Raw genomic sequence first — 72,089 nt, 5'->3', positions numbered from 1 at the left:
ATCTCATATACCCTCACAAGTGTGCAATAAGATGTCCTTGTCACCTCATTGCAAGTCTTCCTCCACCCTCACTCTAGCCATCTAACTTCCCTCTTCCTCTCCTGAACTCCTGGGGATACCAAGGAGCCTGTTCGAGGTGAGGGCAGAGAGGGTGACTAGGAGCAATCTTGTCAATGCTGGCTATCAGGCAGGGCTGTCAGTCTTCCATCAAGGCCACCAACAAAACTCCAGAGAGCATCTAGTCCCATAGAGCCTTCAAGAATCTCTCAGATTCCATAAGTCTCTGTGGGCAGACTAAAATGCTTCACCCAAGCGGGGAGGAGGTGGTATCCTTAGTCGAGCCTTCAGGGCATGGTGGTTCGACCATGGGAAAATCTTATTTGTCATTAGATCTACCTCTACCATGTTTAGCTTTTTCCTGGGGTGCTATACATGCAAAATTCACTGTGGAGCCCCCGACTGTACCACCTCATCATGGACATGTTTTCTGGGTCTTGTCCAGTGCCCACCTTTCTCTCCTTTGGCCCTGGGAAGTGGTCATCCATCCACCAAACTTCCCATGTCATAGTTTTATTTTGTTAGTTTGTTTTTCCCCAAAAGTTGTTCCTGTAACATTATTTTTGGGCAAAATTCTGCATCAAGCAAGGTTTCGTAAGGACCTAATGGATGATGACTGAAATGGGCATCAGGAGCCCCCATGGGGGCCAAGTGGTGCTCACACATATCACCATGAGGGTCCACAAGCTTGGAGGGGCCTGGGTGGAGTGTAGATCCCAAAATGCTCCCTTGGTCTGGGGTCAGGTGCTCTGACTTCTCACCTATCTACCTACCAACCTACCAACCTACAGTCCTAAAAATGATTCCTTGGGAATTAGCCCCACTAAATAACATCAACATTAGTGCCATATAGACTGCCATGTAGAGGATGGAGCATAGTTGTTCTCTCTTGGACCAGAACCAATGGGATAAAATTAATTCAAAAGAAATTCTGTCTCAACATCCGGAAGAAGTTCCTTAGAGATCAATTTCTTAGTGGAACAGGCTTCCTCGAAAGGTGGTGGGTTCTCCATTTTTGGAAATTTTTAAACAGAGGCTGGATAGCCATCTGACAGAAAGGCTGATTCTGTGAAGGCTCAAGGGGGTGGCAGGTTACAGTGGATGAGTGATAGGGATGTGAGTGTCCTGCATAGTGCAGAGGTCTGAATTAGATGACCCAGGTGGCACCTTCCAACTCTATGATTCTATGATTCTATGATTCTAGTTTAGTGCAGACCTATGTGGGCTTGCCAGCGTGGTGTGGTGGTTAAGAGTGGTAGATGCTAACCTGGAGAACTGGGTTTGATTCCCTACTCCTTCACATGCAACAGATATCAGACTTTTTATTACGGTCATAGACCAGCATAAGATGATGTGATACATCTATTAAAACCAGAATTTAAAACATCCTAAAACACAGTAATACAAAATAAAACATGCAGTAAGAATGTATACAAACACAGCTCCCCAGTTCACTTGGTACAGACCATTCTTTTGCTAATTTTCATTGCTGCTGCACAGAACCTGGCAGCACTAGAGGTTATGTCATTATTTGTATCCATAAGCAGCAAAGAAATGAAAGATTGCTCTGAATGCCCTGGAAATCTGCCTAACAGTGGGAGATTTATACTAGTTTGGAAGTCATTATAGTATTGACATTGAAGGAAAGCATGTTCCACGGTTTCTATACGTCCAGAGCCACAGGAGCATTTCCTTTCGAGACAGGGTATTTTTCTGTATCTTCCTTCTATTACAGCTGAAGGGAGGACATTACATCATGCTAAAGTGAAGGCCCTCCTATGACTAGGTACTTCAAGTTTGGCTAGGTATGTCATAGGGAAGGATGAGTATCTACTTGGTTCACCGACAATGAAAGATTGGTTATTAGCTAGATCTTGTTGGCATTCTATGTCAGTGAATCTCTGCTTAACGGCTTCTTTGGCCTGATCATATCCCGTATTCGGCAGGAGCTCAGGAGAGAACCCCAAGAGTGCAATTTTAGTTCTCTCATTTCATTGCCATAAAAATTGGTAACCTAGCTTCCATCTTCATATATCCTGTCTCAAGTCTCAGGGTAGTATTGGAGACACACTTTGGCATTTGAAGAACAGATCTTAAAATTTTAGATTGAACACTCTCCAAAGGTGCAAGATTAGAGAAGGGACCCATATAGTAGTTGTGACACTGACTTGGCTTCAAACAGTTTGAGTGCTGCAGGTATGTAGTGTCTACCTCTTCATCTTAAAAATGTAAGAATGGCATTTTCACTTTTCTGTGCACTACTGGCCACGTAGTCCCCATGGGCTTTCCAGCTAGCCGAAGTCTACTTGAGATGCATCAGATGGACCAATTCCAATGGGCTGCACTCACAGGCTGCAATCCTAATAATGCTTCCTTAGGAATTAGCCCCACTAAATAACATCAACATTAGTTTAAAGGTAAAGGTATCCCCTGCACAAGCACCGAGTCATGTCCAACCCTTGGGGTGACGCCCTCCACCGCTTTCTTGGCAGACTCAATACAAGGTGGCCTTACCAATGCCTCCCCCCAGCAAGCTGGGTACTCATTTTACCAACCTCGGAAGGATGGAAGGTTAAGTCAACCTTGAGCCGGCTGCTGGGATCGAACTCCCAACCTCATGGGCAGACAGCTTCAGACAGCATTTATGCCGCTTACCACTCTGCGCCACAAGAGGCTCTCAACATTAGTTTAGGGTAGGCCTATTTGGACTTGACAGCATGGTGTGGTGATTAAGAGTGGTGGACTCTAACCTGAAGAACTGGGTTTGATTCCCTACTCCTTTACATGCAGTCAGCTCACTCCCAGTTGGCCCACTCACAGTTCTCTTAGGGCCACTCTCACAGAGGAGTTTTCTGAGGGCTCTCCCAGCACCATCTGCCTTATAAGATTTATTCTGTGAGGAAAGGAATGGGAGGCAATTGTAAGCTGTTTTGGGGACACCTAGTGAAAAAAGAGCCTCTTGTCGTGCAGAGTGGTAAGCGGCAGAAATGCTGTCTGAAGCTGTCTGCCCATGAGGCTGGGAGTTCAATCCCAGCAGCCGGTTCAAGGTTGACTCAGCCTTCCATCCTTCCAAGGTTGGTAAAATGAGTACCCAACTTGCTGCTGGGGGGTAAACGGTAATGATTGGGGAAGGCACTGGCAAGGACACCCTGTATTAAGTCTGCCGTGAAAACGCTGGAGGGCGTCACCCCAAGTGTCAGACATGACTCGGTGCTTGCACAGGGGATACCTTTACCTTTTTAGTGAAAAGCAGGGTAGAAAATCCAACTCTTCTTCCTCTTGCCCCCACCAAGTCCTATAACTACCAGCTTGGCAAAAAGTAATTGAGGATCTGCTGCCTCAAGGATCACTTTCTCTAGTGGGGCTCCATTGAGGTCATCGACCTTCTTTGCCTCCCCTAATGCAGAAGGCATCCTTCTGCAGCAGCATCAAAATTTTTGCAAGCCCTCCTAAAGGTGGATTACCTTGCCTCATCCTTGCCATTCTGCCACATCGTGAAGATGGCTCTTTCACAAGGTTCTTCATTTGCCATGCTGCTGTCTCACTGGATGCTGGTTTTAAAAAGATTACTTGGATATACTTAGGCTGAATGAAACACATGGAAAGGGACTCTTCTCCAACTCTCAGGGCCTTTCTGCATGCCATCTAGAGGCACAGGTCAAAAAAGTAGCTTGCCAGGCGTTTTTCCATCCACGCCAGAGATGGCTACTAGCGCTCTCTATTAGCCTATCCTCTGAACACCTGGCCATGGTGATCCACATGACAGTCACCTCCAGAACAGATGTCTGTAACTCACTCTATGCAGGCCTGCCCTTGGCCTTGATCCAGACATTGCAGCTGGTCCAAAATGCAGCGGCTAGGGTTCTCACAGGGACATCTTGTAGGGCCCATATCCAGCCTGTGCTGAGGCAGCTGCATTGGTTGCTGGTTGCGCCGGGAGAGACCGAATGTTTCAGGCGTCAAAGTGCCCAACCCTAACACACACACACACACACACAACTGAGGCCAAAGTAGAATTCTTTAGCGATAGGAGACTTTCCCCCTACAGTCTGCATTGCCCTCTATAAATAGCATTCCTGCTCACCTAGCCCTCAAATTCTTCAGACCACACAGCACTAAATGTGGTTGCTTTACTTTCACCAGCCAACACATATACCATATTATTAAAGGTGAAGTGATTGCCTAGGTGCTCTACTTTTGCTAAAGTTGCACACTCTTTTCCGGTATCCACAACATTAATACTATTTCCCCTCCAGTTAGTTCCTAATTTACAAGAGTGATGTATTGCATTTAAACCAGTAATCACATGTTATTTTAAGTTCAAAATAACTTTTTATGTTCCGTTATAGAGCTCAACTTCTTGCTACTAATGCAGAATAATGGAAAATAATTAACTTGAAATTGTGTTGGGTTTTATTATGTTACAGTAGAGTTCTAATGTGAATTTCAAAAGATATTTTTAAGTGCATGCATAAATCAATTATATAAAAAGAATAAATTATAACTACTTCAGAAAGTAATATATTTATTGGATAAAAGGCTGGTTCAAAAAACTGAGCCCCCATTATGATCTAATATGTGCAATGACACTTTATGTTGAAATGAAGAGAATTTTCCTTCTTGTGATAAGGAATGGCTCAGTTCTGTCCAATATCTTTGAGTACATTTCTTTTAAAAAAATGAGTTGCCAATGATCCCAATGACATATGATTAAGAGTGAATTGTATAGGTATAAAATAGAAATGATTATAAATGTGTACATTCTGCAGCAAAAATAGCAGTTTAAACAAAAAGAATATGGAACAAAATAAAAAAATTACAGGTTTGATTTATACAAGGGTGAAGGGAAATCCCAGTGGGGATTTGGGGATGAAGCAGAAAATATGAGAACTACAAAAGTATTCCTATATGCAATAAATGAATTTGTCAGAAATAGATTTCTCTCATGAGTGTGTTCTGTGTCACTCCACTCCCGCTGAACTATATCTACAACTAGAGGCCAAGCCTGTTGTGTTCAGGAATACAACAGGTGCTAGATTATGGGGGGGGGGGAGTGGAAGAACTCTACAGATGGCCTCCTCCCCCCCAGGACCTCCCCCCCCCCACTACAGGCCTTAGGGAACTCACCAGCAGGGGCAACTCTCACACAGCAGGGATCTGTAGCCTCCAAGCCTCAGAGGGAAGTGGAAAGGGGTATGGTGGTCAGGGGTGGGGGATTGAAGGTTGCACACTCTTTGAAGGGGATGTATGGGCCACTGGACAGACAGGCAAGCTGGTTGAAGGAGGAGGCACTCAGGGGCAGGGCAGCTGCCCTGAGTGGGTGTTAAGCATTGAGTGGCACTAAAGCCATGAGACACGCTCCTCCTCCTCCAAGGCCTTACCAGAAACATATAGTAGAACAGATATTGTTTGTGAGAAGCAGGGTTAATAGGGTCGATACACTGAAAGACTGGCCAACAATCATGAATTAATCGGCAGTCCTGTCTTTCCTAGGAAACTCTCCAGAGGTCACTCAAGTCTCACCACTTCCTTTAGCTCCAGTTTAAAAGCTTCCATTTTAACAGGAAACAGCTCATATACATACATACATACATACACACACACACACAGAGAGAGAGAGAGAGAGAGAGAGAGAGAGAGAGAGAGAGAGAGAGAGAGAGAGAGAATATCTTCATCATAAGGCTGCCAGCACTGCTTTGACAAATGCTGGAAGATTTTAAGAGCAGTGTCTGGGAAGTGTGAATATTGGCGGGAATGTGACATCACTGCTGTGTTATACACTAAGCATTTCCACTAATACCTATGGTTTAGAGATAGAGAGATTTGAGGACATTCCCAAGAGTGTTACCACAGAGGTCATTTCTGGTCATTATATATCCCATTACTCAATTTCTAAAGAGTAAGGGATTTGGGCTAAACACATATCTTTCACTGTTAAAATATTTGAGCAAGACCCCTGGTGGGCGGAGACTGTCTGAACTTCATTTCTGGCCAGCGGGCCAATTGGGACACACACAAACAGATCATACCCACAAAAGATTCCTATATGCAATAAATGAATTTGTCAGAAATGGATTTCTCTCATGGCTATCTTCTGGAATTATCTTGAAAATAAACAAAGCCCCACCACCACCACCACCACCGCTAAGAAAAAATAGCTGAGACAGCACGGAGCAGTCTCCCTGCCAACTCAGTTTTGGAGTCTCTCGCACAGTCCCTACTGGATGAGCTGTTTACCAGGCTATCTTCTGCAGTCCCCTTGAATGCATCTGAAAAATGGGATTTCAGAAAAATCCTAGATCCGAAGGCTGATATAGGGATCTAGGATTTTTCAAGACTCCCAAATTGGGGGGGGGGGGGGGGGAGAGGCGGACCAATACACCCAAACTGAAAAATGTATATTTAAAAAATAATACTTCTAATAATACTTCTGGTTGATGAATTATTTTAATGGTACACATCAGTCTAACAGTCAGCTGTCTAAAATAAAAGATATATATATATATATAATTATACACTGTATGTAATTTGTGTGAATTCTCATGGACAAAAGCATGGGCTGTGGTGCCATTCTAATTGTCTCCTTAATTGTGGATATATTTGAATAGGAACTTGCCTTTAACAATAGGACAGGATTCCTAAACAATAGCTGAACACTGAGGTTACTGTTTCCGTGTATCTCTTTTCAAAAGCAAGCAGAACAAAACCCAGAGGTTGAATTTTCCGAACTTGAACTGCTGGCATGTCTGTTCATTCTTCCACTTTTCTTTCTCGCCCCTGTTGTGATTCTGGTGATGGAACATGAGGGGAAAGTCAACAAATAGCATGTTTACAAGCCTAGTCTGAAAAAGAGGAGGGAGGGAAACAAAACACATCAAGTCAGGGTTAGATGGTGCTAAGCATCGCATAGGCTTTAAAGCAGGAACTCCTATTAGGTTTCTCCTGCTAAATATGTCTTTATGAGCCTCCTCTCTAGCTGACAGAGGGTATTACATCCATTTTGGGACCAACGTAAAAAGGTAAAGGTAAAGGTATCCCCTGTGCAAGCACCGAGTCATGTCTGACCCTTGGGGTGACGCCCTCTAGCGTTTTCATGGCAGACTCAATACGGGGTGGTTTGCCAGTGCCTTCCCCAGTCATGACCGTTTACCCCCCAGCAGCAAGCTGGGTACTCATTTTACCAACCTCAGAAGGATGGAAGGCTGAGTCAACCTTGAGCCGGCTGCTGGGATCGAACTCCCAACCTCATGAGCAAAGCTTTCAGGCGGCTGCCTTACCACTCTGCGCCACAAGAGGCTCTTCCGGGACCAACGTATTCTGTTAATATTAAGAAAAACTGTGATAGAAACATGGGAGTGGCAGGTAAGACTACACGAAACCTCTGGTTCTGGCACCTGCTTAAGGAAGTCTGTGATTGATACTGGGAATGCATCTTGGTCCTTAGGTGTTCTGTCTCTACCAAATATTAGATCCTCAGGAACAGCAGGAAAGGCAATCCATGAAATTCATTTCAGAAAACAAATCCCTTTTTATATAGTATTACTAGCTTCAAAGCCTGTTCCTAAGAACGGGCCTAGAAAGGGTCCCCTCCCCTGGCCCTTGGCCAGGCAGCTTAAGGTGGCTTTGGGCTGCAGCTCTCAACCAGATCAAGTGGGGGTGGATGGGGGCTGGAAATCTCATTAGCAGGGCCAGGACAGAGCTCCTTAGCAGGCGGTCAGCAGGCCAGGAGGCCCTCATTAGCAGGCCTGCTAGCACGACCCTTTGCCCAGGGCCCTCTCCCCTTACCTGCTGCTGGCTCCAGGCACTGATGCGTATCTGAGAGCAAAGAAGCTAGAGTCCAGGGACGGAGGGTGGGAATTGCAGGAGCAGGGAGAATAAGGGTGAAGCTGGCTGCACCCTGATTGGCCCTATTCTAACTTGGATAGCCGGACACGTCCCACCCCCTAGGTTGTTTTACAAATATAGAGAGGAAAAAGAATGGATAAGGATTATTGAATATTATTGGAAATATAGTGATTTTTTTAAAGATTCAGACTAATCAACACAGTAGGTTTCAAAATGCATTCTTTGGGTTACCATAGTGAATATGTATGTGTCAACAGCACTGTTCAAATTTAACACTAAACCAGAACATCAGATACTTTAGAAATATTTGCATTTATAAGGAAAACAATCCCACATGTTTTGGCTAAAATATAGATGACTCTGGCTTATTCAGAGCAGCAGGCTTTACATTCCTTGGCATGATACATTTGAAGTATTCTCCAGGATAGCAGTCAGTGGTATTCTAGAGTGATTTCATTCAAAGCCATGTGAAAACAGAGAAAGCTCAAATTGTAATTGAGCTATGTAAACTTTGCTGTCCAAAAGGCATGGGCATGAAAAATATTACTAGTGGGCTTCTTTGGGAGATATGATTCTGTTAAAACTACTTTTAAGTACTATGAATACTCTTCTGTGAAACAGTCTCCTCTCTAAGGACCCATACCAGATATTAGGAGTACTGAGTATTCACCTTTTCCCACTAACCTGGATTATGCCCTCTGAGGGATTTTTTCAGAGATTCGGTGGCTGATTTTCAACCCAAGCATCTGCCTGTTGCAGGGCCCCTAGTGCTTCCTAACTACAGCCCTGTCTGGGGTGACGCCCTCTAGCGTTTTCATGGCAGACTCAATACGGGGTGGTTTGCCAGTGCCTTCCCCAGTCATTACCGTTTACCCCCCAGCAAACTGGTTACTCATTTTACTGACCTCGGAAGGATAGAAGGCTGAGTCAACCTTGAGCCGGCTGCTGTGATCGAACTCCCAGCCTCATGGGCAGAGCTTTCAGACTGCATGTCTGCTGCCTTACCACTCTGTGCCCCAAGAGGCTCTTCTGATGTGCACAGTGCCAGGCAATTTGTTAACTGCAGATTTCCCTCTTTTTTTGTGGTGCCACAGTTTGGAGGGGGAGAGGAATAAAAACATTTCTCCTGTGTCTGAAGTCCAACCTAGCCTTGGCATTTGAGCAGTGGTTAATACAACCTAAATAAGAACCTTGGACAGCACTCTTCGTTTCAGAGTTTGAAGTACAATTCCGTATCTGCGTCTGACCTTATAAGAGACCTATAACTAAATGAACTAGAGCTATAAAAATTCTTTGAAATAGCCATTTCTTTAGATTTCCTGGCTGAATCTCCATCCATCTTCTTTGCCGAAATGTTATGCTACTTTTGTGTGGCAAGGAATAAAGGCAATATAATCTCTTCCCTACAGCTAGGCTCGACGGATTATAATTCAATTAAATGGAGGCCATTTAACACGAGATGAAAAGACAAGATTCTTTTTTTTTTGTCGTCTGGCTCATACATGCATAGAGATCTCCTTGATATGTCTAGCCTTTGGCTACTCAAATGGCAATCAAAAGTTGTGGACAGAAACAACATGATGGAACAACTGAACTTTTCCGTCTAAACCATAGTATCACCTGTTAACTGAGTATGTTAGGGACTGAACCTGGGATTTTCTGCATGCAGAACAGGTGCCATAGCACTGCACCACATGGACCCTCCCCACTCTGCAGGGCTGCCATCGCCCCTCTTGGGATGTCTATGATAGAGTTTCTGCACAAACACCCGAGCATTCTGTGTTGCCACCAATAGGACGACTTCACTTCTGATGTGCATTTTGCCAGCAATGTTGTAGTGACACCAGCATAGATGTCCAGAAAGTCCCCTTCCTGCCAGTAAGTTTGCCTGTCCCTGCACTTGACAGGAGAGACTTGGCAACCCTATCAAGATGCTGGCTCACAAATAGGTGATTGCCTAACTCTCAGGCCATCCATAAGGATTGTCAGTGTTGATTTTAGAAGATATATTGGTCTCCTCCGGAATGCAAAGTTAGGCATGAACCGAATATGGAAGAGTAAGGCAATCACCTATTTGTGAACCGGTCTTCCCCATAACAACCTATGGATGTGAAAGCTGGACCCTGAAGAAGGAAGACAGGAGGAGAATAGATGCTTTTGAATTATGGTGTTGGAGATGAATGCTGCAAATACCATGGACAGCCAAAGTTATCAACAAGACAGTTTTAGAGAGGAGCAAATCAACTATGTTTTCCTTTGGAAAGGAAAATATTATGGCTAAGACTCACTTAGTTTGGACACATTATGCAATCAAACTCGCTAGAAAAATCATTAACGCTTGGCATGGTCAGCGGCAAAAGGGAACGTGGTGGCCAAAGGATCTGCTAGCTCAACACGATCAAAGCCAATACAGGTATGACCATGAACCAACTAAAAGAAGCAGTCAGAGACAGGAGCACATGGCAGAGATTTTCCTATAGAATCGCCGATGGTTGGACACAACTGAACGGATAACAACAACAATATTGGTCTCCTGTCTGTAAGGAGAGCAGCCAGCTAGAGGCTAGGTAGACCTTGGTGAATGAGGGCACTTCTAAAAGAGAATTCGGGTAGAGCATGAAACCAGGACAAAATATGGTGGAACCAGACTGACCATGATAATTGTTATGCCAGACTGCAGTTTTACTGATTGGAGTTGTACAAAACTAGCCGTGTTAGAGTCCAGTAGTACCTTAGCACAATACTGGCCATTTACCAAACTGAGTCCTTATTATCACTATGGGAAACACTCTGCTTTTATGAACGCTTCAAACATTGCTTTCATCAATAGCAATGATATTGTGGTCATTTGCCCCTTCCCACTTGGAGCAGAAGAGCTTATTCAGAGAAGTGGAACAGGATCTTGCTGTATCTCAAAGGTGCTCTTAATCTTACAGGTAGAAATTATGGGAATATGAAATCTGATGCTACCGCAATACAGGATAGAGAAATGGTTGTCAGCAGTTTTAAAACAACTGCATTATTGTTTAATCATTAAAGAGCATTTATTCCTTAATTGGTTTTTGAATGAGGAAATCAACATCATACTGAGAAGCTGCTAAATGGTAGGAGGAGCAGTTCTTGGTGTTATTTTCACTGAAGGCAGTATCAGCAGTTGTTATCCGTCTTCCCTAAATACAGGGTTGGCTGGATGACTGTGACCTTAGGCATCTGTTGGGAGAAGCAATTAGGCTGCAACAGTGGATGCATTTCCCCCCCCCCCTTCTGAATATTGTCAGGATTCAAGGCTGCAGTACATCTTAAAACTGTGATCTGATTATAATTCTCCACGAAGCAAACCAGGACCTTTACCATACAGGAGGATCTGTGCCAGGCAGCTGCCTGGTGTTTGAGCTGGGGGAGGTTGTCCTGCCTCTTCCTCCTCCCACACAGGGGTGCATTTGGCCTGCTGCACCTCATCCGCCCCGGAGAGCTAGTTTGGTGTACCGGTTAGGAATGCGGACTTCTAATCTGGCATGCCGGGTTCGATTCTGCACTCCCCCACATGCAGCCAGTTGGGTCACCTGGGGCTCACCACGGAACTGATTAAACTGTTCTAACCGAGCAGTGATATCAGGGCTCTCTCAGCCTCACCCACCCCACAGGGTGTCTGTTGTGGGGAGAGGAAAGGGAAGGCGATTGTAAGCTGCTTTGAGCCTCCTTCGGATAGAGAAAAGTGGCATATAAGAACCAACTCTTCTTCATTTGTGCTACTGCACGGCAGCTGGGCTGGTGAAATTAAGTGGGCCTTTTTGATTGTTTGTTTAAGCATACCAATGCAATGCCATGTTCTTAAACAGAAAGATGCCTGAGCCAGCTCTGCCATGCTGCACAGTGAGGCAGAGCCATCTGGAGCATTTTTTGCCCCTTCTGGGATGCCTTGCCCAGATGAGGGTGGGGAGGAGCCAGGCCAGGACATCTTGACTCTTCCCTTCCAAACATCCCTGGCCCAACGTAGGCCCCATTGATGCCCAGGGCAAAAAAGGAAATGCAGAATCATCCACTTTCCCTTGCTGTGGGACACAAGAGGGCTTGAGTCAGGCCAGTCCTGGGATGGCCCCAGGCCAGCACCAACATCACGCAGAACCAGGAATTTGGCCTTCAATCAGACAAGTGGTGAGTAAGGACAGATTCTGGATCCTGAAAAGGTCCAGATGATTCATATGACTTCAAGTAATGCAGTATCTCTGCAGTGTTGTGAGCCAGCAGAAGACCCATCACCTTCAAATTTTGTTCTGGATTTTCCAGTGTCTTTTGAATGGAACCTGTTCCCACTTTAGCTCAGAAGAGTCTTACTTTTGCTATGCTGTGCTCAAAACACCCTAGATCAATCAATCTGACCAGCAAGTCATCTTAGACTCTGCATTCAATTATGATAAACCCACCCAACTCCACCCCTCCATCATGATATGTGACTAATTTGAGAGAAACTGATAAAATTAGGAATCCTTTGATTTGGGTATAACAGTTGGCTTCTGAGGTGCCAACTTCAACTTGTATGGTAAATCTGGGCCAGGGTTAGTTTATTCCTCCCAACCCTTTCCCACCCACCCTAACATATATGATGTTGCAGTACTTTGACTAAACTTTGACTTTGATTTTGTGATAGAAGGAGATAGCTAAGAACATTCTTGCAGTGTTGTCCATCATTATTCATTCCCTCAGTTTCTCCCCCCAATTTCATTTACATCCCATGATGTTTGGAATTAACTGTCATAGGTTCCAGGAGCTACATTCCTAGAACACTGTCCAAGAACAAAGAGTGAGAGCACCCCGCTCCCAGCCTAACAGGGGCTGACAGAGCTTCTGGTCAAGCTGGGAGCTGCAGCAGTGGGAGGCCCAGATAGGGTGCACAATGGTGTTCCAAGGCAGCCAGGCAAGCCCTGTGGACCAGGCTCAGGGCACACTGGCAGAAGAGTGTGCAGACCACAATGGCAGAGGACCCAATAGTCACACCCTGTGCAGCCAAATCCCCCACCCAATATTTTCTGCAGATTCCTCAAATGCATTATGAGAATTGGTGGAATATTTAATGCCCAATCTTCTAGGATGTACACTTACTGGAATGCATTGAGGGGAATAAAATGAAATAATCAAGAAAACTAGAAATATGGGGGAATCACATTTAGTATAGCCTGCATTTGAGAAGGCCCCCTGTGAAGCCAGGATACTGGGGACCCAGACTCTAGGGATACCAGTCTCTAAGTGGGACTGGTGTTGCAGCTCATCTTCTGACTGCAGAAAGCAGTTCCCGTGTAGAAGATGGATGCTTCAGAAGGTAGACTTTACAGCATTGTAAAAAGAGCCTCTTGTGGCGCAGGGTGGTAAGGCAGCCAACATGCTGTCTGAAGCTTTGACCATGAGGCTGGGAGTTCAATCCCAGCAGCCGGCTCAAGGTTGACTCAGCCTTCCATTCTTCCGAGGTCGGTAAAATGAGGTCGGTAAAATGAGGTCGGTAAAATTCCGAGGTCGGTAAAATGCTGGGGGGTAAACGGTAATGACTGGGGAAGGCACTGGCAAACCACCCCGTATTGAATCTGCCATGAAAACGCTGGAGGGCGTAACCCCCATGGTCAGACATGACTCAGTGCTTGCATAGGGGATACCTTTACCTTTACCATTATGAGGTCTCTGACCTCCATCCCCAAATTTCCAGGAATTACCCAGCCAGGGAGATGGCAACCCTTCTCCCATACCCCACAGAGTCCAGGGGGCATCTAACAATCATATCAGACTCTCACTTGACAAATGATGTCACCACGACATTATTCATCCTCTGCTTTACCCTGACAGTCAAATCCACACTCCACAGAAGAACAATAATGTAAAAAGAGCCACTGCCAGGAAAATGGGCAGCACTGACCTTGACTAATCCAGGTTCTGACATTATAAAACAGTGTCGTATATTTAGGAGTGAAATTACCAGACATCATGCCCAATCCAGGAATGTGGGTAGATTTGCAGATACTGCCAACTCTGTTGCATTGCACTGACATAGAGCTTAAGGAGGACAATGCAATGCAAATGCCACAACCTTCCTTTGTGCTTGGTGTTAATTATGTTGTTGCCAAGTGATCTGGTCATGAAACAGAGCTGTCAAATGATCCTGGTATTTTTAAATCTCTTCTTCTCCCCCCTCCCCTTGAAGTCTTGAACTCCGTATACTAAAGACTGTGGTCTTTAATGTAAAAATGAAGGTGCTGGATGCCAGTTGTAATTTCCTTTATATAAGCGCCGAACATTCTTTCAGTCTCTTTGAATCCTGGGTAGACGGAAGCCCTCAAAGGAACAATAAAAAAGAGAATAGAATAAAATAATAACAATAAAACAGAAATCGCAGACCAGACACTCTGCTCGTGGATGAGTATGTAGTACTTGGCAGCAAATTAAATGCATGATCAGTTGTTAAGGCAAAAGGCACTAATGGCATTTGAAAAAGAAAGTGACTGAGCCCTCTTTCTTACTAGCTGGGCTTTGTTCTGTTTTCCAGGTCTGCACCATGTATTGTAATATCACCATCAGAGAAAGTCATTCGCTATTGCACAGATCTGACAATCTCTAACATGACAAAATGCCATTACAACTGCTGTACGCATGAAGGTGGGGGGGCTTTCTCTCTTTCTGAAACAAGGCTGCCCTCTACAGAATGGAACGCTATTCACTGGTAAAAAAAAAAAAGCGGAAGGTTATTCTTGCCTCACAGCCTTTGTAAACAAAACCCCTGTGGGTGCAATCTGGATTCTGAGCTTTTCACACACAGAGAATCTCTGCCTGTGAGAATCTACCCATGTAACAAAGCAGAGAATAAGAAAGGAAGGCAGGCGAGAGAGAGGATATGAACTGTGTTTTATACGGCACATTAACAGGATGGAGGAAGACAATGCAAGCAGTTGCAAATGTAAGCTATTCTAAGATACAATAAACATGGGGTACGGAACATAGCCATTATATTCCCCCTTCAACAATGGCATTGTAGCCTATGAAATCATCTTGTCTCCATAAGCTGCATAAGCAGGTACAACTTCAGTTAGGCATGAACTGAATATGGAAGAGTAAGCATGTCAGCCTTAATACAAAGTGCCGGCTAGTCAACGCCATTGTCTTCCCCATAACAACCTATGGATGTGAAAGTTGGACCCTGAAGAAGGAAGACAGGAGAAGAATAGATGCTTTCGAATTATGGTGTTGGGGATGAATGCTGCGAATACCATGGACAGCCAAAGTTACCAACAAGATAGTTTTAGAGAGGAGCAAACCAACTATGTCATTAGAAGGCAAGATATTATGGCTAAAACAGACTTACTTTGGACACATTGTGCGAGCAAACTAGAAAAATCATTAATGGTCAGCAGCAAAAGGAAACATGGTCTCCAAAGGATCCACTGGCTCAACATGATCAAAGCCGATATAGGGATGACCATGAACCAACAAAAAGAAGCAGTCAGAGACAGGGGTGCATGGCAAAGACTTTCCTCTAGAATCGCCGAGGCTCGGACATGACTGAATGGATGACATCATCATCATCATCATCATCATCATCATCATCATCATCATCATCATCATCATCAATACAAAGTCAACCCCATCCAAAAAAGGTGGCAAGAATCAAATTCTAACATGAGGATTGTGTGAAAACATCAAACATTCCCCCATGTCATGAGGGAGAGAGACAGCAGGGATTCGGCAGGGAGTCAAGCATGGCCCTTCCTCACCAAATTTCTCCACCTGGGGGTAGCTACCACAATAAACAACACAGCAAGGGAAAGTCAGAGACGGCTGCTGGTGTGTTGCTGGTGTGGCAAGGCGCTCCCTCCCCATCACCACCAGAAGCCTCTATGAAGAATGAATCTCCACATGTAGCAAGTGGACCACTCGTAAATAGGATGTGGGGAAATAGGCCCTGGTGACCTTGGGCTCCTCACAGTTCTGATAGATCTGTTCTGACCGAGCAGCAATATCAGGGTTCCCTCAGCCTCACCCACCTCACAGGGTGTCTGTTGTGGGGAGAGGAAAGGGAAGATGATTATAAGCTGCCTTGACACTCCTTCTGGTAGAGAAAAGTGGCATATAAAAACGAACTCTTCTTCTTAAGGTTTAGAGGGTGTTGAAGAATGTGAGCAATATTTTAGTTGGTGAACTGAGCTTTCAACAATATTCTCATTATATACTTGCTAAAGAAAGAAGAGCCTCTTGTGGTGCAGAGTGGTAAGGCAGCCGTCTGAAAGCTCTGCCCATGAGGCTGGGAGTTCAATCCCAGCAGCCGGCTCAAGGTTGACTCAGCCTTCCATCCTTCCGAGGTGGGTAAAATGAGTACCCAGCTTGCTGCGGGGTAAACGGTAATGACTGGGGAAGGCACTGGCAAACCACCCCGTATTGAGTCTGCCATGAAAACGCTAGAGGGCGTCACCCCAAGGGTCAGACATGACTCGGTGCTTGCACAGGGGATACCTTTACCTTTAATGAAATCAACGGGAATCAGGGGAGTTACTCCATAAAACACACATACACAATATTACCACAGAGTTTTGGCTAAGCTTGTTTCCCCAGGGCCTATTTGCAAGTGGTCCACTTGCATAGAGAATCTGAGCACGCATCAGGAAAGTGTGCCAGAGGTGAAGAGTTGCATTATTTACAAACCTGTATTACTCCTGATGAATAGCTTCAGCTCAAAACTGGGGAAAAAAGCAACTTTCATTTCACACAGAGTTCTAAGCAGAAACTTCAGAGCCTGGCTGTTTTGAAATGCTGTTATGCATCTTGACGAGTCCAGTTTACAGGAATTTAGAAAACAAATCAGCCTAGAGACAAAGCAAAGGATGGCAGGACAGGAATGCCCTGCTGACATTTCTCAACTGTCTTTGTGTATGGGCTTGATGCTATGAGCAGAGATAGAAGCCTTGCCAGGACAAGATTGGAAGAACAGAACGCTTCCATCAGGGATAACCTCTCCTACCACCAGCTGCTATCATGGGATTGTTCAGGACCCATCTTGCTATAAAGGAGAGGATAAATCAAAGGGTCTGGTGTTCTACCTGATATTCAGTTGCCAAGAGGTTGTCCACACATTAATTTATGTCCAACTTTTCCAAAGGAGTTTGCAGTACAGGAGAAATAGACAACAGATTTTGAATGTATTATTTTCATTTTGGATATTTCATTTATTTGCAAGCTGCTTTGTGTGTGCATGTGTTTAGTGCATTAAAAAAAAGATAGGATGTACATTTCCTAAATAATCAATAACAAAATTTCCCCATACCCTTGATGGCTGATGCTAGCCCAATCCAGTCACATCTCAGAAGCTAAGAAGGTTTGATCCTTGTTAGTATTTGGGTAGAAGACTACCAAGGAAATCCAGTCTGTGCAAAGGAAGGCAAACCACCTTAGTTCCTCTCTTACATTGAAAGCTCTATGGGTCACTATAAGTTGTTGTTGTTGTTGATTAAATTTAGATTTATATACTACCCTTCAAGCAAGCCAGCTCAGGGCAGTGTACATAGTATAAAATACAGGAGTTAAAACAATACATTGTAGGGTAAAATTAATCTTAAAATAGCACAGGTTATTTTCTGTAGAGCAGTGGTCTCCAACATTTTTATCACTTGCTTGACCATTTTACTGAGGCCTGGGAAGGGGATAGTCTTTTGCCGAGGAACGTTGCCGCCGCTTGAGCCCCTGCTCCACTTGCTTTCCCGACGGCGCCCCTGACTTCCCGCTGCCCACTGGGGGGTGTTGCCAGCAGCAGCTGCGCAGTGCCACACCTAGGGGGAGCCCCAGCCATGGCGGCCACTGGAGAACAATAAAGGTGAGCTGGGCAGGGCAGCCCCCGAGGCAGCAGCCAGGGAGGAGGATGAGGAGGACGAGGAGGACAATGAAGAGCTGCAGCCCGGTCCTGGTCTCCAGACCGGAGGTTGGGGACCACTGCTGTAAAGCATCAAACTGAGATTGTTAAAAACTCTCCCAAAGGTCAGGCTGAATTGGAAGATAGTGGAGGAATAATTTGATGGACATGTTCTATGATTCTGTGTAGATAGGGCAGCCGTGTTGGTCTGAGGTAGCAGAACAAAATGTGAGTCCAAAGGCACTTTTAAGACCGACAAAGTTTTATTCAAGGTGTAAGCTTTCATGTGCATACACACTTCCTCAGACAAGGGAACAAAAATCATAATCTGTACTCTTATGATTTTTGTTCCCTTGTCTGAGGAAGTGTGCATGCACACAAAAGCTCACCTCTTGAATAAAACTTTGTTGGTCTTAAAGGTGACACTGGAGTCACATTTTGATGGACAGATGGAATGCGTGGAACCAAAAATAGAAAGGTGGGTAGATGTTAGCTATGAACTGGTGCCACTTTACACTTGTACAATTCTACCAACAGAATGCAATCTTACAGCCTAGAAGAGATAATGGCTGGACAATTCCCAACCGTAGCTTGCTGCTATGGAGTAGGGTGCTACTGGAAAATTGGGTGTGCATGCAGTTGTTATTCATCAAGATGATGATCACATCAGGCAAGGAGTCCTGCTGCTCAGAGATTGTGGCAACGCTGGCGTCTAGATCTCTTCCAACTTCTGCAACAGAGATGAAGTATTCTGGGGGTTATAAGGAATCCGAATTTAGGATCCTAGGTTGGATCCTATCCACTTTTCTGCTTGCTCACCGGATTCCCCTCCTCTCAGCAGCTCCCACCCAAGTGTCTTTTATCCACATGGGCCCCACTGTTACTTTTCAGTGATCAAGCAAGAGTTCTTCTTCTGCTCTTAGGACCTAAGTCCTGCATGAATATGATTCTTGATAAACAGGTTGATGGAATGAAGGGTCATACTGAATTCAGCTATCACAAATGCAAAGTAAAATAGCCATTGGGATTAGACTGCTTGATTACTTTCTAAAGTTTCATTGTTTCCCTGTAAAAATCCAAAGGTTTTGCAAGCACAGCAGCATTCCTTCACAAAAAAAATAATAATAATGGAATTTCAATCCTTCCTAACTCCCCAAACACATAACTACTTTGTTTAATTTCCTCTCTGCCCTTTCGATTGTTCCTCTTCTGGCCCAAAGATTCTTCAAGCTGATGAAATGAATAATAAAAGGCTGTTTCTCCTGAAAAAGATTTAACAACAATGATAAGAATTTCCAATTTAATGTATTTCTATATTATATTGTTGTTTATAGTAGCCAGAATTATTCCCTTTTATCCTCGAGTGTGTTTTCATAAGAAGATACAGAAAAAATAAATGAATTTTCTTAAGCACCGACTGTCCTGTTCTTGTCCTGTAGGCATTTTCTTTTCAAGACCCAAACTGACAATGCGTCTTGTTCTCTAAGACTGGTTTCAGACTGGAAATGTTCAATGGGGTCATTCTAGAACTTAGTCCAAAGAAAACTGATGGAATATGCCTGCTCTGGCTTGCAGGCACTATCCCACCCTGACCACTCAAAGGCATTCCCTGCAGAGGCTTGTCCCTCTCTCAGGTAACTTGCCATCACCATCTGACCTTTATATACAATTGAAGGGTCAGAACACCTACCTTCCCTTCCAAGTTCTGAGGCCTTGCCTCTGTGTCTCCAACTACCCAGTGCCTGGTCACCATGGTGACAATTTTCTGCTTCATGTGTCCATGGAGAAATAGCTCTTCGACAATTGTTGGCTTTTCCCCTGGTACTTCTTTTACAGTAGCATGTCTGAGACAGTAGAAGTCTATGTGGTACAGAGAACAATTGCCAGTATCAAAAGTTATAACGTATTTATTAAAAAGGAAATGTTCACAGGCATACTTTTAACACAACATGAGATTGAGCAAGGGATCCAAAAGAAATGGGTAAAACACAATTCCTCTTTCCCTCTGTCTATTAGATTTTAAAATGTAGGGAAAGGTCTTTAGCTTAGGAAGACACAAATTTTTACAGAGTTTCCATTATCTTTAATCTTCCTTCATTTGTTCAGCTGAGCACTGGTGCATGGCTCCCTTTTCCAGACCTCAGCTTATTCTGTACACTTTGGTAGACACAGCACAAAAGAGACCTTCTTCCTTACTTTCAGGAGTTTTACTACTTCTCTTTCCCCATCCACTCATCAGGTCAAGTGAGGCCAGAAAAGCTTTTCCTGAAGTCTCCAGAAATTTCCTTCCTGAAATGTCCCTAGCATTTAGTTCCTCCAAATCTCTGATCATTGCTTGGAGAAGGGGGAGAACTTGACCCACCAATCGTGACCCATCTATAAGTATTTGTATGAAGGTGGGCTAAGGTGCCTCTGGAAAGCAATTGAACTACTCCTCTCCCTCCTGACTCCAGCAACACTCCCACAACATTCACTTTTCTATAGCGCTTCGGGGGGCATCATAAAAAGTGGATTCCCCCTTTAAAAAGTGTTTAACTTCTGAGAACAGCCTCAACACATCAGCAAAGGACATGTGCAGTCTCAAAATAGCCTTAGATAGAAGGTTCTTCCTCCACTCCCACATGAATGCCTCCCCCCCCCCTACGAACCACAAAGCAATGAACAAACGAGCATGCTTTTCATTCGGCCAAAGGTATTTAACTTTCAACCATCAAAATTTAAATACCTCCCCCCCCCCCAGTTTAACCTTGTGTAAAAAGCCATTTGGGGGGGGGGAATCACCATGAAATACAGTTCTGTGTGAAGCAAGGAAGAAATGAATTAACACATATTTGTTGCCATGTGTGTTTTTGGATTTAAAAAAAATTAAAGGGAAAGGGGCATTTTAGAGCTACAAAAGAGCCGTTTCATTGGCTCTTCAGATTGATTGATGAGCAGAGGCAGGGAGAAGCGTCACAAATTTAGAGTACCTTGTTTGCAATTCATGCAAGACTGGAAAGATGTGCATTGCCAACAAAGTGCTACGGGTGCATGAATATTGCACTACAAACTGCACTGTGCGAAATGTCAACATTCCTTCTGCTGGGGGGTAAACGGTAATGACTGGGGAAGGCACTAGCAAACCACCCCGTATTGAGTCTGCCATGAAAACGCTAGAGGGCATCACCCCAAGGGTCAGACATGACCCAGTGCTTGCACAGGGGATACCTTTACCTTTACATTTACCTTCATTTCTGCTACCAAATTGGATTTTTTTTGAAATCTTCAAGGATTCTTCTTTGGTTTGCAGAGCCCTCACTGGTTGTCATGGCTGGTCTCATTGTGGAGATTATTCAAGCCACACTGGAGCCGGACTGTTAGGACTAGAGTGATATATAGATACAATTTTCCATTTCTTAAATACTGAGTAATATTAAAACTTGGAGATGTGGCTGGCGGTGCATTTGTGGAACTTGCAGATTTTGGGGGGTTATATTTATTTCTGTAATGATTTAAACTCTACATGTCTTGGCCTAATGGACCATCTCCCTCCTCTTTCTGCAATTCCAGTGAATAAAGGCATTTGACACTGGAGTCACCTTTATTGCATGAAAAGAAAATGGGGGCAGTATTATCAGCATAAGGGTTTTAGACTGTGCTGTATATAGTGGCAATAATAGATTGTGGACTTTCAGATCATATTGGTCTCCAGGCTCTTTTGGCTGGATATCAGAAGAACCTATATTTAAGCTGAAGTGATTGTTTATGGAGTGTGGGATTTTGATGGCTAATATATATTACAGCTTGAATTGAGTTTAAATTGTTGTTTTATAGAAATCTTTCTCTTTAGATATTTGCTACTTTGGTATGCGTCTCTCCCCCGCCCCCTGTTCCCAGTTCTGCTGTGATTATCATCAGCTTAAAAGGGTACCCAGAAACTTCAGATGAATAGATTTTATGCAATGTACATCAGGAGTACAAAATAAAAACAAATGCATATATAAAGATGACATATTGTAGAGAAAAATATTCCATTTAGCCCCTAATAAATTCTTCTGCGGGGTAGAGTGCAAAAGAAATGCACTCTGATTAATGTGTTCAAAATATTTAAGTGGGCAGGAGCTGATACTGCTGGATAAACAAGTTTGAGCTGCTTCTAAACAATGTGGAAGATGCCAGACTGGGAAACTATGGGCAGCTCCATTGGTGGTCCCCTCCTTCCTTAACACAGAAGGCAAGAGCTAGAGCAGGGGTAGTCAAACTGCAGCCCTCCAAATATCCATGGACTACAATTCCCAGGAGCCCCTGCCAGCGAATGCTGGCAGGGGCTCCTGGGAATTGTAGTCCATGGACATCTGGAGGGCCGCAGTATGACTACCCCTGAGCTAGAGGATTAACTCTCCATCTAAATTTACTCCTCCAGCTGGACTTAACTTTTTAATGTTCAAAATATGCTCTCAAAGAAGCACTGAAAATGCATGCAATATATTATGTTTTCGTGATAATGCAAATCACTCTGTTATAGTAATTCAAAATCTTTATTAGATGAGCAATAACGTATCAACTATAGATGTGGATATGACTCAACAATCTGAGTAAGAGTATAGCTGTACTGAGATGACTGCTGAATGCAAGTGGCAGAGTCGAATCATGTGAACTGCAGTAGCCAATGAACTGCTTGAAGCAATAGTTCATCAAGGCCAAACCGGCTGCATCATCATCAAGAACAACTTGAGCTTTATTGTGAAATTCTAGAGGTCTCACAGGAGGGGCAAGTCAAATGCCTTGGAACATGCTAGACACAGGGGAGGTCAGCTGGACTAATACATGAGCAAGGTGAGGTGAAGGTACAACCGGCACTTTGTTTTCTGCCTGTGCACAAAACAGTTGACCCACTGTGCTATGAAGCATGTGAACAGTCCTTTTCCTGCTTTAGCTTGGTAGCTCATGCCAGTCTGTAGCACATTAAGGTCAAAACTTTTTTTTTTTTTTGCTGTGTTTTAGTCCAGGCTGGGAATGTTCAAAGATGGTTGGAATCAGAGGGGATTAGTGCAGTCTCTGTATGCTACTCTTCACTGGTGGACTTGTGACCATTTTACAGTGTGTTCTGATGTCCATGCACCTGGTTTGATCATTGAAAACACTTATGTGTGGGGGGAAGAGTTCTGTACCAGAATCCCACTGGATTGGGGTATCACAACATTTTAAATTATCTGTAAAATTGTGATAATGAAATGATGCTAGCAACACTTATGAGCTTACCAAGGAGTGGGAAACCTCAGCAGCTTTTCTTTCCATCCACATGAACAAAAGAGTCAAAATTCCCCTCCAAAAAAGCCACCATTCCCCTCCAATGCATGGGGCAGGAACACCCCCATGGATAATCAGGGCAGCCCTGATTATGCATGACGCTGCCACCATCCAGCCCTGGCCCGGCACAGCACCCCGGAAAACCTGTGGCAAGGGAACGCGGAATTTTCCATGTTCCCTGGGATGCTGCGGGTGCGAGTGGGGGCTGGATTGGGCCAGCACCATGCATAATCCTGGACATGGGATGTGACATTGTATAGCAAAGACAAGAAATATTTTTTTCTGATGCCACATGGTCACCCACAAAGCCACAGCACATCAGTGGGGGCCCCTCTATGTGAGGGTGAGTCTACTAGCCATAGAATCACCAGCTTTGTGTTTCCTGGTTACTTGCGATATCTGGGCAGCCTCTGCCACAATCCACACTGCCTCTGTGTCCTCTGTGGCCTTCTGAGTTTCGTCTTCCTCCTGATCTTTTTTCTTTGGGTTGGGTACTCCAGATACCTCATTTTACATGTTGATGTGAATGGTGGAGTCTCGAAGTCTGAAAAGAGAGTTCAAGCAATCCCCTTGTAGAACCTAACAAGACTCATGATTGTCAAAATCAGGTTCGTTATTAGGCAGCATTGAAGTGGCAACCAGGACATGTTTTGCTTGAATTAAGAAGGGGTTTCAGTTCAAGTACTATATTGCTTTTGGGTCATCATCCCTCAGTGGCTACACAAGGTAACACATTGCCTTGAGATGCAGATGGTTGGCATGGCAACAGTGGGGGCTGGCAATTTAGCCAAAAGTGGTGGGGATGGCCCAGGTACTGTTGTGCCCCTCTGGCTTTCTAGATCTCAAATTAGGAAGGAGGCGAGGTCTCAGAAAAAGTGATATGGTTTATTGGCCAAGAATCCATAAAGGACACAGTCTGTCATCACCAAGAGATTGGAGAAAATGCACGCAGACCATACTCCATTACATACATTTATACAAAGAATTCAGGAATGCCACTATAGCATAATCATAAGTCAAACATACACCATAAAACATAGCATGATTTCTGAAATATACCATACCTGTTGCTGCTTTCCTGGTAATATGTTTACATCATCTCTCTCCTAATGGCACAAGAATTTACATTTTATTATTTTGTTATAACCTATGACATTATCAATCTTGTCCTAACCCTTTTACCATAAAATATCACTAATCTACCTACATTTCATTCTGACGTCTCCTGTTTTGTTTATCTAATGAATCATTTTCTTATCAGTGAAATCCCCCAGCTCCTGGGCTCATGTTTACATCAGCCTTTCACTTAAACAGAAAGGAAGAATTTGTGTGTGAAAGGGGGAAGGAAGGAGGGGAGAAAGGGGGGAGATCAAAAACTGCATAAGCTGACACAGTATCTCTCTTCTCTTAGAGACTACGTTCTATCAAACATATAACAATATAACAAAAATGTTTCCTGTCATTTTTCCAGACCCTTCCGTGCCAGGCTGGCTCAAGGGGGCATGGATTAGAAGGGGGCACAGCAATGAGCCTAGGTTAGTGATCCCCAACCTGTGGGCTACGGACCACATGTGGTCCTTCGACTAATTGGAGGTGGGCTGTGAAGGACGCCTTCTCCCCCCCCCTGGCCCTTTACTTCACCCCCCCCCAGCCCTTTACAACACACTTCATTGTTGTGGAGTGTCTGTATCTTATTTTGAAGGGATGTTTAAACATTACCATAGCGATCAGAGAGTGTTAGGCAGTGGTTGAGAGTAGAGGAGTAAACTACCGCCACACACACCGGGCCTCAGTAAAAGGCGTTGAGTGATCCCCGGTGAGTGGTCCCCAGCATTGAGTGGTCCCCGGTGATAAAAAGATTGGGGACCACTGGCCTAGGTAACTGCCTAGGGGATGTAAACTACGCGAGAGATTCCCAGGACTGAATGACTGCTGATTTACTTTAGACAAAAGAGGTTGGAACAATACGACTAACATAGCCATATGGAATCCATCATATAGGCAAGGAATCGAATCAAAATCACTCACACAAAACATGACAAATGACAATCGGTGATCTCTGTTAATGAATTCTCATTTTATGCTCAGAGGAAGAAACAAATACTTTTATTTTGATACATTGGTGTGTGTGTGGAGGGATTTTCATTTGATCTGAAGATTTAGATATCCACACGTGGGGGTCACAGTTTGCTTTTCAAATATAATGTTGATATATCTGTACAATGGGCTCCATTTACCATGAATGTATAACTAAGGCACGACAATGCTGAAACATAGTGACATTTAATAGGAAATTATTGGAATGAAGAACTAAAGTCGTTTGAATATTAAAGTATCTCGGGTTCAATTTTCGCAAAAGGGAAACAAATTAGTCTGAGAATTTTCAGGCTAAAACAGCAGAAGTGAGAAGTGCAAACTCATTCCCCAAACCAAATATCTGTGGGGGAAGTTTATTGGAAGTTCATCTTGCAGACAAGTGAGAACAGCATCGATCCACTCTTGTATCCTTGTAGTAATAACCCTACTTGATTAAATTGCCTTCTTAAAAATGTCAAGTGGGCCTTCATGTTATTTTTGTGGAGAGACTCTGCAATGCCAAATTGTTCAGATGGTTATTTTTCTGGAAGCTTGTTTGTCTGAAGCATTCTGGCCTTGAGCTCATGTTTGAAAATTGGTTTCAGGTTGTGTGGCAATAGAATATAACTTGGTCGCTTTATCTCTCTTTATAGTTGTAAATAACATAGTAGGCCTTTGGGAAGAAAGGTGGGCTTACAATGTTGCAAATAAATATAATGTATTGTGAAAAACTTCTTGTTCATATTTGCAAGAACAGTTGGTGAATGTTTGCTTTCTTTCCCTAAGCCTACTTAACATTTTTTACAGCTGGCAGGCACCTGATAGGTAGGACAAACTCTCAAACTCATATAGTTAGTTTTTAAGTGACTGCTAAAGATTGAGGTTAATTTACCTAAGAGTGTATACATTCATTTTGATATATATCTAGAAAGCACTTACCCTCAGCTGAGGTTGCAATAAAAGTCAATAAATTTAAAGACTATTTATGATTTTCTGAGCCTAACACAGAATGAATATGCTGGCAAGAACAAAAAGAAGCCCAAGGAGCTCTTCTGGGACAGTCTAAAGGTCTATCTTGTCCAGCGGCTTGCTTTCAAAAGTGGTCAACTAGAAGTTTTCTAGAAAGCTGACAAGTCATGAAGGCTATTTCCTTTCCTGTTGTAGATCCACATCATGATGTCCCCTGCCTCTGTCAGGAACCCAGGTTCAGCTGCAAAATAATATTAAAAAATAATTACAAATATTTATTAAACAAAGTGCAACAATAATGTATTAAAAACAAAGTAAAAACACGTATCTAACTGCACGTGATAGAACAGGCCAAACACTTTTTGACCCACAGGGGTCTTCCTCAGTGGTCAATCTATTGTGTGAAATGCTCTCTTGTATAAGAACAAAATCTAAAGGCTTGCTGGGTGGCAAAGAAAAATCTTGAAAAAAATGAATGTTTAAGACATGTTAGAATGAGCATATTTTTTTCTTAAAAGAGAAGTCTAATTTAATATATTTATTGATTTATTTTATACTAGGAATTAATCCCACTGTGGTTTAAATACAGCGGGCGTGAGCTGGGGGAGAACGTGGCCGTGGGAGGCTGGTGGACAAGCCCTGGATTGGAGGGGTGGTGGCTGTCGTGCTGGCCCCCCCTTCCCATCCTGGACACTTACCGGGGCCCAGGCAGGTGGCAGCATGCAGGAGCGTACATGGGCAGTGGGAAGGCAGGAGGTTCAGGGTGGGCTGCGAAGGCTTGACATGGCGGTCTAGCGGCAGCAGCTCCGCGGTTGCGGCCCGTGGTGTGCCGCCATTTTGGGGCGGCCGCGGGAGGCATCGGGAGGGCACTGGGCGAGGAGCAGGCCCACGGTGTTGCAGGAGTCATGGGCACCATCTTCTCTCCGTCAAATTGGCGGCGGCGGTGAAGTCCTTGCGAAGCGGCGAAGTGGTGAAGCGACGTTTAGGAGTGGGCAAGCTGTGCTGTGCGTGGCTGGCGGGGGTTCCCTGGCCGGCGGCCTGACATGACGGAGGCGCTTTGCGCCTCTCGCCACGTCAGGACGCCGGCAAGGGAGCAACTGCGAGCCGCGCTCCCTGTTTGGGTAACAGGTATATGTTAGTCCACCCATGGAGTCTTATGGAATCTGAGAGATTCCTAAATGCTCTGCAGGGCCTGATGTCCTCCAGCATTTCGTTGGTGGCCTTGGTGGAGCACTGGCAGTCCTGCCATTGACAAAATTGCTCCTAGGTGCCCTCTCTGCCCATGCCTCAAACAGGCTCCCAGTTATTCCACGGAGCTTTGGGAGAGGAAGAGAGAAATGAGACAGCTAGAGCAAGGACTCGTGATGTGGCAGAGGACACATCACGATGAGGTGGCAAGAACATCATATTTCATACTTATGAGGGTGTATGAGATGGCAGTGAAAGTGATGAAGCAAGACTTCTTTGCTGCAGAAATCACGTTCACTAGCTCTCACCTGGCACAATAATTTAGGGTAGTTCCATCACTCACCACACTCGGGGAAGGGCACCCAAATAGTAGTAAATTGGATTTACACTCTAAGGCATTAGCAAGGTTTTTCTCAGACAAAGTCTTGTCACTCTGCCATGACCTTCCTGCCACAATTGATATAGAATGTGAACTGGGAGCTCCATGGCCATCTCAGGGGATAATATTTGATGGCTTCAGATGGCTCTCTTTAATGAAATGGACAAATTGCTGGGATCAGAGAGGGTGACTACTTGCTATTTAGATCTCTGTCTGTAATGGTTACGCAAATCAGGCAACCAATGGATAGCAGTCCCTTTGGGGGAGATTGTGAATCCCCTCCCTATCTTTGGGATAGCTCCCCAAGGAGCTCAAAGTGGCAGTGGTGCTCCCTATCTTGAAGACACCATTGCTGGATCCATGGGACCCTGCCAGCTACCTCCCAGTCTTGCATCTTGCGTTTCTTGGCAAGACAGTTGAGAGGGTCACAGAAGACTAGCTCCTAGCATTTTTGAAGGAAATATCTGCCCTAGACCCATACCAGTCTGGCTTCCATTCTGGCCATGGAGTGGGGACTGTGCTGGTCACTCTGATGGATGATCTCCAGTGGCACCTGGCCTGGAGCAGAATATTGTTCATGCAGGGGTTTGCAATTGTGTGGAAATAACCTATGTGAAATGGTAAAATCCCCTTGCAAATGGTTCCTAAAATGGATTGAAACTGCATTACTTATCATATGTAAAACCACCCATAGTTTGGAAGATTTGCTAAATAAACAATCCAACAGGAAGATATGATTTACTTTCTTATTCTATACATTAAATACTAGTTTCCCATCCTTGAGCATTTCCAGCACATATCAACGTGGGGAGAAAATGGATAAATTAAGAATAGCATCAGTAAATATTAATGGACTGATCTCTCCCACAAAATGTATGAAAACATTCAACAAGCTAAAAAAGTAAAATGCAGATTTTATACCTACAAGAAACTTTTCTGCAATATATTTAGTAGTAATCGATCTTTTGCACTATGTCAAGGATTCATTTATTGAGCAATCTGCAGAAACCTCACATAATATTACTGCTATCTGTTCCACTATGTATTTTGGGTAAATCCTTGGCAAAGGAATGTGTCTCATGCTTAAGTGCCACTCAGCACTTAACACACACTTAGGGTGGCCGTCCCACCCCTGAGTGCCTCCTCCTCCTCCTCCTCCTCCTTCTTAAGGCTTGAATAAAGCATTTTAGAGATATGGAAGTAATGTTTAAACCACTGAAATTCTTTGAAACTGGTTAAATGGTTAAACCGAAATTCCTTTCATTTGGAAATCTAAGCAAAATTGCCAGGATTCAGGGCTATAAAAGGTCTTATATGTGGAAGTTCATGGAATGGTTGTAAGAAGGGAATTCTGAATGCACATCCCTTCTCAGTATTGAACAGTTAGGGGAACTTCAGGAAAATCAAGTATATCAGGTATATTCACAAAAATCAAGCTCATTCCCAAGGTTGCTTCTTTACACCAATAGAGAAGCACATTTAAAAGCTGCTTGATCAAGCTTGCTGGACTTAAAACATGGAAGTCTCCTGCATTCTGGTTGACAACAGCCTTTCCTAGGTCTAACTGTGGATTTCAGTTTCACATTGATATTGGCCTTTCATTAAGAACAAAACCCTTTTTTCCCCTCTCTTTTTTCTTTATTAGTGTATTGTTAAAGGGCCAAAGTTCATAGTGTTCTACAAGAAATGTTCAATGTTAAGTATTTAATTCAAACCTGAAAGTATGGTGTTGAATATCTATCAAGAAGGCTCTTTGACTGTGTTAAAAACCTAATTTTCTATGCAATCGCTACAACAAGGTTACATTTATAGCCAACAGAAAATTAGTTGAAGAATCCCAAGAACTGTGGAAGTATAAAATGTTTTATAGGTGGTATGTGACACTAAAAGTGATTGCTAAAATTGCTAAAAACTATCATAAGAAATGTTGGAAATGTGGTGATAAAGTAGGTTTCTTTTTTCATATGTGGTGGAAATGTGAAAAAGTTTATAAGTTTTGGGCAAAAGTTCATACCATTGTGTAGTCAATGTGGGGTCTTAGATTTCCTATATAAGCTGAATCTATGTTATTAAGTATATATCTCCGCAGTGCCTCCCAGCCCAAACTCAAAGCTTAACTAAAAGGGGACACTTAATGGAGGGGGTTTAAGTTTAACAAATGAAGACTATATTTTATTGTTCTTTGTATTAACAACTTATACTATCTGTCTTATTTCTATATTTCTATCTTTATGAATATATATACACACACACACAAAATCCCAAAGTTCCGGGGCATCATTTCCCCATGTCTGATCATGGCTTTCTCTTCTTCAGAGATTTTTTTTACTTGGATGATCCTACCCAGCCAGGGAATGCATAGTAACTTGATAGTGTCACCAATGTCATGAACGTGCATGATGTTCTGAAATTACCAGTGATCTCCAGAGTACAGATATCTGTTAACTGGAAATGACAACTTCAAAAGGCAGGCTATATAGCAGGGGTAGTCAAACTGCGGCCTTCCAGATGAAGAAGAAGAAGAAGAAGAAGAGTTGGTTCCTATATGCCGCTTTTCCCTACCCGAAGGAGGCTCAAAGCGGCTTACAATCGCCTTCCCATTCCTCTCCCCACAACAGACACCCTGTGAGGTGGGTGAGGCTGAGAGAGCCCTGATATCACTGCTCGGTCAGAACAGTTTTATCAGCGCCATGGCAAGCCCAAGGTCACCCAGCTGGTTGCATGTGGGGGAGCGCAGAATCGAACCCGGCATGCCAGATTAGAAGTCTGCACTCCTAACCACTACACCAAACTGGCCCTCCATGGACTACAATTCCCATAAGACCCTGCCAGCAAATGGTGGACTTCCCCTAACCGCTCAACACTGAGAAGGGATGTGCATTCAAATGCTGGCAGGGGTTCATGGGAATTGTAGTCCATGGACATCTGGACTACATCGTATCACATCCCCACCGAACTCCCTCCTTTCTTCTGCACTGTTCTTCACTGGCACCGTTCTCAAATCTCCAGTAATTTTCCAAACTGGAGGGGGATACCCTATAAAACACACTGTATCTAAGCAGATTCAGCTGCATTGTGACATGACTGGGTGCAATTCAGGTAAATATGAAGAAACGTTTTGCAGCAGTACCAAGAAATCAATGAAAACGGCAGTTTTTTTTCTGGCTCTGCTAAAAACCTTTGCAAAAAACAAACAAAATAACAAACAAACCAGCATATAGTTTCATCTTAGTCCATGTAAAAACAGTAATGGTAGAGCATAATTATCATAATCGTGTTCATGTTCTTCTAATGGAACAATACATTAAATTTAGCCATCTTTAAAATGCTAAACTTTTGTTTATGGATTGTTTGTTGCATCTCACCCACTCAGTCCAAAAGGATTAAGTTCTCTTCTCCTAACTTTATCTGGGCTTTGCAATAAACTGCCTAGTAGGGTTAAATTGACTGTAGTTATTGTTAATTCTTCCATTTAAATCCCCTGACATCATCCCTTACCCACTGTAATAAAAGTGGTGATACATGAGCTATAAATTTTGTGTCAAAATCTCATATTTGAAATTAACAGCCTTTGGGCAAATAGCAGAAGTAAAATGATATTTTGCAATGTTGTATATTCAATAAACATTCTTTCCATTCTAAAGGCAGCAGAGCTCGGGAAAAATTTCCAGCCAGAGAGCCTTTAATATGATGAAATAGGACATGCTTTGAAGCCACTTGCATCATCCAGGTGGGAAAAAAGAGTTTGGATAAGTGTGTTTCAATAATTTAGCACTGTTTTTTCCCCCAACACAGACCTTATTCATTCTGTCTGGAGGATTGTTCTTCTGAGTGCAGATTTCCCTAGAAAAGTGATCCGTATTAGTTGATCTTCAAAAAATACATTTGTGGGACCTAAAACATAACATCCTGATTATTAAGATGTGCCCTGCTGCAGGTATCATCACAGGTCAATCATGGGAGCACAGCTTTCTCTCTAGCTGCTCCAACCACAAAGAAACTATTTCTAGTGGAACTTTTAAACATGTTTAAAAGTTAAACTAAAGACCCTTCTCTTTGGCTGGGCTTTGAATGGTTACTTTGACTAGTCTTTTATGTTTTCTAAAAACTGATATTTTTATTCATTTGTATGGAACAGTTCTAATTCTCATAAGTAGATTCTTGAGGCAGTGTACAATTATATACATCTCTGAATGACACTTTCAAAAAGCAGTACAACAGTTCGTAAAAGCCTTAACGTTGAATCTTTAAAAATCTTAACTTACAGCACTACAAACAATAGTAACTGCAATCTAATCTAACAGCAGAACATTAGAACAGCACTTGTACTATAAAGCAATATAATAGCAACATTCAATATTTTTAAAAGAGCAAAATTTCATATCAACATATTCTGCACTTTTACTGTAAGGCTGCCAGTGGCCGAAGCAGGGAGTGGTGCCATCAAGGAGGGCAGGTGGTTGAGTGGTGCATGGGGAGGCCAGCAATCACAGGTGCAGCTCATGTGGAGCATTGCTGCTCTTGCTGACAGGGCCAGTTCTTTAAAGAGGTGGTCCACCAGTTGCCTGGCCCCTTTGCCCCTCGGCCAGCCAGTGGGAGGCTAAATCCCACCCGCCCACCCTGTAGCAAGAGTTGTTATCAAATGGTTACCATATATGTTATGCAAATTTATGATAGAGTGGTTTATGATAGAGTAGTCGGATACCAAAGCTGTTATCATAATTTGTGCTGTGTTATTGTTTGCTATAATTTTATTGCACCTGTTGGTTTGGGCCTATAGAGGTTTCGTTTTAGGGGAGTCTGCATCTCTGAACCAGACTCTCCAACAGCTGGGGAGGGGGTCCTCCATAAGAGGCTTTGTAGATGCTGAGCTATGATGCCTCCCCAGCTGGGGAAGCAAGCTCGCATCTCTGGGCAACTTGGGGGAGCCAAACAGAGGCCCGTTCCCATTTGATTCATACAAATAAATTCATACCAGCAGAGCGTAAAGCCCTGTGGGAGACATAAGAAGATAGGTGGTCCCTCAGGAATGTTGGGCCCAGACTGCATATGGTGTTAAAGGTAAGTATCTTCTTCTTCTTCTTCTTCTTCTTCTTCTTCTTCTTCTTCTTCTTCTTCTTCTTCTTCTTCTTCTTCTTCTTCTTCTTCTTCTTCTTCTTCTTCTTCATGTATGTATTTATTTTACCCTACACTTCTCTTTGCCTTCATGGGGACCCAAAGTGGCTCCATGTGTATATTTTGGGTAAACTGTAAAATGTTTTAAATGCAATAATAATTTTAAATCCTTAATATGAAGAATGGTTCACAGGCTTTCAGACCTCCACAGCAAGTAGCTATAAGGGGAAGAACCAGGAGCCTCATTTAGACATGAATCACTCCCCTCCAGCTCTTCCTTATCTTTTCCCAGACTGCATCTCTTGTATCATGTCCTGGAGCATCCCCCAATCCCCCTTTTCAATACATTCTTTTTAAAAAATGTAATGTCCAGCCCGATGAAGCTGGCCTATTCATACTTTCAACTGGGTTGCTCTCAATAAAAGATATTGCATGGATCGTGTTCTTGGTTTTGTACCTCTTGCAGCCATTCATCTGCGTAAATGCAATAGCAGGAGTCATCCTTTTTCATATTGTAAATTTTACAAACAACCAGTAAATATCTGATACAGAAATAAGTGCTTTCAGTGCAGCAAGGTACATTTTGGAATGGAGCAGTCATGGAAGAATAAAACTTTGTCAAAGAAATAAGTTTGTTGAAAGAAGAATCTTATCTGCTCCCAAATACATGCTTTTAGCTGGTTCCATTGTCATTCTGAAATAGTTTCATAATCCTTTCAATTACTTTTGAGATTGTTGAGGAATCCTTGGGAGATTATTCTGAAACACCTGTATTAAAGAAATAGTTTATCTACATTGGAGTGTGCTATTAAAATCTTTCATGAGTCTGGATGTAATACTTTATAAATAACTATCAAATACTTTCAATTTCCTTTCGCACAGCTCCACAATCTCTTTGGAATGAAGAAGTCTTTTGTAGTAAAAATTTATTCCCCACAGTTTCCCTGTCTACAAGTCTGAATTATATCTATAAATGTGTGTGTATATGCATGTCTTGGCAGAGATAACAATATCTTTGCAAAAAACTTTGAAATGATTCAGTAACTGCAAACACAGCTGCTGAAGTGGCCTGCAATTGCTAGGAGCTCACACTATGAAGATTATGGCGGCTATTGACTGGAGGCTCTTATTTCATGATGTCCTTACATCCGTCTTGATGGCAAATTGGTACTGTGCAAAATGTTAGAATCATAGAATCATAGAGTTGGAAGGGGCCATACAGGCCATCTAGTCCAATCCCCTGCTCAACGCAGGATCAGCCCAAAGCATCCTAAAGCATCCAAGAAAAGTGTGTATCCAACCTTTGCTTGAAGACTGCCAGTGAGGGGGAGCTCACCACCTCCTTAGGCAGCCTATGTTGGAGGTGCTTAATGGATAACAAGGTAATTAGATGGTTAGATTTGAGTCCAATTGCATCTAGGCCAATCTTCAAACCATAACATTTACATGGGCAGATTCTGTTTTCTGGGCCATTGTCCCTATTTTACCATTCAAAGTTGCCCTTTTAAAATAGAAGATTAACCAATTTTGTGGTGATGATGTTAATCATACAAAGTTACTGCTTAGTCAATTTATTAATACAGATTGGAACAGTTTTCAAGTAAACTGATGGAGAATTGGAAGGTATGTTGCAGGGTATGTCCTTGAGTTTTTTGTTTGTCTGTTTTACAGTGGACTGATTTTTTTTTAATTGGGATTTTCTGTTTGCGCTTTTACTGCTGTTGTAACAACAAATCAGCAATATGATGAGAAGATTCACCAGTGGTAGCAAGCCAGAATCTTAGATACAACAGCTGCCCTGCCCAGTCACTAAAATCTCCTGAATTGATTCCTAGGAATGATTGGGTATTATGGCAAGAACAAAGGGCACTGACCAAAGCTCAAGCTGCTAAAGTCTTCTGCAAGATGGAGCTCTTCCACCAAGTGCTTGCTTGAGGCCAGGACAGTGACACATTCCACCTAGGGCCCTTCCTTGAAACCCGGATGCCTCATTCTGCTAGATCTCACTTGAACCAACTGCTGCTTATAAATATATAAATATTTATATATTTCTGTATGATATAGAGCCTCTTGTTGTGCAGGGTGGTAAGGCAGCCAACACACTGTCTGAAGCCCTGACCATGAGGCTTGGAGGTTGACTCAGCCTTCCATCTTTCCGCGGTTGGTAAAATGAGCACCTGGCTTTGGGGGGGGGGGGTAAATGGTAATGACTGGGGAAGGAAATGGCAAACCACCCTGTATTGAATCTGCCAAGAAAATGCTAGAGGGCGTCACCCCAAGGGTCAGACATGTCTCGGTTCTTGCACGGGATACCTTTACCTTTACCTTTACCTTTACCTTTACCTTTTCCTTAACCTTTACCTTTACCTTTACCTTTACCTTTACCTGTTGGATTATTTTATGCATAGTTTAGATGTTGTTGTATATTGAATTAATATTGTAAGCTGTCACAAGCCCATAACCCTGGGAGTAGTGGCATAGAAATCTAAAAAAAAAATAAACAAAATAAATGGAGAGGCCTCTCCTTAAGTATACTTTGTATAGGGCATGGAGCTTCAAACATCCACTGACAGCTGCTCCTAGTCCTCATCTGAGGAAGCTGCACACCCTCTCACCTGATAGCTTTCAGGTTGGTTCAACTTCACTGTCTTCAGCACTCTAGCAACCCTTCAGGGCTGGAAGGGACCCATTGCCTTGGGCCTGGTGGTGCAGTCATAAAAAGCTGGGTCGGCTCCTGTCTGGGACCAGGTTGCTACTAGTTCAGGGGATCTGGCTGGTCTGGATTCTCAGCCAGATCCTCAGTGCCAGGCTCCAGGGACCTGGAAGGTAGTGCACTTGGTCTGAACTCAGCATCTGAGTCTACCACAGCCTCCAGAGTACCCCCTGGCGGCTCATTGGGAAGAGTGGGCATGACAGTCTGATTTAAAGAGTGGATGCTTAATTGTATAGTATTTCATAAATTGGGCTCCACATAACTGTGGGTCAGTTCTCATATGAGTGACTACTAGTCCCAGTGACATGAGGGAACATCACCATTCAGGAGCAGTAAATCTCTTAATACCAGTTCCAGGAGGCAATATGAGGGGAAAGCCTTGGCCACTGTGCTTTGCTTATTGGCCTTTCAGAGCAACTGGTTGGCCAGTGTGTGAAACAAGATACTGGACTAAGTAGACAACTGGTCTAATCCATCAAGGATCTTTATATTCCTGTCCAGCTAATATTATCTGTATATCAAGGTCTATAAATCACTTCATTTAGATTTAGTAAGTCTCACCCTCCTGAGTTTCAAACAATGACTGCAAAAGAGTTACTTCTATCAAAATCTGATGCAAGGGGAGGAGAAAGATATATTAAGAATATGCAGTTGAGACACTTATAGAACATCTGAAATTGAACATTAAGTAATTTGAGAGTAACACAGTGAAGTATCGTGGGAGAACAATCTTTGCTAAATGTGATTGCCTGCCAAAATATTATTGCTGGCTCTGGGTTCTAATATTCCTGACAATATCTTTTAAATGTCTGATTTACATCCCAAGTTTCTGACAGTTAGAACTTGGACTGTAATAGAAAAGTGGAAAAGGAACTGTGAGATGGCTGTGCGTAACCCGAGTATGAAAATGCACATGTGAGAACTGTATGAAAAATGGCAGAATTGAGAATCTAGCACATAGATGCCAACTACTAAGTGGTGAACCCAACTTGGACACCAAGTGTACTCTCCACCAAATCCACTTCCTAAAAGTCCTTCTTGCCAGTCTATCCAATTATCTCATCCTCAAGCAGCCAAAGTCTTTCCTACACACCTTCCCAAGCAAGTGGGATTTGTTAAGAGAGTAATTGTCTTCGGTTGTCAATGGCCATTCAGCAGGCTCCTTCAGGTAACAAATGATACCAAAATATAGATTGGAGTTCACTTTGCATCTCTGAAGAGGAGGATTGAAGCACCTTGGTCTTAGATATTGTCTCTCAAAGCTAAAATGTGTTGGCCCCAAAACGTTTCCCTGGCATGGCATCCACCGTCATTGTTTATGATCAGGCAGCACAATTATGAATGCTCCGGAGGACACTTCCAGATTCCACTGGAACAAAGAACTTAACATTTGGAATCAATCCCAGAATTTACTGCATCAGCTTCCAAAACAGTGTCTCAAAAATAGAAAATTCAGCAATTACTGGACACCTTTAATCAAGGCTTCTGTATACAGGAAATATCAAAATTACTGTAATTAGCATCGCTATAAGACAGTAATTATGTAAAAAGTTCCCTCTGCCCCTTTCCTGCTATGTTTATGGTTTAAAGTTTTTAGTCTGGAACAGAAATCCTGAATTTCAACTATTATAACAATAAACCTTTTACTTATTTTACTTTCCTCTTCAAGCTTGGCAAACATTGGCTTGGAATTTTGAAAACAAGTTACTTCTGTAGCTCAGTTTGTTTAAAAATAACAGAATGTAGAGTGGTTAATACTTATCCCATGACAAAATTAGTAATAAGCAATCTACCAAACTTTTCGTTCTTAGGAAAATTTCTGTAAACCTCCCAGGACTTATTAAAATATCTGTCAATACAAATTTGTGCTTCATAGCTATTCGTCTTCTCTTTCTTCATCAAAACAATCCTTACAATGAAGTCAGGTCCCTAACCACCATTTTGGTAAAAGGATTCTTCATTCATGGCTGAAAGAGACCCAACTGCATTGTTTGGATTAAGTGTGAGTAAATGTTACCTGCTATTGTTTCTTTGCATATTGGTTCATATGTTCACCCCACAGTTCTAGATCTCTGCTATTCACTGTTGATTTTGTAGATTTGTTCAATTTACATTATATTTGTGCTTTTTATTTGGCATTGGTACATAGATGGTCTAATCTTTATGCATAATAATTGGATAATGTTCAGTGCTGATCTCTTTGATGCACAAATAATATTGAAAAAATGTTCACATTTTAAGGGGAGGGAGTGGTGGTAGGAAATGATTCACATTCTGATTTGCACAGGATGGACTGGCCATTTAATTGACTAGGAAAGATCCTGGTAGGTCACTGCAAGCAGAACTAAGTCTCAGTAACTTCATCAAGCCTCTGTGGAATGCAGGAAATTCACAAGTACCTGCCCACCCACAGTGAGACCCCAATTCCATGCCCAGATGATGCCCCCCCCCCACACACACACACAAAAACCAGATTCCCTGGCCAGTCTGGCCTGAAGGAAATTCACCTTCCAACCCCAAACTGGCAATTGGCATTTCCCTGGACATGCAAGAAAGGGGCATGAGAACTAAGCATGGACACAATCCTTTCTGCCCAGCCACTCTGCCTAAATTCATGGAATCACCATTTCTGTGAGGTGGCTATCTAACTTCTACTTAAAAACTTTCAGAGGAAGCTACTTCCCAAGGAAGCTTATTCCACTGAGGAACTGCTCTGTCAGGAACTTCTTCTGGATGATTGGCCGAAAATTCTTTGAATTAATTTCAACCCATTGGTTCTCATCTGACCCTCTGGGGCAACAGAAAACAACTCTATTCCATCCTCTTTGTGACAGCCCTTCAAGTATTTGAAGATGGCTATCATATCACCTCTTAGCCCCTCTCTCCAGACTAAACAGACCAAGCTCTCTCAACCTTTCCTCATATGTCTTGGTTCCAAACCCCTCACTATTTCCATTGCCCTCCTCTTGATGTGCTCCAGTTTGTTTACATTAAGTTGGAAACTTAGCCTATAGGTCTCAATGTTGCCATCTGAAGCCATCAAACATCACCTCCAAAGGCAGCCAGCAGGCCTCTAGTTCATTTACTGTATCAACTGCAGTGGGAAGGTGGCAGCAGAGTGACAAGACTTTATCCGCAAAATTGCTCACAAAGGCCTCACAGCCAAGATTCAATTGTCTAATATTTCGGTGCCCTTCCTTGAGGGCAGTAAGGGACCAAACTACCCTAAACAACTGAGCCAGGTGAGAGCTGGCAGACGCAATTTCCACAGCAAGAAAATCCATTTTTGCCACTTTCACTGCCATCTCATAAGCCTTCATAAGCGTGCAATCAGATGTTCATGTAGCCTCGTCACGAGTCTTCCACCACACTCGCTCTCTAGTAATCTCACTTCCCTCTTCTTCTCCTGAAGTGCTCTGGTATACCAGGGTGCCTGTTTGAGTCAAGGGACGAGAGGACATCTAGGAGCAATCTCATCTATAGCAGCGCCCAGTTCGGGGGCCCTCAATGCCAGGAGGCATCGGGTACCACAGAGCATTCCGGAAATCAATAGGACCATAAGTCTCCGTGGGCAGGCAAAAATATGCCCGCCACCCAACTGGGGAGGGGGTGGTATCCAGAGCCGAGCCTGCAGGGCATAGTAGTCTGGCCATGGTATGGCCAAGGCATGTTCCAGATCCACTTCTATACCAGCACCAAAGATTAAGTCAAGGGTGTGGCCAGCCTGATGGGTGAGCCCAGCAACAAATTACAAGAGCACAAGTGTCGCAATGGACAACATCAGGTCCGAACCAAGTGGTTGGGTGGCACATCTGTGTGAACACTGAAGTCCCTGAGGATTAAAAGCCTGGGAAACTGCAATGCCCAGGGAGTCGCCTCCTCCAGCAGTCTTGACAGGGCATCTTACCCTTGTTAAGCTTTTAATGTGTTGATGTGTTGTGAAAAATATTTTCATTTGGACAGAAGGAAAGAAGGAGAATGTTTAATACAATTCCTCAACAGGTTTAAGGAAATGAGATGGGTAAATAACAGTGGGAACTGGACACGTAGTTTCTCACACAATACGAAAATAATTGCAAGATAGGTGGATATGTGAGCTGGCTCTCCATCATTTTGACATCGCAGTGCCACTTTCTAGAAGCTATTCTAGCCAGCCTCTTTTTTCAAATCCTTACTCAACTCAGTTGCTAATTAAGGTAGCCTGATTCTGACATCATCCTTCTCAAGCAAGATTGGATGCTTGGTATTTTACTGATATATGACTCAGACATGAGGTAAATCTATGGTATCTGTTTTCTGAGGACATTTCAATGATTTTTGGCCTTCTTTTTTATCAAAGAAAGCATTCAATGCAAGAACACAACAGTCTATTGATTTGATGGTGTGAGTACTTCATTCAGATAAATGTATGCTCCATGGGTCAATCAATCAGAGAAACTTAGATAGATTGTGGCAAAACATGATTGAATCAATACTCAGAAACATTTTATGTTTAATGCTTGAAAACACATCAGACTTTATTATGCTTTCTATTGTGGTCCAAGGATGTCCACCATACCCACATTGTCAGATATTACAAAAAGCAAGAACTGTGATCCCTGGAGTAGTAAATTGTCATATATAAAAAGTGGTATTTATTGAAATGTTTGGTGTAGTACAGGGGTAGTCAAACTGCGGCCCTCCAGATGTCCATGGACTACAATTCCCATCAGCCCCTGCCATGCTGCAGGGACTCATGGGAATTGTAGTCCATGGACATCTGGAGGGCCACAGTTTGACAACCCCTGGTGTAGTGGTTAGGAATGCAGACTTCTAATCTGGCAAACTGTGTTTGATTCTGCACTCCCCCACATGCAGCCAGCTGGGTGACCTTGAGCTCGCCATGACCAGGGCTCTCTCAGCCTCACCCACCTCACAGGGTGTCAGTTGTGGGGAGAGGAAAGGGAAGTGGAGTGAAAGGGAATATGGGGTTCTCCAATTTATATTTGAGCTGAAAGCTAGATTCATACTAGGAGGTGTATATTTCTATAAGAAAGATTCATGTGATTTATATGCAAGAATTGATTAACATTACAAGGAAGGAGCATTGCCACTAGTGAAAACCTAGTGAAATTCCAGACCTCATTCTGGTGAAGCCCCAAATTATTTGGGATGGATGAGCCTTTGAATTCAGCCATCATCATTCCTTTTCTTCATTGCCACTCTTGTGGAAGTGACTGGTTTTTGGTTTTGAGCCTCCTGATGGAAACAGGGGACACTCTGTAATTAAGATAATCTCCAGATTACAGATTACGGAGATCAGTTTCCCAGGAAAAAATGAATGGTTTGGAGAATGGACTATATGGCATTTTACCCCACTGAAGTCTATGTCCTTCCCCAGACCCCATCTTCAAATCTCCAAAAGTTTCCCAATCTTAATCTGACAACCCTACCCCTCCCCATCCCCTGCCAATAGTCAGAAAAAAAAATCTGAAAACCAGTCTTCCTGAGATTTTCTTCTGAAACACTTCCTTTTCCAGAAGTGTATAGGAAACCCAAGAATGTCTCTTTATTTAGCTGATTCTTTATGTAGCAGAGACATTTCTACTTCAACACATAGCATTGTTACATGAAGCCTTCATTTTTGTGGCTATCTTATTTATACTGTAAAAAAGAGTGGTTCCTAGGTCTACATGCATGCAGTGGTATGAACTAGTCTTTTACTCATATAAGGAAGGTTGCATAACCATTTCTCATTCCTATCATGTTTTGCAACTACCATGGGATTTCATTTTCTTATCAGCATGGAAAAATCTTCCTGACTTTGTATTAAAAGTTTGAGCTCTGGCAGGTTTGAGGGAGAGATCACAAAAAACTATTGCTCTTCATCACCATAATATTGATTGGAGATGCCTGGGACCTGTGTGACCAACATCAGCATCAAAACCTACCCTTGGCCAATCCAAATTGGATGAATTTCACTTTAGGTAAAAATTGTTGTCAACTCTTGCATTGGAAGTACAGAAATGCTAGCACAGTGTTTGGTTGCTTTAATTATGATTCTCCACATTAGAATGCTCACTGTTGGAGAGCTTGGATCCACCTTCCTGTGTCTGGGACGAGTTGTCATAGTAACTCCAAACTCATGATGTCTTCAAATCGCGTTGATCAGTTAGAGTAAAAAAAATATTTTGACACCATGTTATTTTCATCATCTTAACACCATGTTATTTTCTTCAACTTAACACTGTTGTGTAAAGTCAAAAGCACCACACAAGGAGCCACTGTGGCTTAATATAGCTGTCAGTATAATATATTACTTCCTTGAGACAATGTTTAAAATGGATTATTGTTGCGATCCGATCAGATAACAGGAATAATGCAGCAACATTCCCACTTGTGTGTCAAAATAGTATTCTTACTGTGAACAAGTCACTCTGCCATCTCCCTTAAAATGTTTGCATTTTTGTAATGTACAATGTCGATTTGTTGAATGAAAGCAAATGTAATAGAAAATTCTAGTTCAAGCTACTCTGCTCATGCACATTTGGTTGCATGAAATGTCTCTGTTGTACTACCTGATCCTTGATGATGGATAATAGGGCAAACATGATACATATCTAGAACATACAAAAAAAATGGCAAGAATCAGATTGTCATGAAAGATGATGTGGAAACATCAAAAATATTAACAAAATGCTTCCTCTGTCAGTATTCTCACCCTTCTCTGTCACCTTCGTTCCCCTTGTGGCAAAAGGCCCCCTTTTACTATTTCAAAAGGATAAAGTTTTTCCCCCTGTGCTGTAGAGAGATAATCCCTTGCTCACCTCCATTTCAAATGTTTATTGGCCCAGACAGGAAGCAGGGAACTGGAGTGCAGCAGGTAGAGTTTTTTCTTGCCAGAATTCCTAGGAGAGCGGCTTCCAGTGGGAGGGAAGAAAATGGCATATAGTATGCTAACCAGGGGGAAGAAAGGGTTGCTCACCATCAGAATAGAAGCTTGCTTTAGGGAGAAGAGGTGAGCAGTCATTTTAAATATGCGACTGTGAGATGCACTGGTAATGCAAGAAAACTTTGTTAACTCCTTAAGCAAAGCTGCCTACCCTGCACTTAACATCAGATCGGGTATGCTTAGCAGTGGGACAGAAGGATTGCATTTCATTCGGTGTCTTTTGCCTCTTTTGCTTAACTCTGTGATGTGTTAAAGCTTTTGAACCTTGTTCTTTTAATAAATCTTTTATAAGTTTGAAACTGGCTGTAGCTCTCTGATCCACGCAGTCTTGGAAATGAGCCCCAGGCAATGGGAAGACCCAGGGTCAGGGGAGGGAGCTTGGCAAGTAGCTTCTCCACTGGAAGGGTGTACCCTTGCAGTCACTAGTCCTCATGGTGCTCACATGGTGGGGCTGTGAGAGACACAGAGGTAAGGCCTCAAGAGGCAGCTAGGAGTCCTGGTTCTCCCAGCCGCAGCCCTGTGCTACAACCAGGTGGTGGCAGTATGTGTTATCCAGAGAGTCCCTTTTGTCACCTTCCTGGAGTTGGCAATCAGCCAGAATAGGGGGTGGGCAAGGCCAAACTGGTCCTGTAAGGCAAAAGTGGATCAGTTCCATCACCCCCTCCTTCATTTATCTTCTCTCTCTTCCCTGTCAGTCCCTTATCATTCCTCTGCCCATCTTCTTTCCTTCCCGGTCACTAACTCTGATATAGATGAAACCTATAAGCAGTATTTGTGACCTAGCACACAATAACTAAAAATCTTTAGTGGTGAAAACAGGATGCAACAGCTGTAAGATGTCTAAAAAAGAGATGTTTTCTCTAAAACAGGAAATATATAGGACCTAGCTATAAAACACCTTAAAAGGAAACGTAATCATTGAAACAAAGGAATAGAATGAAATAAGATATATATGTTGGGGGTAGGTGAAATGTGAGTCCTTTGTGTAGTCAGGATTGGCCAAAGGGACAGATAGGGATGACGCATTAGAGCTTTAAATTTAGCTGTACTATATTACAAGCTCCAGAGACTGCATTCCGGTGCCTTTTCTCCATGCCTGCAAACATGTATCCTAAATAAACCTGCTTGCTGCTAGCTAGCCATCTTTGTGGTTGTGCTTTGTTCTTTACACTTCTCATCCATAACTCCTCCTTCTCCTTCCTCTTCCATCCTCACTCCTTTCTCCCTGACTTCCCTCTCATCCTTCCTCTACCCACCTTCACTTTGTATGCTGCCTTGAGCAGGTCTCATGAGAGGCAATAAATGTAAATCTAAGAAATAAATAACTTGTATTAGCTTTGTTCATACAGTGACATTCAGGAGGTTTAAAGATAATTGAATAAAGAGTACTAACACGATAACTGTTATAATAAAGGACCACAGCTCTTTATTATGGAAGGATCTGAGACAGTCGAACAACCATTCAAGCTGGACTGTAATGCAGTAGACACAGAGCCTAACTAAATGTGACAGTGAACTCACAGCTGCCACAAGTTTGTCACCATTTTACAGTTATTTAAAACGCTGCAGGCCTCAGTCCAGTGCAGCCCTGAGGCATAGAACTCCTCTGCCCAATGCAATTTCTGTTGCCAAAACAGCCATGGAGGGTCCCTCATACATCCACCATGGCTGGTATGGCACTTGAAAAGACTTAAGACTTATGTGAGGGAGGAAGAGTTCTGTATCACAGTTCCACACTAGACTGGGCATTGTGGCATTTTAGAATCACTGTAAAATGGCAATGGCATAGTTTTGACAGCCAGGATTTCACCATCATGGCCCATTATGCACGGAGGGGAAGGTCCGCATTCGGGGTGGACTGGCATCACCTAAAATCACCGATAATGCATGGCGCCGGCTGCAACAGAGTGGTTTCTCAGTAGAACAGGCTTCCTCGGGAGGTGGTGGGTTCTCCATCTTTGGAAATTTTTAAACAGAGGCTGTATAGACATCTGATAGAGAGGCTGATTCTGTGAAGGCTCAGGGGGTGGAAGGTTATTTTGGATAAGGGATAGGGTTGTGAGTGTCTTGCATGGTACAGGGAGTTGGACTAGATGACCCATGAAGTACCTTCCAACTCTATGAGTCTATGATTGTATGATCATTACCATCACCAGTTCAAGGTGCGTGATTGCCTATTCATTGCTCCAGGCATTTCACCAATTTTTAATAATTTAATTCCCGTCTCCTGGAAGAAGGAAGGCGAAATGAGGACGGGACATTGAGGAGGTGATTATCATGCTACTTTGGGTCCACACTTTACTTTGGCTTGTGGCCTGCTGGTTGCTCCCCGCCAGTCAGTGCTTTATAGTTGGGTGAATCTACTTTTTGTGATTCCCCAACTTTTGCGATAAAGCACTGGATGTAGCAAGAGTATTGCTGCCAGGAGGCAGGATGTCGGCAATATCATGCAATATGCCAAAAATGTAGCATCTTCAAATCGTGAGTATAACACTACATTAACGCTGCATGGAATGGCCCATAATCTTTTCTGATGCAGTGAAATTTCCAGATTTTTGTCAGTGGGCTAATTGCCAGCAAGTGACCATTAAATTCATGGCACAGAATGATTTTTAAAGTGTTCCTTTCTCAGAAACTATGGCTGCTCTTGAGGAGGATGGTAAACTCAGGTTCTCCTCTTATTGTAAACCAACTGACAGAAATACCTTGCTTCTCCTCTTATTGTAAGCCAACTGACAGAAATACCTTGCTTCATTTTCAGTAATCTCCATCCTAGACACTTAAAATTAAACCTCCCTGTGGGACAGTTTCTCAGACTAAGATGCAACAATGCTAGTATATTTGATTTTATAAGTGCCAGTGATCACTTAATCTCAGCCTTATAGTAAGACATTACCATAAATCTATGGTGTTGGCAGCACATTCACATGTCACTGCTGCAAAGTGAGAGAGCATCTTGACTTATAAACAGAAACATCCCATGAAGATAATAGCATGCTCATTTGAGCCCTCTCATTATGCTAACCAACTAAAGAGTAACATTTACTGACATTGGCATTTAATTTCTAATATAAGTATAGGTGAGGAGAAGCCCGTCATAGCCTAGTGCAGAAATCATAACATAGGTAAACAGACAACCTCAAGGGACCAAGTAGATAATATTTCCTTAAGAAATCTTCTGAATGGCAACTACCTCTGCGGCAGTTTTTCAGTGTGCAAACTAGCATGGGAAATCAAGGAATTCAGTTACTCTGGGAGTGGGTTTAAGGTTCACTTCAGTTCCATTATTAATTTCTTGGCTAAAAATGTGTTACATGGTATTAACTATACAGCTTGATTTAGTGGTTAAGAGCAACAGAGAGTAGCTTGGTGTAGTGGTTCAGAGCATTGATTTCTAATCTGATGAACTCGGTTTAATTCCCAGTTCCCCCACATGCAGCCAGCAGAGTGATCTTGGTCTCATCACAGACCTGATACAGCTGTTCTGACTAAGCAGTAATATCAGGGCTCTCTTAGCCTTACCAACCTCGCAGAATGATTCTGCAGAATTCAAATATCAATGAAGATCGTTCAATGTGTAACCATAAGTGTCTAAATAAAAGGTAGATTCAAATGGGTAGCCATGTTGGTCTGAAGTAGCACAACAGAATCAGAGTCCAGTACCACCTTTAAGACCAACAAAGATTTATTCAGGGCGTGAGCGTTCGAGTGCAAACACTCTTTGTCAGACTAAGAACTCCTTACATGCCCATGGGAATATATAGAAAAAATTAATTCTGTTACATTAGTAAACTGTGTCACACATCCAAATACAGCCAATGATAATTCTTTGCCAAAACAGCCAATCAATTCCCTTGAAATTCAGTTGTTATTCACACAAACATGGGAAAAACCGTCTGCGAAAGTGATCAAAGGCTATCACATCACCATACGTTGCTTGCTTACACTGGTATGGGAACAGATGGGGCAAGCAACGCATGGTGATGTGATAGCCTTTGATCACTTTCACAGACAGTTTTATTTCTCCCATGTTTGTGTGAATAACAACTGAATTTCAAGGGAATTTTGGCGAGGAATTATCATTGCTGCCTCCCATCAACTAAGAGGCATGCCTAACGGTCCTGGCTTAAACTGCAAACAGAGGGGAGGGCCAGGGGAGAATGCTAGGGAGAGGGGAGGGCCCCCTACAATTACAACTCCAGACTAAAGAGGTCAGTTCTCATAGACAAAGTAGATGCTTCTGAAGGATGAATGCTCTGGTACTATAATTTGGCATGCCAATCTACAGGTGGGACCTGGGTATCCTATAGAATTACACCTCCAGACTAAGGAGATCAGTTCCCCTAGAGAAAATGGATGCTTTGAAGGGGGAACTCTCTGGTACTTTAATTGGGGATGCCAGTCTCCAGGTGGGATGTGGGGATCCCTTAGAATTACAGCTCCAGACTAAAGAGATCACTTCCACTAGAGAAAACGAATGTTTTAAAGGGAGAACTCTCTGGTACTGTAATTGGGGATGCCGGCCTCCTGTGAGCTATGGATAAAACAAGTATGCCACAGTTTCCAACAAGCTTTCTCCACCACACTTTCTTCACACCCTTGTCTACACCTCCACACCCTCATTTACACACATGCCACCACATCCCCATGCACTTACCTGTGAGCCTTCCCTCTCCTCCCACCCCCAGGCTCTAGCGCCTGTTGTATTCCTGGATACAACGGGCTTTACCCCTAGTATAGAATAAAACTGTTTTCCAAAAGCTTTTAATCCTTGAACGTGTCCAAAACACATCAGGCAAATCTTCTTATGGGGTTTCCATAAGACCAACATTACTCCTTATAAACCACTTCCATCTTGTACACTACTTGAAAAAAAACTTGTTTTTAATAGATTTTTGTAAAAAATCTTGGATTTGACACTATTAAATAAGACTGAGAATTTTCTAAATTCATTGTTAAATTTGCAGGGAGATTAATTTCTGATCATCAATACATATTGTATCTAAGTAACTCTGTAAGATAACTCATCTGTATTCTTCTATGGAAATTCTAGTCAATAATAATGCTTCTCATTTCTGAGTGCATAAAGCAATTCCCACAATTTTTTTACAACAAATCCTTACGGTGGGGCACGATTATGATTTCCTCCTTGCATATAGGGTGAGCTGCTGAGGTTAAGTACAGGCAGCCCCAAACTTATAGAGACTGCAGGAATTCTGACACAGGCAAAACTACAAAATGGCTGCTGCAGGTGGTAGAATGAACCAGCAAGTGTCAGTAATGCATAATGCTAATAGTAACACTTCAACATTCCAGGCAGAATTTCTGCTGTTTAACATTAATATACTGTTTAAACATATTTTATTATATTCACACAGCTTTCTTTCATTCCCACATTGTGCTGTGGTTGGCAGCAGATGCTGGAGTAACTGTTTCAAAATCAGCACAGACAATCAGGTCTCTAATGATCAATCAGAAACCCTTCTAGACAAGACCCCAACCTGTCCTAACCTACTTTCTCTAAACAAAATATATCAGAATATGATTTTTGCTCATGAACTCTGTGGAAACATCATGACTGGGAGGGGGGGGGAGCTTCTTTGAGGAGCTGGGTTGCAAATATCCAGGTGAGGACCTGGAGTTATTCAGAAACAACAATAGATTTCCAGGCACCAGTTGGAAAGAAGGAAACAGGAAAGAGGAGGAAGGAAAGAAGAAAAACAAAAGGTAGGAAAAAGGAAGTAAGGGAGGGGACTGTTCTCTCCTTATGATCATTTGTCCTGATCCAGACAAATGCTCAACCTTGGAGCATTTGCTCAGTACTCATTTAGGGTTGGCTCCAGACAAAATCTATTTTCTAAGATTCTCCCTTCCTGTTGCATTGCATTACTTATCAAGTTTCCCTATCACTCATGATCTTTCATGGAGAGAAGGCAAGACAGTTCCATCCTGCTATTGAAGAATTTAGTCTGGATCCACTCTTCAGTTACCCCCTCCCCTTGTGTTTCATTTCACTCCCAGATATAGACACCTCTGATTAGTGATCTATACATTATATTAAAATATGCCAATAGATCTGTGCTGCACAGAAACCTCTCGGGCATTTTATGACAAAGAATGAGCTATTATCAACACTCCTTTCTGAGTCTCACCTGCATCCCCCCTCCTCCGCAGCAGTCATTTTCCTAATGCATTGTCTGGCATAACAGGCTGCAAAATCTTCAAAACTGCATTCATTTAAGTTCTTTTAAAGTTTCCTCCCAATCGCTATAAGACTTTTTAATACAATCTTGATGTATGATTTTGACTAATGCTGTGTCTTTGAAACCTGCTGGATTAACTTCTTTGTTAAACTTGCAAAATGCAGAGAGTCTATTAAAAATCTTTTAGGGAGACGTGAGCAAACTAATAAGGTGAAATTATTGTTATTATTTACTATTTATACATGAGCCTCTTGTGGCGCAGAGTGGTAAGGCAGCAGATATGCAGTCTGAAAGCTCTGCCCATGAGGCTGGGAGTTCAATCCCAGCAGCCGGCTCAAGGTTGACTCAGCCTTCCATCCTTCCAAGGTCAGTAAAATGAGTACCCAGCTTGCTGGGGGTAAACGGTAATGACTGGGGAAGGCACTGGCAACCCCCCCCCCCCCCCCGTATTGAGTCTGCCATGAAAACTCTACAGGGCGTCACCCCAAGGGTCAGACATGACCCAGTGCTTGCACAGGGGATAACTTTACCTTTAACCTTACTATTTATACAGCATGCAGAATGAACTCACTACTTTCAAGGGAAGGAACAATGTTATCCTTATCTCCAAATGGCCCATTGGCTATGACAGAACATAAAACAAATTAAGAAAGTAGATAGGCAGGAGGGGGAAAGGTTCCTGCATCAAATTGCATAGATGGTAATTCCAAGCAAGAATAATCCAATGGGAAGATCAAGATGAATTCCTTTCCTTTTATTTATGTAAAGTGCTTGAAATGCCTGCTTTGCACCAAATGCTAGGAAGCTCTGAATCAAACCTATAGCCAGATATATTGTGGTTATTTATTTATTTATTTATTTATCATACTTATATACCGCCCTCCCCGGAGGCTCAGGGCGGTTTACATCATAACAGGCAACCAACTTCCGGGGGTGGAGCTAGAGTTTCCACAAAATTCAAATTGATCACACCCAAGAGATCACTTCCCCCAGAGGAAATGGCGGGTTAAAAGGTGGACTTGATGGACACATTATTCCTGCTGAACTCTTTCTTTTTCACAAACTCCACCCTCTCCAGTCATTTCTCCATCCTTCATGGAGATTCCCTGGAATCACATCTCCAGATCATTTTTCCGGGAAATGATGCCTTTAGAGTGTAGACTCTATGGCATTTATCACACCGAGGTCCCTCCCCAAACCCCACCTTCCCCATGCTCCACCTCCTAATCTTCAGGAATTTCAAAGTCCAGAATTGACAATTTTAGGTATCATTCCCAAATCTCCAGGAATTTCCCAGGCCAGAGTAAGAGCCTAAGAACATAAGAAGAGTGTGCTGTAGATGGGAACTAAAGCCCAGGGGTACACAAATTAAGGATTATAATGCACTATAATGCACCAATGCACGGAGTATGTAAAACAAACATGGAGAACTAGAAGTCACAATAGAGTAAGATAACTATGACCTAATATGCATTACAGATAACTCCCACAATTGGAATATTAGGATTGAGTGGTACAACTTATTTAAAAGGGGCAGACAATTTAAAAAGGGGGGAGAAATGGCAGTATATGTAAAGAATATGTATACTTCTGAGAAAATACATGTATCTGAGCATGGAAGTCCATTTGAAGAAGAAGAGTTGGTTCTTATATGCTGCTTTTTCTCTACCCGAATGAGTGTCAAAGCGGCTTACAGTCACCTTCCCTTTCCTGTCCCCAAAACAGACACCCTGTGAGGTAGGTGAGGGTGAGAGAGCCCTGATATTACTGAAGAAGAAGAATTGATTCTTATATGCTGCTTTTTCTCTACCCGAAGGAGTCTCAAAGCGGCTTACAGTCGCCTTCCCTTTCCTCTCCCCACAACAGTCACCCTGTGAGGTGGATGAAGCTGAGAGAGCCCTGATATCGCTGCTTGGTCAGAACAGCTTTAACAGCGCCATGGTGAGCCCAAGGTCACCCAGCTGGCTGCATGTGGGGGAGTGCAGAATCAAACCCGGCATGCCAGATTAGAAGTTCGCACTCCTAACCTCTACACCACTGGCTCTTCAGGTAAAGATCACTGTTGGGGTAGACCAAAAACAACTGTTGTTGTCATCTTCAGCCATTTAGTCATGTCTGACTTTGGGTGACTCCCATGGCACTGCTGTCACCGCAATCCCCAATCCTGCAGTGCCTCCCTCAGCTATGCAATATTCTGGCAAGTGTCTATCTTGATTGCATCCAATCATTGTGACCCTTGTCACTCTCATTTCCTTGTTCTATTGACCAATCCTAGCATCATTGCTTTCTCCATTGAGTTGGATTGCATGATATGGCCAAATAAAAAAGCCAGAGCTTCACAATTTTGCCTACCAATGATATATTAGACTGTAGGATTTCCTTATTTGTGACTTCTGCTGTCCATGGAGCCGACAGAAGCCTTCTCTAACACCAGAGTTCCAATAAATTGATTCTTCTCTTGTCCGATTTTTTCATTGTCAACTTTCTCAGCCATAAGTGGCTATTGGAAATGTTTGTCTTTTTAGTTTTTAAGAAAAGGCCAAATTTCTTACTTCATTGACCTATGTAATCAGCTGTTCTAGGCTTTCTGACAGGAGGGTAATGTCATCAGCATACCAAAGATTATTTATATATTAATTACAGTGTTTGATTCTTTGAATTCAGTCTCTCTCATAACTACCTCAGCATACAAGTTAAAAAGGAAGGGGGAAAGAATACAACATTGGCACACTACTTTCTCCATTTTGAACCAGTCATTGTTACCAAATGGTGTATGTTCAATGGCTTTTTGGCTTGTGTAGAGCAACTGCACCAGTTTGATCAGAAATACTGTCATCCCCAAATTTTTCAGGGCTTCCCACAATTCATTGTGATCCATACAATCAAAAGCTTTTTTATAGTCAATAAAATAGATGTAAACATCCTTCTGATATTCCTGTGACTTTTCCAAATTTCAGCACTGGTTTGCTATGAGATCACAAATGCCATGTCCCCATTGAAAGCCGTGGCTGGGTTATAAACATCTCTTTTTTTTAATGAAACAAAGTGCTCTGGGCCAGATGAATTGCAAGCAAGGAGAGTGAGAAAGCATGGAACATAGTGGCAGGAAATTGACCTTTGGGTATCAAACCAAAGCATCTATGTTACCCGAGGAAAATGTTACCCGAGCAGCACTCTAACAAGCATCAGAATAAACAAAATAAAATCATGGCAGAAATCCCTGGGGATTCTGACAAATAGCAGAGAATCAAACCTGGCTCGCCAGATGAGAAGCAGCTGCTCTTAACCACTACACCATACTGGCTAGCTTTAATGTTTTAATTAGTGACCATATGTCTAGTGGAAACATGACTTAGAAAATATCAAAATTGCTATGTGTGTTTGAGCTATATAAGGAAAGGAAGAGGTATAAATAAATGGAAGTAATATAGAGCTACAATGTTCATAATCCACATACCATCTTTGCTATCAAATCACAGTCTATTTATGACAATCCTGTGTAGTTTGCAAAGATGTGGTCAGAGGTAGTCTGTCATAACCAACCTCTACATCACAATGCATGTATTCTATGGTAGTCTCCCTTCCAACTATTGGCCAGGACCAACCCTAATTAGCTTCTGAGATCTGATGAGATCAGACTAGCCTGAAAAATAAGAAATAGAAGAATGACAAATTTCTGTTTCATCTATTCCACTTTGGAACCCAAAATGGCTAACTTCAGGATCCTGGGAGAAATTCAGATAGGGACATTTTTTGTAAAATGTAACTGAAATTCATAGCAATATCTTTCCCTTCCAGAATGTGATATCTCCTATGCCTGCAATCCTAGGCTACCTGAATCTATAGCAAGCACTGTGATTAAATGAAGTGTTAAATCCCAAATTGACTCATCTCTGCTTTCCTTATCATGTCACCCGATTGAGTCATTGCAAAGGTATTCATTATATAGTAATAGAAAACACTGCTTCCCTTTTCCTTTGCTCTCTCTTTTTCTAAGTGGAGTAATCTGTGTCTGAAGTACTCAAGGAAGTCTTCTGAGAGAGCAATAATTTGCTTCTTCTTTTATGCAGGTGATGTAAAATGCAATGAATAAGAAAAGAGGAGAAAATATAAGCTTTTAATCTGATTTTTAAAGGATTTTCTAGGGAAGAAGATTGTTTAAAATATTCTCTTTTGAGCCACTGTTATTCAGCTGTCATGGTGAAATGACATCCTTGGCAGGTGAGATTAATCACAGAAGTGACATTAAAAAGTTTAATAAATGTTACTTATACATATACAACCTGTTTTACCCCTATTCAAAATGTCCCATATAAACAAGAAAACCTTACATCTATGGTTGAGATCAACATACAAATTTTTGCGAACATTTTCAACATTGCTGAAAAATACCCCCTTAATTTTTAGTACTCTTTGAAACAAATCACTACCATTTTAGTGCTCCCCTCCTCTCTCATACACTATCACAAAACAGCCAAATATAATTGGCTGTGCAGCATTGTAATGCCATACTGTTCACTGATTTGCTGAAAACTTTATGGCCAGTCAGTGAAGTAATGCTCTCTCAATTTATTTGCTTTCAGTTCATTTTATCCATATCCAGGCCTTTTTATCTGCAAAGCACTGTGATACCATCTTATTAATTGTGCGGACCTTGATTGTTTGGATTGTCTGCACCCAGCAAGATGTAGTAGTGGAATCTAATTTGGACAAGCGGTAATGATTCCCACTCATCCACATGAAGCTTGTCGGGTGACCTTAGAACTCTCACAGTCTCTTCTATCTCACAAGGTTCCAGTTGTGGGGAGAGGAAGTGAATGTATACTGCTTGAGCCTCCTCCAATTCTCCTCCTTATTATTGCTGTCATCCCACATGACCTTTGTACATATAGATCCTATGATTCCCAACGAAGCCCTGGGTTGACTCAGCCTTCCATCCTTCCGAGGCCGGTAAAATGAGTACCCAGCTTGCTGGGAGGTAAAACGGTAATGACTAGGGAAGGGAATGGCAAACCACCCTGTATTGAGTCTGCCAAGAAAACGCTAGAGGGTGTCACCCCAAGGGTCAGACATGGCTCAGTGCTTGCACAGGGGATACCTTTACCTAATACACAATTAGAATGTTTTTAAAAAAAACTTGGATAAACATGTAGAACATTTGCAAGCATGAAGTGTGTCTCTGCCCAGATGAATACACACACACACACACACACACACACAATCTACATTTATAAATGGCACCTGAAATTAACTGACAACTGGTGACATTCATAGACTCAGACAACCTAAAGCCAAAAGACGCTGATGAAACCACACACTCCAACACACACTTTTAAAGGAAATACTAAACATATGGTTGTAGCTAGAGTGCCTGACTGTGTTTATAGTCAAGGACTTGTTGAACTTTAACTGAATGCACTGCACACATTGTTTCCAGATATTAAATGATTTGCTATGTAAGCTGTTGGTTTCCTTCCCTTTAGTAGACAGAAGAGTACAATATTGAAATATCCTACTAATGGATGAACTAAAAGGAGCTGTTGAAGGAAATGGTGTAAGCACATTGGAAGGAAATGATGGCCAGGCTCACATTGGTAATTTTGTTTCTTTTTGTCTGATGTGATTAATTGCTTAGTATTTTGACAAACTTGTGTGATCCTTGATCTTATCTCTCCCCCCATGTACTGAGATAGTAAACTGAGATTTCAGCCATTTTGCAATGGCCCTCATGTCAGCCTTCTTTAATATTTCTTTACTAGAGTCAAAGCCAGGGGTTGCACCCAGGAATACAAAGGGCACAAGGACACATGCCTGCACTGTGCACTTCTTGGGTGCTGCTCCTCTTTCCCTGCTCAATCTTGAGATCCAGTACGGTGAAGTGGTTAAAGAGTAGCAGACTTTAAGCTCAAGGGCCAGGTCGGATACTCCAGTCTGCCTCTATATGCAGCCAGCCAGATAGCTAACTCACTCTACATGGGCCTGCCCTTGACCATGACCCATAAATTGCAGCTGGTGCAGAATGCAGCTGCTAGGGTCCTCAAAGGAACACTTTGGAGGCCCCATATCCAGCCTGTGCTGAGGCAGCTGCAATGGTTGCCAGTTGTGGCCTGGATTAGGTTCAAGGTCTTGGTGTTGACCTTCAAGGCCCTTCACGATCTGGAACCCACATACCTGAGGGACCGTCTTCTGCCCTAAGCCCCTTACAGGGCCGTGTGCTCTGCAGGTACCAACTTGTTGATCATTCTTGGCCCCAGGGATGCTTGCTTAGCCTCAACCAGGGCCAGGTTCTTTTTGGTCCTGGCCCCTACCTGATGGAATGACCTCCTGGAGGAGGTGCAGGCCCTTGGAGAGCTTACAGCTTTCTGTAGGGCCTGCAAAATGGAGCTCTTCTACTGGGTTTATGGTCGGGGCTAGGGCTAGAGAAGGTGATATGGGTCCCCCTTGGCATTGGTGCCTGAATATCTGGTTCCAAACATCTTATTTCCCCCATGTTTCCCTTTGCAAAGGCCTTCATGTTTAAGGAGGGTCATAGGATTTTTACCATCAATTCAGATTTTGTGTATTGTGATGGGGTTTTAATGGGGTTTTATTGCATTTTATTGTATGGATTTTCTTTTACGTTACCTGCCAACTTTCAAGAACAGCAGGATAAAAATCCAACAAACAAACAAACATCCAGATGGGATGCTGGAGATCTTCAGGAATAATAACTGATCTCCAGGCCCCATTTCCTCCGGAGAAAACAACTATGAGGAAGAAGGAACGGAACAAAGAAGGAGGGAAGAAGGAGGAAGGAAAAAAGAAGAAAAAAAAAGAAAGCAAAATAAAAGAGGAAGGAGAGAAGGAGGAAAGGAAGGAAGTTTGAGGAAGAGAATGAGAAAGAACGAAAGAACGAAATGAAAGAAAGAACGAAAGAACGAAAGAACGAAAGAACGAAAGAACGAAAGAACGAAAGAACGAAAGAACGAAAGAACGAAAGAACGAAAGAAAGAAAGAATGAAAGAATGAAAGAAAGAATGAAAGAATGAAAGAACGAAAGAACGAAAGAAGACCACAGAGGACCAGAACTCCCACCCTCTTCCCACCCTCAGAGATTCATAAATGTGCTGTTTTTACTGCCTGAATGGAAAATCAAAATCAGAGAACTTATCAAGCAATTGGCCAACTACAAGCAGGCCACATTCTGTTTGCTTATCTGCACAATCTGTTCCTTCTCAGCTTCCAATTTGTTTTCCACAAGTTCCAGTCCCTCACAAGGACTGTATGAAGACTGTCTTCATACAACCATTGCTTTTTCCATATGTGGTAAAGAGCTGTCTGCCATTTTTATACCATAAAAGGGAGACCAGCTAAAGATACACATTTTCACTGTACAATACTGTTGCTGCCTTTCTTGATTAGAATTGGGGTGATATGGTATTGCTCCCAAATTCAACACCACAGTGCAGCAGTTTAGAACGCTTAGAATATCTTCAGCTAGCTCCATTTCCACTTTTTTTGTCCTGGACTCATAGTATGTGAGTCTTGGTTGACTCATCTAGGAGTTTTCTCTGCTTTTCTGTAAGCAAATTTATGATGGTACCATGAAACAATCCACTGGGACTAGATGACCTCTGAGTACACCCAACCTCAATTCTGATGCTTTCAGAACAATATGACAACTGCACTCCATATTGAGCTTGCAATTCATACCAAAACCGGGCAAGAAATTTGGGACCTGGCTTTGTCATGTCATTCATTAGAATTGTCATTCCCCATGTAGCTCAATGTGTTTCCTTGGCTTGGAACAGCTTTGCTGGGACTTGTCAAAGTAAATTAACATAACAGCACCTGAGTGATGTAACAAATTTTGGCAAATCAATACAATGATGTTGAAAGCCAAAGGATTTGGACAGGCTCTATGTTGCAGTAAATACTGGCAGAAAGGGAACATGACTTCTCCTCTTCCCAAGACTTATAGAAAGGGAAAATGACTTCTATTCCCAAGACTTAAAGAATGGGCACCTCTTTCTTCAAAGACCAGATAACATGAAGGGACTATGACATCTTTTTGAGTGGTTGAGCTGGTTCGTGAATTTAAAACAAAAATGATTTGAAAGATTATTATAAAATCCATCCTTCTTGATTTTTAAGAAATAGCTCCAAATATTTCAGAATAATGATTCATAAATTTGTTAAGTGTCCTTTTTAAAAATTATTTTGATTATTTATCTTAGGGATTTTTTAATTATTATCTTAGGAATTGTGTGTGACTCTTCTGCCATGTTTTACTTTCATAATAGCCATGATTATACGTTAGGCAGAAAACAAATTATTTGTCTAAGGTTACCCAGTGATGTTCAACAGGGACTAGAATCTGTCTCAGTCCTACCCAAACATTTGGCCCAATACAGCACACTAGCTTTAATTTAAATAAATAAGAAGAAGCCAAGAATCTTGTTTCAAAGTTTGAAAGGACAGGGTCTGCAGCTCTGCATATCATCTCATACAGTTCATTTTGAACAGACAAATTGCATCAAAAGGAGCCATTGTAGTCTTCAACACAGAATCATGGAAACCAGTACCTTACCAGAACCAAGTGCAAGCTCACCAATCTATGCCACAGAACTATCAAGCAAATGACCAGTTGACCAACTGCAGCCTGGGCTATCCCAGCAAAGTCATAGCACAGAGGAGAGAGACAGAGATGGGCTATATAAACACTTCCTCTTCCTTGGCTCCTTTCTAATATTTGCCTGAAGTGAAAGGACCTAGCTGCTGTAGGTTTGAACTTTGCCAGATTGTGACTGCTTCTGACTCCTTGACAAGTTGTTTGTTATGTTGGACTTGACCCAAGGCCTCACTATAACCATGTTATAACCTCTAGCTCTGTTGTGACAACTTCTACCCAACTCTGAAAATAAATTATTGTTACTTGCCACAGCATCTCCACTGGATCAAATGAAGATACTGTCCAAAGGCGTGCAATTGTATCAAACGGAACATTTCTATGTGTGATTATTATGCAAGAACTGGATGAACATAAGGGGACCATCATTGTACAAACACTATTTCTTGAGGCTTTTGCTTCTTTTTGTCTTTCCCTCTCTGATGTGAATATCTTCAATCATAAAACTTGGAGAAAAAGCAATCATGATCTGATTGTACATAAAGTAGTTAGGGATGAGCCAATTCCACTGGCTCCCTTTTGTCAGTTCACCTCATTACCTGCACATAAATGGTCTCTTCCACTATCATTTTGTTCTTGTCTTTAGAATTTCAAGTTTTTTCCCCACTCACAATGTTTTTCTGTGAAAAATACCCCCAAAGTTGAATATCCATGGATGTTGTGTCGGTCAGACTCAAGCAAATGCCTGGTGGAGGAACTCCCTTTTGCAGGCCCTGCAGAATTGTGGAAGTTCACGCAGGACCTGGATCTCTTCAGGGAGCTCTTTCCACCAGGTGGTGGCCAGGACAGAAAAAGCTCTGGCCCTTGTTGAGGACCGATGTGCTTCTTTGGGGCCATGGATTTATTTATTCACTAGTAGCTTAAGCCCGTTGTAGGCAGAAATACAACGGGCGCTAGAATGGTGTGAGGGTGGAGTGTAATGCGTTGACATCTTGGGCTTGAAGGGCGGGAGGAGAAAGATGCAGTGGCCAGAATACTGGAGGGACCCCTGGCATAAACCCCCCACTGGCATAAAGCCCCTAAATTTGGTGAAAGTCCACAACATATAAAGCTCCCCTGTACAGGCGAGGCTTTGCAGAACCCAGGGAGCTCTGTTTGTCCCACCGTCTCTCCTCTGTCCCTCTGCAAGGTCTGCTTCTACCTGTCTGCTGAAACAGTTGTCAGATGTGCCTCAGGAAAGAAGACAGCCAAGGCACAGGAAGTTGGGTGACACAGATGTTTCCTCTCTGGATAAGAATATCCCATCCAGGTGGAGGCAAGATGTTCAGGGGGGAGGGGGGTGTCTTCCCATCTCCCAAAAGTAGGAGCAGGGAGGGAAAAGAGTGGGTTAAGGTGCCCTCTTCATCTCCTGGCCAAGTATGGTGAGGCCAAGATTAGGCATGGTGTTCGCTTCATTTCCATACTGGAGAGAGATAAAGAAATAAAGGACTGCAGAAGCCTTCCAGGTGTGAGCAGAAACTAACCGGGGGGGGGGGGTGAGGGCAGATTTCATCTGCAACCCAGGAGGCAAAATATCAAAATGTCGCCCCAGCCAGTCAAAGTCTGTGTTTTCTCTGTCTGAGGCAGTAGCCGAAGCAAAACACACACACACACAGTGGGGGGGGGGGGACTGTAGTCATTGTTTTTTGTAGTCAAAGAGAGAGAGAGAGAAGAGAGAGAAAGAGAGAGAGAGAGAGACTGTGAGACAACCAAGAAGAGTCGCATTGCATTTTGCAAATCCTTAGCACAATGGAATGTGGCAGTGATCTTAAAGAGGAGCAAAACTTTTAATGCAGTTAGAGAACCTCTGCTTTGATTAGATAGGGGTGTTAGCTTTTTTCTTGTTTTTCCTGGGCTGAGAAAGAACTGAGCCGTGCTGTTAAAGTTGGCACAACATTCCAATATTGGAGGGGTGTTTTGTCATTAAAAATGTGGGGAGACTTTGTTTTTGGAGGGGGGCGGAGCAGAGTTGCTGGATGACCCTTTCACACTCCCTGCCTCCTCCTTTTCAGGGCTCTGTCAATGCAATGGGCGCTAGCAGCCCCCAGGAGTGAGAGTGGGTATGGGGGGGGGACTACCTTTGCGGCTGGCGAGCGGCTGGTGAGTCCTGGTGTTTCGGCTGGAGTCCTGGTATTTTGCTTGCATATGGAGTGCAAACTATATAAAATGCTAGATTCAAGTGGGTAGCCTTGTTGGTTTGAAGCAGCTTTTTATGCAGAACAAAATTAGAGTGCAGTGGCACCTTTAGGACCCAAAAGTTTTATTCAAGCCACAAGCTTTCAAAGGGGACCCCTGGACTCACACTTTGTTCTGTATCAAAAGCAACCGATCCCTATTCAGGCCATACCAAATTTGAATCCCCAATGGAGATTGAGAGGGGAGGTTGGGGTTTACCAGAGTGTGGACGCGCCTGTGCCCTCGGGGAGAAGGGTTGAACGCTGGGGGCTCTTTTGCTTACTTTTCATGAAACCTCCCTCTCTCTCTCTCTCTCTCTCTCTCTCTCTCTCTCTCTCTCTCTCTCTCTCTCTCTCTCTCTCTCTCCCTGTTTCTCTTCTCTGGGGAAAAATGTGGAGTTAATTATCATATCTACATGTCAGCTTCAGGAAGAGGATAGCTCGTAAGAGCTTTTTTGGAAAAGGGGGTGGCGGAAAGGAGCTGAGGAAATAAAAGTGCGGGACCAGCCCGCTGGATCACACAACCTCACGCTGCCCTGGTCGGCTGGCTGCTGTGGCTCCCATTCACTGTGCAAGGGCATTGCCGCGCTCGCTGGCTTGGCTGGCTGCTCTGCTAAACTCCTGTGGGCGGAAAGGGCAGCTGGGATTGGTTGAATTCCAGATAACGCTGGGCAAAAAGGCTTGATTTCCACCTTTAATTTCCACCAACAATATTTGCAAGGACTCTCTGACCAGCTGGAGGGAATCGCACACTTTCTTCCCTTCTCCTTTTTCACCTCGGGAGGGGGGAGGAAAACCCACCTCAGTCGCTGACTTAAAGTGCCCACGGCAAATTAGCGACAACAAAAAAAGTCTGCGGAGCAGCCAGCCCCTTCCTCCTCCTCCCTCTCTCGGAGCATGAAGATCCCAGCTCGGCCAGGAGCCGGAAGGTAGCCCCGCTCCCTCGCCTGGATTTTCCTCCGCTCCGAGCTGCTACTTGGAAACCTTTGGAAAGCTTTATTCCTCCCCCCCCATCTTGGAAGAAGCTCCCCAAGCGCCGGGGAAGGCGATCCACGGCTCTGCGAGCCGCGGATCGCCTTCCCCGGGGCTTGGGGAGCTTTTTTCCTCCCCCCCCTCTGGGCGCTAGCAGACGGGGGCAGGCGAGGGGCGGAAGGCTACCTGTTACAGGAGGCTGCCAGCGGCTCCTGACGGGTGCTCCTTAGTGGCTCGACGGCGCTTGGCGGGGTTGTTTTTATCTTTCGGTGGCTCCTCGGAGGGGTGTGTCTTTCTGTGGCGATGAGGGCAGGGAGAGCCCGGCAGCCGCGGTGTGCGCACGCGCGCGTGTTGGGGGTTGTTTTTTTTTTCTTTCTGTCGGTGGCTCCTGGGACCTGTGTCTTTCTGTGCCGGGCGGCAGCCGTGCTGTGCGCACGCGCGCTTGTAGGGGTTTTTTTTTTTTTTTTTTTTTGTCGGTGGCTCCTGGGAGCTGAGTCTTTCTGTGCAGATGACGGCAGGGAGGTCCCGGCAGCCGTGCTGTGCGCAGGCGCGCTTGTCGGGGGTTGTTTTTTTTTTTTTTTTTTGTCGGTGGCTCCTGGGAGCTGAGTCTTTCTATGCAGATGACGGCAGGGAGGTCCCGGCAGCCGCGCTGTGCGCAGGCGCGCTTGTCGGGGGTTGTTTTTTTTTTTTTTTTTTTGTCGGTGGCTCCTGGGAGCTGAGTCTTTCTATGCAGATGACGGCAGGGAGGTCCCGGCAGCCGTGCTGTGCGCAGGCGCGCTTGTCGGGGGTTGTTTTTTTTTTTTTTTTTTTGTCGGTGGCTCCTGGGAGCTGAGTCTTTCTGTGCAGATGACGGCAGGGAGGTCCCGGCAGCCGCGCTGTGCGCAGGCGCGCTTGTCGGGTTTTTTTTTTTTTTCAGTGGCTCCTCGGAGGTATGTTGCGTGCTTGTCGGGGGTTGGTTTTTTTTTTTTTTTTGTCGGTGGCTCCTCGTCGGGGCTTGTAGGATGTTTTCTTCCCCCCCCCCCTTTCGGTTGCTCCTCAGAGGTCTGTGTCTTCTGCGGCCATGAGGTCATGGAGCCACCGGCAGCCGCGCTCCGCGCGGCTGCCAGGGGTTCCCAGGCTGGCTGCTTGATGCGGCGGCTGCCGGGGCTCCCTTGAGGGCAGCAAAGAAGCAACTGTGAGCCGCGCTGCGCGCGGCTCGCAGTTGCTCGGGGCTGGGAATCGGAGGGACCAATCGGCAGGCGCTTTGCGCCTGCCAATTGGTCCCTCCAATTGTCTGTCCAGAGGAAGGGTCCAATCCGGACCCTTCCTCATCCCGGACACATCCCGCCTCACAACACCTTACGGTTTTATTTAGTCCGTGGCGCCCGCGGCGCCACGGGCGGTGTTAAGATTATATTTGTATACCACCCTCCCCTGAGGTGCAGGGCGGTTCACGTGCAGAAATCCAGTCTAGAGGTGAACATCGCATGGATCACTGTGACTAGGTGTTCCGGGGCCAAGTAGGGTGGTAGTAGCTTGGCTTGGCAGAGATGGTAAAATGCCAGCCATGCTACCTTTGTGACCTGGGCTTCCATTGTGAGGGAAGCATCCAGGATCATGCCCAGGGGCCTGGCAGAATGAGCTGTTGAGAGCTGCACACCATCCGGGATGGGCAGACATGCTTCCTCACATAGGCCTTTCCTACCCAGCCACAGGACCTCCATCTTTGATGGGTTGAGCTTCAGATGACTCAGCTTGTGCCACTTTGTGATTACTTCCAGGCATATGGCTAAGGGGTCTGGGGTGAATCAGGGTGGCCATCCATCAGAAGGAAGTTCTGGGTGTCATCTGTGTAATGGTGGCAACTCAGCCCAAACCTCCACACCAGCTGAGCAAGAGGGAGCATGAAGATGTTAAATAAAATAGAAGAGAGGACTGCTCCATGTGGGACTCCACATGTGAGCTCATGGTGGTTGGATACTCTCTCTCCTAATACTACCCTTTGTCCATAACTCCGGATGAAGGAAATCAGCATTTGAGGGCTGTCCCTTGTATCCTGGTGTTGGCGAGCTTGTGAGCTTGGAGCTCGTGATCCACTGTGTCAAACACTGCAAAAAGGTCTAATAGTACAAGCAGCACTGACCCACTTTGGTCCAGCTGGCAGCAGAGGTCATCTGTTAGGGCAAGAGTATATGGCTAATACTGCATACTGGACTCTGCCAGCATTGGAGACCTCCTTAACAGGCTGGGATCATGGTGAGTTACAGTGCCCCCCACCCCACCCCGGCTAGAGAGGCAGCTGCCTTGCATTGCAAGTCTCCTACCAATTTGCCCAGCAGGTTAGGTTGTTTTGGGGAGCTTGATTGTTTGTTGCTCAGTCCCTATGAGAAGCCTGCTGGTGTGGGTGCTTCGCTTGTGGTCTGCTGGCCACAAGGGGACAGGATCCACCCTGGGTTGCTGATGCTCATTCTGCATAACAATAAAAGATCTGGCCCAGTCTTAAGCCCTAAAGACAATGATGTTTTGAGTCATATGTATTAGCTAGGGCAGGGGTAGTGAAACTGCGGCCCTCCAGATGTCCGTGGACTACAATTCCCATAAGCCCCTGCCAGTGAATGCTGTCAGGGGCTCATGGGAATTGTAGTCCACGGACATCTGGAGGGCCGCAGTTTGATTACTCCTGAGCTAGGGCATGTCCTCCTGCCATGCAATTAATGTTGTTACAAACTGCACAGGATCCAATTCTGGAAACAATTTTAGAAATGATCTTAAACTAGTATTAAGGAAGATTGGAATAGATACAGTGTTGACTTTGGGAACAATAAAAGAGCAGAACTAGGGGGAATTTGCTCATCCCTATGATCCAGTGGCTGTTGTGAATTGCTTTTAAAAAAAGAAATGTCAAGAAAACTCTTTATTTTTATGCTTCTGTTGCAGTACTGAATCCACTGGAGTCTCTAGGGAAAACATTATGGGCAATGATAAATTCCAGCTCAGTGATTTATTGCCAGGGTTTGAATAGCAACAAATAGTCCCTGTGTGCATTTTTGACCATTGGCTTTCTTAGAGTTGTTAGATTTCAGGAAACTTATATGAATTTAAACATCCAAGCCTGAATATTTGACCTCTTTGGAAAAAGTCACAGTAAGTGTGGCAAATGGTAGTTTCAAAGCTGTCATGCTCTCACATGGTGATATATGGAGTTTTATTTTCAGTTTGGGCCCTTTTGGCATTCCCTGATGCAATATGTTGCATTATAATCCTGCCAGTAGTTCAGCATTCCACAGATCATCCTGTCCGTTAGCATGAGAGAAAAAGGGCTGAAAAACATGGCTTCTATGCAAGTATATATGGTATTTCCAAAAAATTGTATTTATTTATCAACATTATTTATGTCATTAAATCAACATTTTACCTACATTATATGTAGCAGCAATGTACCATGTATGTAAAATTGTATATATGTTGTGCATATACAATACAAACAAATGTACAAATTGAAATTCTGGAATCTAATAATAACTTGTAAAGAAATCAGGAGATATCCACGCACCCCTATTGTAAACACCTTCTACTTGGTGAATTTTGCAAACCTTACTGAAATTCCCATAACTTCTCCTGGATCCCATATAGAAAGTCTGCCTACTATAGACTGTAGCTCCCTTTTGCAGGCCCTGTAAAATCATGAGAGTTCAGACAGGGCCCTGATCTCTTCAGGGAGCTTGTTTTACCAGGGGGGGACAGGACCGAGGAGACTTTGGCCTTTGTTGAGGTCCAACGTGCTTCTCTGGGTCCGGAATCCACAGCCAGTGGGATGTGGCAGAGCATAAGGCTCTTTTGGGGGTATAGGAAGGGAGGCAGTATCTCAGATACACTGGGCCCAGACTGTGTATGTCCTTAAAGGTGATTAACAAAACTTTAAGCTTAATCTGGAATTCAACTGGGAACCAGACGAGTTGTTGGAGTATAGGTCGGATGTGGGATCTCCATGGTGTATTAGTGAGAATCCTGGCCGCGGCATTCTGCACCAGCTGTAGTTTCTGGATCAAGGATAAGGGTAGGCCTGCATAGAGTGAGTTACAGAAGTCCAGTCTAGAGGTGACCATCACATGGATCACCGTGGCTAGGTGTTCTGGAGCCAAGTAGGGCGCTGGTAGCTTTGCTTGGCAGAAGTGGTGAAATGCCAGCTGGGCTACCTTTGTGACCTGGGCCACCACCATAAGGGAAGCATCCAGGATCATGCCCAGGTTCCTGGTGGAGTGAACAGTTATGAGCTGCACTCCATCCAGGGTGGGCATCCCATGGTCTCTTCCTGACCAGCCACAGGACCTCCAAATTTGATGGGCTGAGCTTCAGACAACTCAAGTTGTGCCACTTTGTCATTGCTTTCAGGCATATGGCTGAGGGTTCGAGGGAAGAGTCAGGGCGGTCATCCATCAGGAGGAAGAACTGTAACAACAACAACAACAACAACAACAACAACAACAACAACAACAATCTTAACAATCTTAACAATCATAACAATCATAATATATTATATAATAATAAAATACTTATATATTTATATAATAAAAAGTAAATATACTTATTACAATCCTTCCCCCCCTTAAATTTCCTATCCAATCGTCTGTTACTGTGTCTGATATATATTTGTCTATTTTTTATTATTTTCTTACAAATAAAGATTGCTTGCTATTTTGCTATAACTATTTGTTGTCTGCCTTGAGTTTTAAAGGGTTCAATTACCTCGTAAACATTGGCAAATGATCCATTCACTAAGTTACGAATCACTCACAAAGCAATTCCCACTGCAATATACACGTGTCTTGGACACGTGTGCATTTTTGGTAAAACTATGTGGGATCACCATTGTAGATTGTTCAGAAAAGTCAGATCACCCAAAATGCAGCAGCTAGAGTCTTTACAGGTATGCAGCTGAGTAATATATTAAGCCAATATGAAAATATCCATTCTTGTTTCCAGTATCTTTGTGGGCTCAATATAAGATGCTGTTTTTGACAAATATCTTTGGTTCAGAGTACCTGAACAACCATCTGCACCCATATTAACCAACTTGCGGTTGGTTGCCCAAAGAAGCCCTTTGTCAAATATCAGCCTTAATAAGGGTTCAGCTGGTATAAAGTTGAGAGGCATTTTCAGTTGTGGCCCCTGACTTTAAAATTTCCTCCCTCAATACAACTGGTTCCACAAACTGTTTCCAAATTAGTTTGAAGATATGCCCATTCCAGAGGGCCTTTAAATTAAGTCAATAAAAATTGTATCTTGTATTCTCTAGATTCTTTTGTGTTCATGTCATCACATATAAAGCACATCCACACAGTTGGGATGTAACTGGAAACAAAATCCTATTTTTCAGTTTGAAAACTGCTTATCTCTGTTTCAGTAACAGGTGAAAGCATAGAGCTCTCTCTCTCTCTCTCTCTCTCTCTCTCTCTCTCTCTCTCTCTTGAAGAGTTGGTTCTTTTATGCCGCATTTCTATACCCGTTTCACGTTTTATGACCCGTTATAGAAAAAAATAAGAGCCTCTTATGGCGCAGGGTGATAAGGCAGCCAACATGCTGATTGAAGCTCTGCCCATGAGGCTGGGAGTTCGATCCCAGCAGCCGGCTCAAGGTTGACTCAGCCTTACATCCTTCCAAGGTTGGTAAAATGAGTACCCAGCTTGCTGGGGGGGTAAACAGTAATGACTGGGGAAGGCACTGGCAAACCACCCTGTATTGAGTCTGCCATGAAAACGCTAGAGGGCGTCACCCCAAGGGTCAGACATGACTCGGTGCTTGCACAGGGGATACCTTTACCTTATAGAAAGAAAAAAAAATCTGGGTTTGTGTTGGGAGCATAAGGTGTCATGTAAGTTACACTGTAGTTCTATTAACACACCAGTGTATAGTGAACCTGTGGAAGAGGGAAACAGTATTGTATTCATTATCCTCACCTCTGAATTTATTACATTTGGCTAAGATCCAAACTGACCACATAGGTCCTCAAGATCCTGAACTGTTTCTGCACAAGGAATTTTGTGCATCATGGCCTACTAATGTTCTCAGCTTATTGAGCCTCCTCCAATTGATGTCAACACCATGCGGAGGTCATGTCGTTAATCAGCCAGTCTTAAACCACAATGCAGTTAATCCAGAAAAGTGGATTCACCACCCATTATTGTGCATTATTGTGCTGAGGAGTGGTGAGTAAAGAGCATGTTGCTCTTGCTTTTGACTGTTTCCTTGCTAGTGAGAAGGCGAAAAGTCAAGGTGGGGCAGCAGAGCGTGGAGGGCAGAAATAGTGCAATGTACTATCCCAGATATTGCGCAATTTGGCTCTCCATGTGGAAATGGTATTGCTGTTTGCAGAAGTCTCAGTCACATGGAATCAGTCTACATTAATCCAAATCCCCCAGATAGGCCAATATTCAGAACCTTGAATGAATATGTAGAGGTCAGGACCAGAGTCACATGTTCTATATGTCAATCACCAGTGCTCTCAATATGGCCAATTATAGGAGAAGATTTCTTTGAATGAAGAATTCCCCCCTTCCAAACTGGGAGAGTTCAAGTGTGTACACAGAAATGTATATACATGCCAAGATTATTGTTTGTTTCTTGGAAGGGCAACTTCACACATTTCATTTTTAGATGCACGTGAGATGTTTATGTCTGTCAGGGGTTTCCCCACTGTTTTGCTCTGTGCACTGTTGTGTTCTTCCTTCATTTTGTTTGAAGAGCAGAAAGTTATAAAATTTATTCTGGAATTAAAGCGTGCATAGTTTGTCCAAGTTTTTATTTCCTGTCATTTTTAAATCTCATTCTCTGAGGAAATCAGGATGGCATGTATGGTCTTCTATTGCTCTGCCTTACCCTCAGAACAAATATTTCTATTCTATTTGTAGAAGGTTAGGCTCAACAGAGTGACTGGACCCAGGGTTGTCCACTGCCATTTTGCTAGTCAACAGTAGGTAAATCCAGGCCACTTACTGCTAAAACTGTGTATACACTCATGTGAAGTTTTATTTGTGTGGGATTATATTGCATAGTGGAAGACACCACAACTGAATAAGGATGTAGACAGACTGAAGTGTGTCCAGAGGCAGGCTGTGAAGATGGTGATGGATTTGGAGACCAAGTCGTATGAGGAAAGATTGAGAGAGCTTCATCTGTTTAGCCTGGAGAGAAAATGACTAAGAGGTGATATGATGGGCATCTTCAAATACTTAAAGGGCTGTCACATAGAAGATGGAGTAGAGTTGTTTTCAGTTGCCCCAGAGTGTAGGACCAGAACCAATGGGCTGAAATTAATTCAAAAGCATATTCAGCTAAACATCCGGAAGAAGATCCTGACAGAGTGATTCCTCAGTAGAACAATCTTTCACAGAAGGTGATGGGTTCTCCTTCTTTAGACGTTTTTAAGAAGACGCTAAATAGTCACCTGACTAAAATGGTGATTTTATGAACTTAGGCAAATTGTGCATTGGACTAGATGAACTTGGAGGTCCCTTCCAACTCTATGATGCTATGAAAAAACATTGAAATTATGGGAAATTTTGCAGGCGCTATCTGCTGTACATAGTTTGGCAATAGAAAGGGACAATGGAAGATTGTTTAGGTTTCAATTCCATTTCAGAAATGTCCATGGAATTTGGAATTGTAGAATCCAAAGAAAAATCTAGTAAGCCAATGCTGTATTGTGGTTAAAATATTGGACTAAGATCTGGAAGTCTCCACTCTGCCATGAAAACTTGCTGGTTGACTTTGAACCAGCCACACTTTCTCAACCTAGTGTATATCACAGAGTTGATGTAAGGATAAAATGGAGGAGAGGGAAATGACGGAAGCCACCTTGGGTCTCCAGTGCAAAGAAAGGAGGGGTATAAATGGACAACAAATTTAAAAGTAAATTCAAGTGATAAGAATTTCAGAAAAACCTCTAGTATATACCGAATAATTAAAAATATACAAATTTACAGATTTGTAGTGCATGGACTCTAGCTATACATTTATGATTGGATTTACTTTCATCGTCATATTATTTGTAAAAGCACCTAGGGTATACTAGACTAGCTTCAAAGCCCGTTCCTAAGAATGGGCCCCAAAAGGGTCTCCTCCCCTGGCCCATGGCCAGACAGCTTAAGGTGGCTTTGGGCCGCAGCTTGAAGCCAAATCAAGTGGGGTGTGCAGGGGCTGGGCAGTTCATTAGCAGGGACAGGATAGAGCTCCTTACCAGGCAGTCAGCAGGCCGGGAGGCCCTCATCAGCAGGCCCAGCTTAGCAGGCCAGGAGGCCCTTCTTAGCAAGTCCTCTTCCACGACCCTTTGCCCAGGGCCCTCTCCCCTTACCTGCTGCTGGCTCCAGGCACTGAGGCATCTGAGAGCAAAGAGGTTAGAGTCCAGGGCCAGAGGGAGCCACAGGGGCAGGGCCAATCAGGACAAAGCTGACCACACCCTGATTGGCCCTATTCCAACTTGGACAGTCAGACACATCCCACCCCCTAGGCTGTTTCAGAAATATATAGAGGAACAACAATGGATAAGGATGTGGTGCCTCATTAAAATACGCAGGCCATCATCTGCATGCTTACAATCCAAATTGCTTGATGGCAACCCCATGATTCCCTCTACTTGAAGTGTAAAATGGTACTTTGTGTAAAAATTGTGATTTTGAACATTAATCCAGTTGTAAATAATCAGCACTCAACATGTACTTCAAAAACACCATCTAACAGTTATGTGTGTAAGGAGAACAGCCAAACACATATAAACAAAGATTAACTACAAACAAATTAAAATTTTAATTACAAACCAAAGATCAGTGTGAGTGCTTCATAATAGTTTAATTGCTCAATGATTTTTTTAATTAGGAAAGTGGGCTTAAAGATGGTGTTAACTAGCAAGATACTATTTGGGAAATGGCCAGTGGCATACCTAAGTATAGTATTTCATTTGTGGTATGTACAACTTCATAATAATCCATTTGATCCAACATAGATGAATCGTCAACTACACATACATGCCATAGTCATTAAAGAAACATAGCAGTGTTCCAGAACTGTATTATTATATTAACCAGCAATATGCCAGTCTGGGACACAGTCCAGAAGTTTGTGGGCCAAGTACCTGCACCAGCATATTAGCAATGCAGTGATTGTCCTAGCATGAGATACAAGGTTGGCCAGAGCTACAGGAACAAGATCACAGTTCAGTGGTAGAGCTCAAGCTTTGTATGTAGAAAGTCCTGGGGACGCCCCAGTGTCTCCAATGAAAGTATCTCAGGCAGATCTCAGGCAGAAACAAAGACTTGTTTCTGACAGTCCAAGTAAACAATACTGAGAGGGCTTTGCAGAGGTCATTTTTATACATTTGTAAATGAATGAGTGGAGTTTTGTATGTTCATAAATGAGAACTCTAGCATAGATATGCTTGGTTATAAATTCTAGAAGCACTTTTAATTCTGCATTTGATTGTGGTCCATAAATTTCTATCGTTTCCTATCCCTCCATAAGTTTGCAGTGACCATGAGGTTACCTTGAACTAAATGCTGCCTTCTAGTCTTGGGGCAACTGAGTCAAGTATTGGATCCCATTAGCGGTTTTTAATAGACTTGCCTACTTGCCTTCAGAGCTGGAATAGACAGTGTATATAGGCTATTATTCTCCTTTAGCACATCAGGACTAGAATTGTCTCCCAACTAATTAATTTCAATTAATTCTGTTCCAGAGTTTGATTTTGATTATGTGAGGCAACTCACTGAAATTCAGCAATGAACAAGCGAGGAAGAAAGCCAAGCTGCAGATGATGGCTAAAGAGACCAGCTGGATATCTGACTTGCCACATGTCTCCCTGGAGAAGGCCACTGTCTATCACCCAACGGCCAATCACCACGCTGGGCAAAACATGGCAATGTCAAAAGGAGGCTGCTTCCCACTGAAGGCTGGGGGGTTATAAATGAGACAGTTTCCCAATAAGAACTTTGAATTGCTGATGTTATGGTTCAATGTGCCAGAAACATCTACTGCTTAGACATTTTATTTAGTCCTTAGTATCAATAGTAATTTATAATTCATTTAAGAGGGATGTAATTATACAATGGGATTTTCAACAGCATGTTCTTCATGCAGTATCACAATGCCTTTTCAAATCCCAGTAGATTTCCGTGTTAAGCGGCATGGTGGGAGTGGGGGATCTAGGTCTTTTACAATTGTCATGTTGGTAGATGACTAGCTGTGGGATCACAGCCACTCCCTGCCACATCTTAAAAATTCTAACTATTCATAGTATGGTACCCCTTCCCCACTACAGAAGATTTACCCATATAAATATTTCTATTGCTTCCAACAAATATTTAGGGTTGACCAACACCTGCATGCTTGCAACTTCTTTGTGGGATTATGGCACTCATACTGTGAACATGGAGATTTGGAGCTGGATCTAGAATGCCGAGCTACAGTTGGCTGTGGCTGCTTCGATTAATTGCCAACACTTGAAACAGAAACATTCTGGTTTCTTGTATGGTCTCATGAAAGTACCTTCCTGGATATAGGGAAGAGTCTGGAAACAAAATGCAGAAGCCATAAGTGCCTTTGAGGGAAGAGCCTAGTGGTTGTAGCTATGTCAGGTGTATTTCAGCTGAATGATAGCTACAGGAGGAGAAATGTTTTCTGTTGCTTTTCGCTTTTCTAGCACCTGGCCAATTTCCCACCCAACTGGTACTTACCATAGTGATTGAACTTTGATAGGGAGAACTAATTCATATATCCAACCTACCAAAGTTATTGTACTTGCAATATTCATGCAGCGTTTCCAAGGTGATCACAGCATATGGGAAACAATGGTCACACCTCTTTGTATGCATACAAATGACCATTAAAATTTATGAACTCGGTATATTGCTTTTGAAATTGGTATAAAACTCTTTTTTTGCAATTAAACCTTAATGTCTCATTCACATTTGAGCATAAGGAACTCATATTTGTGAACAGACCCTTCATTCAGATTTCCATGGAAATGTCCATTCCATAACTGAGGAGTAGCATATGAAGCTCTGAAGATCCAGCTGCCTACTTGTCAAAGACGCTGTCCCCTCACTATGGAGATCTGTGGGGGTCACGGTATTTGCCCATCAGTGTCGGTGCAGAGTAAAGAGGGGGGGGGGGGCTGTAAGCTGCTGACCTTCAGCACACAAGACATCCACTCTCAGAGGTGGTGGTGAGATGCAGGATCATGAATGATACCAAGGATGGATGGGAAGTGGGGGCAGTATTCCAAGTCCCACTGGCACCATATCCATGGCTATGGGGGAATGCATGGGGGTTCCCTGTCCTAGACACCTAGACACCTAAGGGATGTCAAGGAGGAACTGTCCCCCAGAGGCTAGTGCCTGGCCCCTTGCCTATGGAACCCCATCATCCCTCCCTACATGTCCGTAAAGGGACAAGGTCCTCCCAAAAAAACATGGGGGCCAGACATGAAATGGTATTGTGCCCTCTCACTCCCACGTACAGTGCAGTCCCAGAATCTGAATGCCAACCTGGGGTCATTGGATGTGGAATAGCAGGAGGAGCAGCTGGCAGATATGTAGAGATGGCTGGATAAATCACTGTGTCATAGTGGTTCAGGTGGACCAGTGCCACTATGGGTCCTAGCTCCCAAAGTGGTTGGTCATCCC

The 72,089-nt window shown here is 43.3% G+C and overlaps 1 long non-coding RNA gene across 2 annotated transcripts; it reads right to left on the bottom strand.

Annotated features, from left to right (window-relative positions):
* Positions 1–18,154: 18,154 nt before the first annotated feature.
* On the bottom strand, positions 18,155–60,846 carry LOC143822969 (uncharacterized). Of its 2 annotated transcripts, none has more exons than XR_013226337.1 (6): positions 60,622–60,846; positions 24,133–24,174; positions 23,437–23,612; positions 21,005–21,141; positions 19,470–19,639; positions 18,155–19,041 (listed from the first exon to the last, which is right to left on the bottom strand). It is a non-coding gene; the product is annotated as an uncharacterized LOC143822969 (long non-coding RNA). The 2 variants fall into 2 exon arrangements; XR_013226338.1 differs by lacking the exon at positions 60,622–60,846 and adding an exon at positions 26,084–26,198.
* Between the last annotated feature and the right edge of the window lie 11,243 nt (positions 60,847–72,089).

Source organism: Paroedura picta, chromosome 13 (assembly GCF_049243985.1).
Source record: "Paroedura picta isolate Pp20150507F chromosome 13, Ppicta_v3.0, whole genome shotgun sequence".
Taxonomy (NCBI): domain Eukaryota; kingdom Metazoa; phylum Chordata; class Lepidosauria; order Squamata; family Gekkonidae; genus Paroedura; species Paroedura picta.
Note: the sequence above shows the minus strand (reverse complement) of the source record. Positions and strands in the feature narration are given on the sequence as shown.